The sequence below is a fragment of the Drosophila grimshawi genome, unplaced genomic scaffold (genome assembly GCF_018153295.1).
Source record: "Drosophila grimshawi isolate 15287-2541.00 unplaced genomic scaffold, ASM1815329v1 contig_187, whole genome shotgun sequence".
In the NCBI taxonomy this organism is placed as follows: domain Eukaryota; kingdom Metazoa; phylum Arthropoda; class Insecta; order Diptera; family Drosophilidae; genus Drosophila; species Drosophila grimshawi.
In genome coordinates this window covers 1-55220 of record NW_025062959.1, presented here as the reverse complement: position 1 = coordinate 55220, position 55220 = coordinate 1, and the positions used below count along the sequence as shown (strand labels likewise).

Below are 55220 nucleotides of genomic sequence, written 5' to 3'. Positions count from 1 at the left end.
AGATGCATGCTATTAGTTAACTATTGTCTTATAAAATATGGTAATAAGCACATTTCTCGTTTACACTGTTCTATATATATATAAGTTCTATAAGCGTTGGTAGGTCAACGAACTCTCCACTTACAAATTTTTACTCAAATTTTATGGACGTTCTGAGGAAATTTTGCGCAGTTTGAATATATCTTGAGATAATAAATGGCTTGTAAAGATCTATAGCAATACCAAGACGCAAAGGTCAAGTTTGGTCAATTTGTGGGTTCAATGCGAAACCAGTTTTCGAATAGTCCCAAAAGAAAGATAGACGATGGGGTTTCGGACCGGCATCAAATGCTAATGGGGGATTCGAATTACTTAATCAAGTCGAATACAGTTAAAAAGAACAACTGTTCAAAGATCAATTGTTTCTCACATGTATTTGTGCAGTTGTCTCTTTGCTGCGTTGACAATTTGTTTAAATATTAGCGACACAAATAGACAAAAAAAAAAAAAGTGGAATTTGAAGCCAGACCACAGTTGGTAAAAAAAAAGACCAGGGGAACAACAACAAAATACACACATCAACTGCTGCACAGTGGCGTCCAAAATATTGAGTAGCAACGAAAAAGAAAATGAAAAAGAAAAAAAAAGAAAAAGAGAGCGAAATGCTGAAGAGATGCCAGGTTGACTCCAATCGAATGAGTGCGCAAAAGAAAAAGGTAAAAGCAGCTGGTGGTAAAACAGCAACAGCAACAGCAACAACAACAAACGGTAAACGTAAACGTAACTAGCGCTTAACGCAGACGCCGACGGCGCGACGCGTTGATCAACGTTTGGACTTGGCCAAAAAGGCGGCCAAGCACTCGCAGGAACATTCAGTTGTGCCGCGAACGTTGTGCGCTTCACACGCAAAACTCTCTCAGTACTCAGCATACTCAGTACGACGGTGCCGGGTCAAATAATACAGCACTTAACTGTATCTGCAATTTGTGGCAGTGCCCCCAGAATAGAAGCATTAGAAAAGCCGTTCAAGCTCCTCAAGATCTGTTTTCTGATCTTTGCTCTCAGTGTTGTTGTTATCTTGTTGTGCGTCCGTGTGCGTGTGCGTGTGCGTCCGCGTGTGTGTGTGCGTGTGCGTGTGTGTGAGTTTGTCTCGATGACACCAAACTCGGACCGTTCCTACAAAATGAAGCTGCGCGATGTGGAAAATGCCTTCAAGTACAGACGGATACCGTATCCGAAGCGGTAAGTCGTAATAAAATACAAATTTAATATTACAAAATATAATATATTAAATACAATAAATTAAACATATCGATATAGATTTGTAGTTGATTAGTTACCTATAGAATGTCATTTGGTCATAAGCAGAGATTTCGAACTAAATTCAACGTGCAATTGAAAACCGGTCATAAAATAAATAATTAAATTAATAAATAATAATAATAAATAATCAATTAAATGAATAACACTAAACCCGAAAATATCGATATAGATTTATAGTTGATTATTTATTAGAGCCAAGACAATTGGCCCTGTAAAATGGCACTTGGCCATAAGCAGAGATTTCGAACTAAATTCAACGTGCAATTGAAAACCGGTCATAAAATAAATAATTAAATTAATAAATAATAATAATAAATAATCAATTAAATGAATAACACTAAACCCGAAAATATCGATATAGATTTATAGTTGATTATTTATTAGAGCCAAGACAATTGGCCCTGTAAAATGGCACTTGGCCATAAGCAGAGATTTCGAACTAAATTCAACGTGTAATTGAAAACCGGTCATAAAATAAATAATTAAATTAATAAATAATTAATTAAATTAATGATACTAAAATCGAAAATATCGATATAGATTTGTAGTTGATTATTTATTAGAGCCAAGACAATTGGCCCTGTAAAATGGCACTTGGTCATAAGCAGAGATTTCGAACTAAATTCAACGTGCAATTGAAAACCGGTCATAATTACTAGTTGGAATCTGCGCACTCAACTCTGATTAGACTCGGATTCGACTCGGATTCGACTTTAGGTGCACTCAATTCTCCATTCTCAATTCTCGATTCTGCTGCGCTAGTTGCTTTGTTAACTTTCGGTTTTCTCAGCAGAGCCAGCTGCCAACTTTGGCATCGAGCAAAAGTGAAACGTATTTTTCCGATTCAAAGTGAGAAAAAAAAAATTGTAAAAAAATCAAACGCATTTTTCATGGTCAGCTACTGCTGCTGCTGCTGCTGCATTTGCCATCCAATCAGAATTCACTCAACGTGCTCCAGTTTAAAGTAATTTTAAGCCAGCTCGCATTTTTTTTCAATTGTTCTGCTCGGCGGTCATATTTCATTTCGTGCTTCCAACAATTGCTGAACAGCTTCGGGGCCAGTTTTTTTTTTATCACATTTCGTTTTTGTATTTGTTGTTGCTTTGTGGTTACCAAACTATGCACGGAGACAACAACAATGCGCGCCAAAAACCAAAAGAAAAACCTCGAGTACTCAAATTCAAACTCCACCTCAAGCATTTCAAGTGGCCCCCACTCACCCGCACCACAAAACCACCCAAGCCATTTGTTGTTGTTGTTGTTTTTTTATGTTGGGTTCTGAACTGCCTTTTAAAGAGCTCACAGCTCGCTGCTCGCTGCTTGCTCATTAGTCGCTGGCCAGGCCAAAAGCGGGCCATTAGTTGAGGTGTTTAGGCCAGACCTGTACCGGGAATCGTTCACTGCGTCCGCTTATTGTGCAACACGTGGTAGGCCCATGTAGTGTTGCAATCGAGAGCGCATTAGATGTAAGCTAATGATATATACCGAACAAACAAATACACACACACTGGTTGTGGACTAATTGGTATTTAGCAGGTGTTGATTGTTGCTTTGGGGTGTGGGAATTTCTTTTTGTATTTCTGTTTTGCTGCAACAATACATGACAACATGACGAACTTACAAAACGAGTGTTTTTTAAGTTAAAAATATGTAGAAAACATGGATTAATCAATTTTTCATTTTATTATTTTTATATTAGTTATGTACACACTTAATGTAAGCCAAGATAATATGAAGAAGAGAAATTGCAATTGAGTAGAATATTCAATTCCTGAAGTCGGCCTTCCTTTCAGACATATCGGGACTCTCTGAAAACTACCCTAGGAAACTAGCCACGTTAATCCAATCCACAGAATGAAAAACGGTAGCCCGAACCGATATACAGTCGCAGAAGGATAGCTGAAGGGAAGGAATCATCTAACCTAATGTGAACCGAATTTGTTAGCAATTCTTTTCTGCTCTCCCTCTCTCTCTCTCTCTCTCTCTCTCTCTCTCTCTCTCTCTCTCTCTCTCTCTCTCTCTCTCTCTCTCTCTCTCTCTCTCTCTCTCTCTCTGTCTCTCTCTCTGATAGCAACTTCATTAATGTTTATAATAATTAATATTCATCTCATTGATGTACTTTTGAAAGCTACTTGAAATGTTGTTGCGTCATTTAATAATGCTGTCAATTTATTACAGCTGCGTGCATAGGAAATAAATTAAAAAGTGGCAATATTATTTTGCTATTAATTGAATGCATTTGACACTGTGAATACTTGCATTAATTTGAAGGCTCATTTTACAAATTTCACGCAATTTTAGTTTGTTTGCATTAAATTTGTCACTCAGGCAGTCATTAAGTCAGTCAGTCAGTCAATCAATCAGCTTTTTTGTATTAGCAAGAATAATTTTAATTGGATGTGCTTTAAGGCGAAAAATACAAAAACGTTTTTTGTGGCATAAAATTAAACAAATGTGTATTGTGGCAAGTAAAATAAAACGAAATTATCCAAACAAACTCAAAGTCAACAACAGTGCTGCATTATATATTATTTACTCAACGCTTTTGTTTTTGATTTGCTTTTAAATTAATGTTAATTTCATTAATTAATTTGTTCTGTGCAATATCGATTTCGGTTTTGTGAATGGGCTACGAGAGCAGAGATTTTGAGAGCTGCTTCACACAGTTTATACAAACAATTAAGCATAAAAATTGACTTAATAATTTATTACCGCAGTTCCACACAATGCTACACTGTTTTCGTTTATTGATCTTTGAAATCAGACCAATTTGATAGTGGCATATGTTAAATTGCCAGGAAGCCAATGTTAATAAAAACAGCAACTTAAGTCCTGTTAACGCCTCTGCTTCTGCTTGCTATATGTATATGTGTTTGTGGCACTGCCTACTTCCAGCAATGATGCCATATGGTTATACCGTTACTTATAAGTGTTAAACCTGTCGTCATAAATCAAATAAATCACACAATCTGTTGTTGACACTCGCACAAAAGTAACGCACATAAAAATAGGCGTTCGATACGTGCGACAATTAATAAGATTCACTTTTATTTTATTACACAACAACAGCGATCTGACGTCACAAGCTACGAGCTTTGTATAAATAATCAGAACTTCTGCAGTTGCAGCGAGCAGCGAGCAGCAAAAGCAAATGAGCAAAGTCAACGCGCACCTTACACAATGTCAGTACTCTCACTCTCTCTCCCACTCTCTCCCCTTCTGCATTTGGCACCTCTCGCTGTTGTTGTCATTATCAGTTCTTCTTTGATCGACGCCGATGACTGCCTGCTGCTCTGCTCGCACTGCTTGACGACAATTATGTCGTCATTTTCAATGAAAATCATTTGCACCAGACCTGGGTGCATTGGAAAGCTAATTACAGTGCACCCATACATATAAATAATTACGTATGAGTGTGTAGTAAATGTAATTCACTGTTAGCCAGCGACTTGTTTTATCTCTTTGCCTTTCATCAGCTTCTGTTTTTTTTTTTATAACGGGAGCTGCATGTGATGGGGGGTGGGGAGTCAGACTGTTAACTAGCGAGAACTGTTAGCTCTTCCTCTCTCTCTCTCTGCTTATGTCGCTGCTTTTCCCCTGTTACCCGCATGTAACATGCCGTTTAAGTTCAGCTTTTAACAGATGTTTTCGCACGCAATTTGCAAGTGAAAGCCTAAAATGTTATTTGTCTGCAATTATTGCTTTGCGCCTTTTGGTCAGAGTCCAACGAAAAATACGCCCACGCCCACAAAAGACCACAACAGACGGTATAACAGTATAGTAGTTATTAATTGCAATGCAAACATCAGCAAGGGACAGGAACTAATCAACTTTCGCACAGTTTTAGTCATGCTCTCTAAGCACCAAAAAAAAAGCCCCCTCGGTTTCCTCCCACTGCTTCGGTTATGTAAAGCGGTCAAAAGTCGCGCTGACAACCAAATTCGCACTATTGAAAATAAAGAGTATAAGGTAAAAGCTGATTAGCACAATCATGAGAAAAGTGTGCAACACTTCGGATTTGGCTAAACATAAAGATAACCACCAACACCCAAAAGTGGAAATTACGCGAATAACTTTCACTTGATACACAAATATGAAAAATGGAGAGGAGCACCCCTGCAAAGTAGGCGTGGCGCCCAATGCCTAACAATGAGACTCGCTGATATTTGTTGTTGTTTAGCTTTTACTGTTTCTTTTTGTCTTTTGGCACGTGAATCAATTACTATAACATAAATCATGATCAAACTAAATGAAGCTTAGTGCGAGAAGCAATTTTACTAAGATAAACCTATCTAATGAGTTAGATGTTCTTGATGATCTTGTTCAGCTCGCTTCAGGCAATCCACAGAAACACTGAAAATATTAAGCTATCCCTTAAGAATTCTCTTTTTTTAAAATAACTTAAAAAAAAAAACAAACATTTTTAACTACAAAGGCTTGCAATAAATCGGTATTTTCCATGTTGCATTTCTTTGTAAAAATTCACTTCTTAAAAGTAGAATTGCAAACCCTAATTTTCAGAAAAAATCATTAGCAAAATTCTGAAACAAGTAATACAAATTACTGGCTCGGCTTTTGTATGAGAGTTTAGCTGTCGTCTGCCTTGGATACAGAGTAGTTCAGTGGATAAGTTGAAGCAATGTAAAATGTTTATATTTGTGAAATCTAAAAATATCAATGGTTATTAAAAACCGTAAGCCGTGCTTTTAGAAAGCCACAACCAAATATTTAGAAATAATACTAAATAAATAAACTGAATAATAGAGTGCCAAAAGCAGCGATTTACTTAAGTTAAGTTCAGGGCGATTTTCTTATGAGTGTGCAAATATTAATCTACGCTTTGCTTGCGTTGTCGTTTTTTGTATTTGAACACAATGCAATGTTGGCTGCTTTGACTCGTTGGTCTCGGTCCACGGGCAATTTGCTAAAAGCCCTTTAAGCACCGGCACTGACGAATAAAAAAGAACAGCTGATTGTGTTGCTGCTGCGGGCTGCATCCGAAATATGCCGCCAGGTGCTAATTGGCGTTCAATTAGCGGCAACGCTGAAATCGTCGCGGCTTTCACTGACTGCTGACTGCTGACTGCTGACTGCCTCAGAGTCTGCCCCTCGACGAGCCGTCTAATCGATTGTGACAGTTCTGCTGCGCCACTAGAACCGCCCACAACTCTGGGGGGAGAGGAAGAGGTGGCATCTACGCTCTTTGGCTTGGTAACCGGAGCATGTTTCAGTCTCAGGGGCCATAAAAAATTCTGCTCGCTAAGTAGCTGGCGTCCATAAATCTGCGCCGTGTGCTGTAGTTAAGGTGATTTACATACTTGCAAGACTCCCATCGTCCTCCTCAGCCCCCCTTGGCATCTTCATCCATTTGTCCCCTACTTTTACAGGTAGTAACTCACTTTCGCTGGTGAAGTTTACTCGTCGTGTCTGTGTAAAAATAAGCGAAAAGAAATTAAATTGAAATTTGTTGCCTCTGCTTGCTGCTTTTGGCAAACTTAAAAAACAGACAAACAGTCTTTATAGCGTTTGCCTGCATATTTTATCAAAAACAATCAAATTTTATGCAGCGGCTATAGCGAATTTGCAAAACATCAGCAAACGAAAATCAACTCGAAAAAAAACTCGACGAAAATAAAAGTAAATATTTGCAATTTTGTAAAATATGTGTGTACAGCAGTAAAAAGCTGTTGCTCTTTGCTCAGATCTGATTCAAATAAAAATAAATGATGTTGTCCAGCGAGCTCGACTACCTGGCACCTTATACCAAAGACTACAGAGATATCAGGATATTATATACACAACTCTATAGTCTGTGCTTGCAGCCAGATACAGCCTTCCCAACAGTTTTCACTTTATGTGCGTCTGCGATTCGAATAAGCCGAATTTTCTATGGATCATTATCATAATAATTAGACATATCTCATTCAGCCAGCCACATAAAGATAAACAATTGAACTATATGACCGATTTAGTATGCCATTAATGCACTTTTAATGAATTTTCATATGCTACTAAATACATGATTAAGCCTAGTACACATTGTAAGCCACTTTATTGTTTCAAGCTCTGAGATGAAAGTAAGAGTAAAAAACTTTAATGGTTATATAAGTCAAATCAGAGTTGTTGCATACTAGAAAGTCGCAAGCATCATTAAGCAAGATTGATGGGGAGTACCGAATACGGGTACAAATTGAATATTATAAAAATCACTTACTTATACATACAGCAGAAACTGATCTTAAAAACTTGCAACTCTTTAGGCAGTGGTGGACAGCATTATCAAAATAAATAGTATGAAAAAGTACACTTTTTGAAAGGCTTAAAGATAGATGAAGATGAGATATTCTCCCTCTCTCTCTCTCTCTCTCTGTCTCTTTCTCAGTCATTGTCTGCTTTCGGATGAATTTGTTTATTAAAATGAAAGTGATATGTAGCACATAATTTCCAGAGAAAAATCCATAAAGAAGGCAAAGTTAATGTTTGGGGAAACCCACCCGTAGTTCGATGGGTGTTAGTTGTGAAAGGAAGCTTGATGGCAAATGGCAAATCAAAAATGGATTTTAATGATAGCCCCGTCACCAGGGCTGTGGACATGCCGAACATCGAACACCATCGAACACCATCGAAACTTGAACATCATGTTCGTAAATCATAAATCTCTTGCTATCGTTTCGCTTTTTGGCCCACAAAAAAAGTCAATGTGTTGCCAGCCACGTGTTACCAGCTGTGCGAATGAATCCCCCAATTTCCCAGGCGTATTAGGGGCATCACTTATGTGCGTACTACCCAAGTATTTTACGATTGATTTTCGGCTAAGCAATGCTGACGATGACCGCCCGCAGCTGGGGTGCCACCAATCTGAGGCAATCTGGCTGTGGCAGGTGCCCCAGCCCAGCCTCTTGTATATCTTGTGACCCCCACAAAAGCTGTAACCAATCGCAAACAGCGCGCACCTTTCACTAAATTTAACAGAAATCAATAATAAAAACATTGCAAACTGAGCTGAGTGTTTTGCATCGCTTTTTTCTGGCATGCTGCCTAATTTTCATGTCTTCAAAACTAGTTACATGCCAATCAAATGAATGTGGCTTCCATTTCCAAGTTTGCAGTAGTAGCTTACAATTGGTCAACTTCCTGAATAGTAAAATAAGAAACGAGTTTCGGCCTTATAAGTGTGTCAGGAAGCTAATCCCTCCATAAATTAAAAAAGAGTTAAAAATGAATACTTTTTATTAAAATCTAAAAGTAAATTTGACTTGCAGAAGACAAGGCTTCACAGCTAAAATAACTGAAAAAGTCTCAAGACATTCTGATTAAGACGTTAAGATAATAGGATTAAAAAACCGTAGTTAAAACAAAACCTGAAAGAAAAAAAAAATGAAATAAATAATTTTACAGATTTGCCAACAGTAACTCTTTTCGACATAATAGGACATTTTTTTACTAAATTGAAACCAACAAATCATTTCGCATACAAAGTTGGGATTTTTAATCATTATCATATTTTTTTATTAGATTCACTTATTTTTAAATGGGCTACAAATAATTCCGCCTCAACAACATTCGCTTGCACTTCTTGCGTTTAAAAGTTAACAACATTGTCATATTTGAACGGGTCTTTTGTTGCTCGAGCCAATCCTCAGACAATTAAAAGCGTGGCAGAGACAGAAATGCTGTTTTCAATTTAATTATAGTAAGCGTTCAAAAAAAGAAACAATCGAGTCCAAACGGGTCTGGACCTGGCCTAGACGGAGCTATGTTTGCCTTACCCCACCCTCTGTGGTTAGCCGCAACCGAAAGCCAACAAACAACTGGCGGGGCACATGTCTTGAACGTAGTCATTACGTCATGGGGCAGCACGAGAGCCTGCTGCAAGAAACAAAGAAAAAATAACAAAAAGTTGCAACCATACACAGCCAACCGCATATTTGTCGTGAGCATTTTGTTACAATTTCAATTTGTTGCTCCAAGACTTGTCTTGGTCTCTTTCGGAGGGGTCGCCCGGGGTTTCATCGAGTTGGGGAGGCTTAGGCGGTGTCTTTTGCCTTTAGTGTTGACGGCATTGGCAACGCTTGGCTCAGAGGCGGCTACTTGCTTCTGTTTTGTTTTTGTATTTTGAAAGTGCATTTGGTTCGCTCTTGGCCAATATTTGCCAACAACAACAACAACAACCAAATGGCAAAACTTGAACAGCTTTATTGCAGTTTTCGGATTCTTTTCAGAGAGCACGCTGGAAGCCGTATACTGTTGCCTTTTTTTAGCTGACAATTGCGCAGAGGCAGCATTACGAGTTGGCTTCAAGTGCAAATGTTTTCAGTTTGTAGGAAGTTGTACGTGCAACAACAAACATTGCTCTGATTGATTGTAGTACGAAAATGTTTTTGCTGCTCTAAAGCTTAAGAAACAACCGAAAACAGAAAAACAATTCTCCTCCGGTCTGCAGATATCTAAGCATTTATTAAGCTCAGCACTTTCTTATTTATTAGCTATCTGTTAGATCGAATAATGAACTGAAATAATCGCACAGCATGTTTTCGTTTTACCTACTCCACAATCGCTCGTTAAAATTTGGAGCGCTTGGAGAGATCTCGCAATAAATTGATAATTTTCTTGATTGCATCTCGGAAAATGCGTTCGTCTTACCACTTCCTGAGCGCTCCACAAAAATCCCATTGCTGCCCGGCAATTTAAAACATTAGAGCCCCCAGCAGCTCGAGTCGCTCTCAAAGACTCGTAATTTTCGCTACGTGCAACATGCTGGCTTCTTGCCGGCTATTGTTGGCTGATGGGGTTTCTAGTATTACGCCTTGACTTTCATATGACAGAACGTCGCAGTATTTGTGTTTAAGTCTGAGCTTAATATCATAAAAAGCTTGAACTGCAACTTGCCATTCAAATTGGTGTCAACCAGTCAACTGGTCGCCAAAGAAAGTGGCGCCACCTCTAACGCTGCAACAGCAGCTGCTGCTCCAACTGCAACTTACCAGGCTGGGACGCCAAACTAGGTCGCCATCGTCATCGTCTGCAAGGTTTGCAACCCGTTTTGCCGCCGATTGCCGTATACGAAAAAAAAAAAACAACTGCATAAGTTGCACATAAAAATATCAAACAGAATGCATCCTGAGGAAGTTAAGCATTCTCCCCCTCCCCTGCTCCCTTTTCTTTCTCTCTCTCTCCCTCTCTATTTCTCTATCTCTCTCTCTCTTTCTTTCCTAACGAGTCTAAGCTGCATTAATATTAAGTTTTATTTGCAGAGCTCCCAACATGCATGCTTTCAATTTTCCGCAAATAGCATGGAAATTAATTAAGCAATTTCCTTCGCAGCTTTTCTTTTTCCGTCTTTTGCATGCATTTATGCTAATTGTTAGGGACTATTGATTTTAGCTCTGATCGAAGCGGGCGTGGCAAGTGGGCGGCCAGCAAACATACTAAGGTTTGATTATGCCATTCGAGCAAATCGAAGCAGAAACTGATGAAGCCATTCACGTCCAATCTGAGGGCTACTCTTGAAGCGCTACGTATGAATAAAAACTGGGCAGAAAATAATGTTAATAAGTTCACAAATACACACACTGGCCAATAATTATGCGTTAACTTATAAGCACTTGAAGCTCCTTTAAAATAAAAATTATATTTACAATTGAGATTAATTTTAATTTAATTTAACCCTTCAAATAATAACTAATAAATAAAACTATCAATTAAAAATTAAATTAAATAAAAATAAAATATTTACATAAATGTAGCTTTTTTCGTCAAATTATTCGTGTACTCCTCCGATTCCTAAAATACTAATGAAAACATAGACGAATATGGTTCGTATTAGTAAGTGGGGTCTTCAGATGTCAGACTACCTATTTTAACCTATTTAAGCAACTTGCCGCATTTGCAGATTACTTTAATGAACTCATTGGTGTGAGTGGAAGTATTATAATAGAGGAGAGCAAGCCATCATAAGTTGGTCTTACACCATGAATATTATTCCGCTTTCGCAAACCCATTTCGAACTCAAGTTCGCCTCAAGCGACATTTTTGGTGCGCACCTGAACCAAATTGATAATAACAACACATAACAACATGCACACGCTTATCAGGGCCACAACAGACATCCAGGTTAAAGCTGTCCTCATCCTCAATGCCAAACTTCAACCGCAGCCAGCCTTCAAAGGCGATTCCCTGCCACTGTTCCTTCCTCTCTCTCTCTCTCTCTCTGTCCATCTCTCTCTCTCTCTCTCTCTCTCTGAGAATGGCATTGATAGCCGGGTCATACAGGCGTTAAATGAGAAGCGTTTGACAAGTTGCTCAATGTTGCTGTTTCTGCCTTTGCTGCTGCAGCAGGGATCACAAATTAGTGTTTCAGTGTGCACCTGATGCTCCACACACATACACACACACACATACACACACACACACACACACACACACAGCTAGCAAAAATTAATTGCAATGCCGCAAATGACAGCTACAAGTAGTAAAAGTAAGCAGAAGTTGACTGGATCTCTCTGGATATGTGCGGGGGCGTTGCACGTACGCTAGTTGCAACAAGGATGAGCTCGTTAAAGGAAGCGACAACAACAGCAACAACAACAACGACAACAAACGGCGTCGAGCTGTTGTCGGGTGCGTAAATTCCGTTTTACTATTGTTTTTGTTGTTGTTGATTTTGGTTGCTGCTGTTGTTGACACGAAATGTTATTAACATTCGCTGCAAGCAGCACGTGCCATGCCTGCCTTGCCAAAAAGTGGGCGTAAACCGCACCCAAACACAGATAGGGGACAAGCGCTTTTTGCGTTGAACGTTTTTCTCAGTTGAGGCGGGAAAAAGCGTAAAACTTTTGAGTAAACTGCAATTGGCAATTCTTTGCCAGGCGACCACGCGACACATCCGCATCCGCATCCGCAGTCCACAATCCGCACACCGAATTCAACTTAGGTCCAAGAGCTGACAAATACAGCAGCCTAGTTAGCAAAATGTTACCGACCAGTAGGCGTGCCAGTCCGATAAGACAGTTGTGCCCAGTATGGGCACTTGTTGTGGCAGTTGCACTTTCCAACAAATGCAACTAAGCAAGGCATTTACACAGAAAAACTAATGTGTTAAGCCACTAAGCCCAGAATAAATAGAGACATAAAATCGACGAAAATATGACTGCATGGAACATCAGATCTATTGGGTCCTTCTCAGAGAGCAGCAGCATTGCTTGCGGGTCGCACAGACCCTTGAACTCTATCCTTGTGTTATGGTGTGCGAGCTGCCACTCGAATGAGTTATAGTATTATGTATGTACATAACTCTACATTTTGATAATACGTAATTCACTGCTTGAGGTCAGTGTTACATTAAAACGATTTTGTATTATTCAATTAAAATTAAATTACATTTCAACCAATTTCGAAATGACTTCAAGTACACACTTTAGCTAAAAATAGCGTTTCCGATGGAATTAGTTTCCCAACTTGTCTTCAAACGATTTAATTTATATATATAATAGTTACAATTTTAATAAAATTAAGTCGGTGTTACATTAAAATGCGTTGAGTTATTAAATTAAACTTCAAACAATTTCGAAATGACTTCAAGTACACATTTCAGTTTAAAACAGTATTTCCAGTGGAATTCGTTTCCCAACTTGTCTTCAAACGTTTTCATTTAGGCCGTTTTGGCTTATTACAATTAAATTTTTTTTAATATCTAGCTACCGCTGATATTCCATTTAAAAACAACTAAAGCCAATTGGATTGAGATTATATTAAAAGATTTTCCATTTTTGTGTTGTTTAAAAGTATATTTAAAAAAATATAAGAAACTTGTGTACAGACTCTTAAGAATTAGAATTACTTTGTTTTTTATGTCAATCTTACCAATTCTATTGTTATGTTTTTATCTACAATCGACTAGTCGGATTTCGAAATGAATTAACAAATATGCAAAAAAATGCTTTCGTATAATGGAAACTATAAGTCGCTAAGCATTTTGTGTTTAGTTATGTTAAACGATCCTCTATATTTAAAAAAAAGTTATGTTAATCAAAAATTTGTCTTTAATATTATATTTTTATTCAAGCCTAGTTTGATTTTGTGCATCTATCTTGATAATACGAATATTAAATTAATATCATTGTCAGAACGAAACTTATAGTTTTTCTTATAAAGCGAAGCTAATTATGTCAAAATAAATTAATCAAATTTATTTATATACCCGCTGAACCCATATTTGCAGAGAGTACGTAATTTATTACCGTGTCGATCTCTTAATGTAGATAACTTTTGGAGCAGCTAATTGTTATAAATATCAGTCAGAATTTAGCACAAATCTGATTTGAAATGTTGCATGTAGCACTCCACTTAGTGCTTACCTGGCACATCAAAGACACAAAACAAAAATGAGTAAAATGAGCTGATTTATGGCAACGTTATGACAATTGTTAAGTGAGACTATTAAGAGCGACGCGGAGGCCGAATCAAATTCTGGCCCGTCATAATTGTCGCGAGAAGCCAAAACAAATGACAATTAGAGTGTGTTAATCGCTGACAAACCGTTAGCACTGCAGCACGAGGGGTACTCGAAACGTTTGCACGCCGCGTGCACAGCCGAATTAAAATAACTTGGCAACAAAAACAACGAGTTGAATTTTGTAGGTGGTACGGGAGCTGCGCTTAATGAATTTGCAGCTACACATTTTGACACAAGTTTTTTTTGGGTTGCAATTCCCCTTGCCTCGTTCCCCCTCCATCTAAGCACTACCCGCTTGTTGTTGGCTTGTTGTGTACTTAGGACTTTATGAGGCACACTTGAAAGCCCCGCACGTACCCACTAGATTTTACAACTTAATTACAGGCAGCGCTAATCCAAGCCAAATGAAGCTCGGCACTCCACGTTTTCACATAGGTATAAAATAAAGAAAATGGGTTAGGCCACATTTAAATGAAGCACCTAAATTTGCCACATGCGTCACCGCACATCACATCACATCACACATCTCAACACGCCCCGTCATGTGACCAGGTAACAAGTACCAATTACATAAGTTACGACTTAGTTATGAGCTGGAGGTTATAGAGGTACGATTACTTGTAGCATTTTGCATATGCATATGCTAATTTGACATTATCAGCAAACACAAATTTTAATATTCGCTTATATTCTACGATTTTCTAATTGTGATAGCCAAAAGTCCTTGCAATAAAGAAAGAATTGCAGAATGATTATTCTCCATTAACAAAAACCTTATACTAAATACTAAATTGTAAATAGAATTTGCTTGGATTTGGATTTCTTGTTTGACTAATAATCAATTGAGTTTGTGAATTAAATGTATTTAATTCAAGTATAATACATATAATAAGAAACAAATTTGTAGAATTCAGAATTCAGTTTTGTTACAATAATACATTTTAAATAGGAATTCGCTGACTCCAGATCAAGTGTTCAAGAAACAATTAACAGAAATGACGCAAAATGGTTCCGAAAATTCAACAGCATTGATTCCATACTTATAGTCTATTCGAGACCCATATTGATTGCATATTGCGTTTAATATTTGTAGAGATGTGGTCACAAATGTTAGAATGGATTGAGTCGTATTGACCGACGATCCTACACATTATTTTTTTATTAAGAAAAAAGATAACGGTTTCGATAAACGATAATGCAAAATCGATCGCCAACTGATCGCAGATCACAAATGATTTAAAATGATTTTTATTATTATTATTATTATTCTACTTAAGACCCTTTGCAAATATGTACATAAGAGTGTTATATATACACACAACACACAATTATTTATATAACTAACCGTAGTATTGAAGTAACATTGTTTTGAGTTACTTTCATTCAGTCAAATAAGCGTAAAACAAACGAGTCAATTGTCATTTTTGCTTATGCTAATGATTTTTATGATGTTGTTGATAAAGTTACTTCAACTGCGACAGCTAATGACGATTTTGCCCTGCAAATTGACACTTTTATCCATTGACCATGACCATGACTGTGACTGTGACTGTTCACAGTGAACAGAGAAGTGGAAATAGTGTTGCTGTAACAGCAGCTTAGATTCATGAAAGGAAAGCAGCTGGAAAAAACAATTGTCGCTAATCTTAACAGGGGCTTCAAGGGGCAGTTGCATTTTGCAACGCACGCTTTCTGCAAACTGAAAGCTGCGAACTGCGAGCTGCGAGCTGAGAGCTGTGAGCGGGGAGCTAAAGGCCCGAGGCAATTTGCAATTGAAAGTTGCAGCGTGGAAGAAACCGCAGCGAATGATCGATTTTTTTGTATCAAAGACTTTCTCAAAGTCTGAATCAGAAATCAGTAAGAGCATGTAGCCAACACATTACGGTAGACGGTCCAGTGCCGTTTTTATGAGATCACGTTCTATTAGATACGTGAAATATTTCCCCAGCATCTACTGATGGATATGCAACTGTCATGCCATCGACGAGTCAAACAGACAGAGAGAGAGAGAAAGCAGGAGCGGGAGCGGGAGCGGGAGAAAAGGAGCGGGACAACTGTATGCTTGACTGAATAGCTGGCACGTTCAACTTGGACCAAGTGCGTGTTTAACGCTACTTTGGTTAACAGCGCCAGGCCGATGTACAATATTATTATCCATTGTAACTGTTGTGGCACAGCCGCCAAGAGCAGCTGTAAATGTGGTTACTGTTGATGCTGTGTCGGGGGCAGTGCCATGTCCAAAGATGATGGCTTGTGTTTAATAATCGTATTCGTAAAATGATTACCCATTATATTTTTGAGTGGCTTTCAACGATTCAACGCCAAAGTCATTAACATTTTGGGAAATTTATATTTTATACTTTAAATTGGGTAAATTGGGTTTTTATATTAATTATTATCAGTGTTATTATTAGTATCATTTGCGATAGCAGAGTGGTCGAAAAGGTAAATTAAATCAATAGGTAATAAAAAAAAATCGCTAAATACCTTTAATTGGGATTTTAATGAAACCAAACTAATTAACGAGTTAATTCAATTCAGAAGTAAAATATGCATGCATATGAATAATTAAATTGCATTAACATAAGTATTGAAAAAGGACGAGAGTTCTCAACTGGGTACTAAGTACTGGGTACTGATTTATGGGTGGATACTGGGTATGCTATCAATTATAATATATCGCCAACTATTAAACGATATCCCAGAAGTATTTGGCTAGTTTTCAAATCGCAAAAATGTCAAACAATGTCAAAGTAATACGAGAGATTTAAAACCTGATTTGATTTTATGATTTTGTGACCCACAATTAAAATAATAGTTTTGTGTTTACTACTTTCTTATTAACCAAATACATTAATAAATGTAATAAATCATGTAGACGCAGTCACCGTTAGACTCGCACATGAAGCAGTTCCCAATTGCTACTTGGGCAAGTTTCTTTGCCACGACTTCCAATTAAACTATTATCTCGCTGAGAACTCAAAGTTGGCAACAGGCTGTAAAGAAGAATCTCTGTACAATTGTAATTAAAACAATTTACGTGCCTCTCTACTGGCAACCAAAAGTAAACTGACTCGGACCAAAAAATACGTAAGAAATCGGTAAAAATAAAACGTGTCAAAGATTCGAGGAGGAAGTATGTATACTAAAGAGAGCTGAAGTATCGAAATATACAAAAAAAAAAAAACAAAATGTGTTCGTTACTTTCTTGGTCTGATTGGACCAATTGAATAATTGCATTGCTTTTGACTTTTTTTGAATCTGCGTGACGCTTCGAAAGCCAATAGACCAAAATGAATGGCAAGCGGCTATAAATAAATAGAGAGTAATAATAATAGCAATAATAATGTAATGCTTATTTTGATTAGAAAGTTGTATAATCTCTGAGAGCTGCGATTCAAAGCATGTGAATTTTTTACGCAATTGTTTTTAGGTTTGTTTTGATTACTTTTTGTTTGGTTTTGTTTTGTTTTGTGTTTTGCACTAGGCCGCCAGTTAGTTAGTTATTGTATAAGTAGCTACACACAAACAACAACAATGACAAACTCAACAATTTTATGCCGCATGAAGACAGAGCTTGGCATATGATTTAATTGAAGTCGGCAAAAATAACAACAACAGCAATAAGCACCCTCCAGTAAGCAACGCCTGAGAGGAAAAAGATTTGGTTCAGAGACTGTAAACTGAAACTGAAGTTGAAACTGAAATTGAAACCGAAAACTAAAAGCTGCGAAACTGTGCAATTGTGCTTATTTTAATTTAAATTTAGTAATCGTATACCAAATTTTAACTACATATTTTTTCTCTTTATTTTAATACCGCAACACGGACGGCATTTAAAAACACATCAACAAAAAATTTAATTCACAAGAAAATCAGCGAAAAAAAATAATTTCCACAACAAAGTAATTGTCATAAATGTGAGCGTAAAGAAATAACAGTAAAAATCAACAAACTGAGGAAAAATTGCTGCCAAAAATAGCAAAAGTGGTCCATTGTTTTAGGTATGACCTCTGTACGTGAATTTGTAGGGCTCGAGATACTTCTCAGGTGGACAGCGTTTGGACATTTAACTCGTTAAATGACTCTTGACCGACAGATGTTTTCCCAACACCCTTCCATGGAATTCTCGTAATTTTAAGTATTCAAAATGAAACTTAAAGTGGCTATTTCATCTATCTAAGCTTGTACATATTCATCCACATACACATATACATGTATATAAATGCAGATGCTGATGCAGATTCCCCTTCTTAAACAGCACGTTTCTGTACATTGGTTTTATACATGTATTATTTCTATATCTTACACAGAGAGTGGATTTTGCAAAATATAGTTTCTAACGAACGATTTATGAGTAAATCTTAAAACAACAATGTCTGAATTAATTAATAAATTGGTAAGAAAGAAAATAAAGTCATATAAAATCTATTTGTATTTGTAGTAAAATCATAATACACATCTATTTGTTAACTGTACGACCTTCTTTAATTGGTTGTACAAAGTTCTCAGCTGATAAATCTTAATCAATTCGTCTTTGCGACTTAAGGCCTCAAATCTATCAGAGAAATTGAATTTTAATAGGTTTTGCTATGTGACCATTACCAATGCTTATTACTAGATTATATCATCTTTATTTTTGCAACTCTTTTTCTCCCTGTATTTCTCCCAAGGTTATATAATCATTTGGTTCTGTGCGTTTCTCAAAGCATTTAAAGATCTCTCTCCAACTGACCTTACAAAACCTATTCTATTCAAATTTTGTGTGCCTCGTAATTTAAATTTATCTTATTTACTTACTAGCAACACCTTTCACAAAGCTCTTAAGTTTGCAGAAAACAATCTTCGAGGGCCTCAAAAACTGACCTCAGTTGCCAATAGCAAATGGTCGTTGCCTAAAGTTGTAGCCATAATTATATGAAGTCAAGCGAAAGGTTTCCACGCATGCGATTAACAATTGCCAATGGCCAAAAATAAACATAAGTTTATTGAACTTTGGTAAAGCAAATGCAAATTTAAGCATTCTTTTTTGGCATTTCAAATTAACCAAATCATCCTCTGACCTGGGGCGAAACTAGTTATGTATAAAAAGCCGATTTCGATTCTATTGCGGTTGTTGGTCTCTCTTAATGTTAATGACCATGTAGAATCTTTGGTCAAAGTCAGGGCCATGAATGCTTCGGCATATGTGAACAAATATTCAGTATTCATAATTCTTTGAGTTCTTTGAACCTGCTAAGCCACTTCAGAACACCAGCCCGCGGGCCAATTAATTTAACTAACCGATCTTCGAACCAACTTCGGCGGGTTCAAACACCTTTCAAAACACGTCTAATGACTTGAAGTATTAACGGATTGCTTCGAGCCGTTGCTGTTGCTATTGCTTTTGGTTTTAGTTTTGCTTTTGCTGTAGCTAAATTGTTTGCTACACGCGGCGTGCGGCATCTCCGTTTGAGGTTACAAAGATTGCGCAAATGATCAGACACTCAAATACTCAATCACAGAATGGCTTGAATATATGTCCAAACTGCGCTCGCTCTGGTCTGGTCTGGTCTGCTCTCGAAGTCGTCGTCTAGTTGCATGTGCAACTCCAGCTGTTCCCCATGTCGAAAATATCAGTCAAGCAACCCATTCGCGAATTGCTCATTTCTTATGCTCAATTTGCTTATGGCTGTTCGCTATTTACACTTGCCGTTACAGTTTGATTAGTGGGAAAATTTGCCATCATTTAATGAAGTTACTTATGATGGATGCAGTGGAGCTTGCGTACATTGAACGGAAATTGCGAGCAATTTGCATGCAGCATCTATTGTTTATATTTGTACATGAAGTCTATGATTGCTTAGGCAACTGTGGAAGTGAAAGGCGCTCCTTATAAATATATCAACATATAAAATATTGTGCTGCTGCAACGAGCGATATGATTGTTTTCTGAGAGAATAGTATAATAGCATAATAGTATAGCAAATGCAGTAATTTTTTAATAAATGTGCTGAATAATAAGTTGTTAATCAATGCAATTAAAAAAATGAATGATCATTCGGCGGATCTACTCCATCTACCTCTGTTTAAAAATGTTGCAACAAAAATAACAGTTACAGCTATTCCCTTGTTGACCGAGATCCATCGTTGTTTAGAAAATAAAAGTCTTCAAAGTCTTCAAAATTTCCTCATTTTATCGGAGCTCCGCGGGTCTGACTGTCTGTTTAAATGTTGTAATGTAATTTAGATTGGAAAAGTCTGATAATGAATGCTGTTTTCGTCTAAAATAGCGTCTGAAAAAGCAGTTGCATCTTCTTCTCCTTCCCTTTGGTCTATCATTGCAGTAGCATATTAAAGAGAATGATCAGTTCGTTTTTGGATTGCTACTCCCAGTAATCCATACTTTCCCCAATATGCGGTATCATCATGTGCTGCTCCCACGATCCCAAACACATACAGATGCATAGAAATAGAGCTCTAACTCGAACTCGAACTCATTGCGCAGTGGAACACACACAAAAAACGCTAACGAATCAAGTGTAGGTCCCTAATGGCAGGCACATGTGCTACGTGGCAGCAAACGAGCTGCAGTCACCAGTCACCAGCCAGCCACCAGTCGACAGTCCACAGTTCACAGTCCACAGTCGACAGTCGCCAACTGGAAGTCAGCAAGTCAAACTGAAACTCAAACTCAAACAAAAACTCAAACTGAAACTGGGATCCAAACAGAATCCGCATTCAGCGACAGCGCACAATGTGTTCTAGCAAATGTCCGAAAAAGAAATCGACGCAGTCACGTAAAATTATTTTAATAATCACATAACTTTCGGCATTTACACGCCATGCGACCCAATGGGAATTAGAGTCGTGAAGGGAGTATACAAAAAAAACAAAATGTCAATAATAAACAACAACAAGACAAAGTCAAAGTTGCTGAAGGGGAATGGGGAAGGGGGGATGGGAGTGGTCGAGATCCGAGGGAGCTCTTAAGTGGGATTTGCGGCATTCTTTAGTGTCAACTTTAACAATAAGTTGCTGCAGAAAGATGAGTGGTGAGTGTTGTGTGTTGTGTTGCCAATGAATGGTTGTGTGGTGGCCAGAATAGTCGTCAAACAAAACATTCACTCTGTATCCATACACATCCGTACATAAATATATATATATATATATATACATATACATAAGTAAGAAACTTTCGGTATCAACTGTGCCACAGTACTGCTAATGAAATAAAAACCCAAGACCAGTGGAGCTGCGAACTTCAGTGGAATGTGCACAGCAGGTGGCCAGAAGTTAGAGCGCCTTATGGTCAAACCAGTGACGATGTATCCGTCAGATACATTTCAGTTGCCTACCTGCATACCTGCCTACCTATATATGTGTCTGCCAGTCTGCGTCACTTCCAGTTAGCTCGGCTTCGCATGCCAAATGAAAGTTCGCTTTTCGCTCCAGGTCTGTGATTTGGCCCAGGAATATAGCTGGTCCAGTGAATTCAGCTACACTTGGTCACTGTCCCAGGCGGCGACTCTACTTGCAACCGCTCTGTGAAGGCAGAGCAGTCATTTGAAATAAATTACTTTTTGCACCTGATCAAAACCAAGCCGGCAACTGGCCGGGCAACTGCAACAAGTCGTACAACTTCGCAAAAGTCTGCCTAGAATTTTTTTCCTATGGCCGCATTTATTGTCATTATAATTTTGATAGTAGTTGTGTCTCCTTTTGTTGTTTCTTTTTTCTATGCTGTTGCTGCTGTTGCTGCTGCTGTTGCTGCTGCTGCTGCGGCTGCTGCTGCGGCTGCTGTTTCTCCTATCTGCCAGCAGATGTATGCCAACAAAAGCAGTATAAAATTTGTTGCATTTTATATTTTTTTGTTTCCTTTGTGAATCCACGACAGCTGCATTAAAAAAGTTGCCCAAAGAAAACAGTTCACATTGCAATTTCGACTTGGTTTATTTCTGCTGCTTTGTTAGCTTTGTTTTGTTATCAACGAACCAAATGGAAAATATAAACTATAAAACAAAATAACTAGCGAAATTGTAGCAAAAAGTGACCAGACGAAAATGGGCGTGGGACCAAAAGGGGCTTGTTTCCGGTCCGCTGTGACCGGCTTAGCCCTTACGGAGTGGAACCAACCTTCCAACTGAATTGTTACTGCATAACTTTGCTGTAGTGCTCAAAACAATCATGAAAATATTTTCGCCATTTTAATCTCTTAAACTAAACTAAAAGCAATTTAAATCTAAATTGATTTAAATTAATGGACTTTGAATTTAGTAGAATGCTAATCTGCATTCTAATCAAAATAGATGAAAATCGAGATCAATCAAAATTATTACTTAATGCAAATTAAAGTCTTAAATAAATTACTTGTCATCATGTGATGTTCACAAATAATAATCCTTTAAATGTATAAATTAAATAATTTAAGTTCTTCAAATTGCGAACAGCTGTAGGTAACACAAGTCAACTTAAGAACCCCATTGTGCAGTCTGTAAGCCTCCTCTTCCATATTGTTTGTTAATTTCTTGTATAATTTTTATAGTTGCTTTCTTTGCTGCATTTCGTTTGCTGGTCGCCTTGCTTCATTTTCTCTGCTGTTTTGTTTTGGCTTTTCAGAACTTAATTAAATGTTGTCACAGCGCACACTTTGTAGTCTGCGCTGGGGCAGCAAAAGGGCAACCAACGGGTGCAAGAGCTGTGGCAAACAGTGCTGGCGGAGGGGGTGTTAAATAGGGTGTGCAAGGTAGAGTGGGGGATGGGTGTGGGGTTAGTTTCTAAGTCTGTTTGTGACGGCCATTCGAAGTGTAAATGAAATAATAGCTGCTAAAAACCAATTTGGCGTAAATTACAAAAGCTTAACGGGTACACAAATAGAATGCTTCAACTGAAAAGGGGGCGACCTTTGACTAACAATGTTTCACTTTTTTACATTTTTTACTTTTGTTTATTTCGCAGTTCCGTCGAGCTGATCGCACTTCTGGCCATATCGTGCACCTTTTTTCTGTTCATGCACACAAGCAAATTGAACAGTCGCCTGAAGGAAATGGAGGTGAAGCTGCAACCATCCGAGTTCTCGGCCCTGGGACTAACTGGCAATCACATAAGCGGACATGATGCGGGCAGTAAGTAGCCAAGATACAAATCTAAATATAAACACAACACAACATAACACAAAACAAACACTAAACGCATCTTACTGCCGGACTTGTCTGAGACAAGGCCACGGTCCAGAACTATGTCAAAGTTTTCGCTCGATTGTACATGCTGCATGCGTAGATACAGATACAAATGCAGCTGTCAGATAAGCGTCTATGCACAGGAAGCCAAAAACACCCATACAAAAATGTCTGCGGCTATGCTCAATTGATTTTTAATGACCACATTGACCCAGCCTATAAACACAACTACAAATGGTTTTTGTTTGTGCAATGTTGTCGCTGGAAACCATAAATATTCTGAACGTTTTAAGCCAAATTAGAGCGCAATGCTTTATGCATGCATAAATTATCTCGACACACGCACATCTATATAACATTATAAATATATATTTGCATATGGGTGCAATATAATATAATATGTATGAATTCCCAAAATGTCCAGTGAGCTCGACTACAAAATACCCTAAGTCAGCTGTTAAATATATTCTACATTTAATGGTAAATTTCCCTTTAAAAATGAGCAGGTCTGCAAGTGCATGCAGCGCATCTTTTTATTCACAAGCCCGAACCGATCCTAACTGGCTGCCGACAAACGAAGGCATACACATACAAACATACAAACACACATACATACATACATACAGGCAAGTTAAGGTAACGGGTTGATAAATAAAATGCATATGCATATTATTTATTAATTAGGAGATTCTTCCTTTAACATTGCAAAACTTATTGTTATCGAAAATCGAAATGTATACGAGAAACGGAGGCAGTTATCGATAAAACAAAGCAAACTTGATCTGCGCCGGGTATACGACAACATATATTCCAAATCTCTAGCTCTTGTAGCCTTTGAGATCCGCGTGTTCATACAAAGGCGGACATGGCCATGTCGATTCGGCTGTTTATCCTGATCAAGAATACTTTATGGGATCGGAGATGCTTCCTTCTGCCTGTTACAGACTTCTGCACAAAGCCATTATACCTTTTTTACCCATTTTTAATTGGTTCAGGGTATTAAAATAATATCTATACGAGATGGAGAACGAGAGTACACACATTTATATATTTATTCATATTATTAATTATTTAGACATATTTATTCATATTATTAATTATTTAGATAAAGCGAGCACCTTTCCCAACGGATCTATTTTAGGGGTCGTACCCCCCATTTAACCTTTTGACATGCGTTAAGCATCCAAAAAAAAGTATTTTATAGTAAATACAAACAAATATACATACATATATGTATGTATGTGTGTAAATAATGCAGCATATTAAAATCTATTTATTAATTTAGTTATAAATTATGCATAGGTCAACGGCACACAGAGTGAATTTATAAACAGCGGAAATTGTATATTCTCCTATTCTATGTAAATTATTTAAGCTTCAAATATGTTAAATACTAAATGAATTGATTTAATCGCATATCATTTATCCATAATGGCTTATTAAGTACAATTTGGTATAATATAAAATGTAGACTTGCTAATTATTTAATTACACTTAGGTACATACGAAGTTCGTGTCACAGTTTGGTAAAGTCATCACGGATATTCCTTCCCCAATAGTTACAGTAGCCAGTGCTTACAGTAGCCAGTGCTTTTAGTTAGCTCTCAATAATGATGTTAGATATATGCTGAGCCGCAGAGAATAAAATTGTACACAATGTTTCAACAATAATAAATACATATATGTATTCGAGCTGTGGAATACTTCGCTTCCGTTGACTCATCTCATTTAATTTCGAGCCGCACTTAGTCTGTAAAATATATATCAAACTTCAAATGTCACTTGAAGGTTAAGAAGCAGTTGACACATAAAAAGCATACATATTTATGCAGGGCTCAGCGACTCGGAGCCACGTGCCCCACTTGAGTCACCATGTAGCAATTCTAATCTTTTCCTCGGAACGCTGCTTAATCGACTGCGAACCAAACACAAACTTAGATTAAGCCAACTAACTAATAACTCTATTATTAGCCGAGTTGCAACTGCGAATACATTCATACGATACGAAATCAAATCAAACTTTCCGCATGCAAAACCCTAATTTCGATGCCGGAAGCTTTGGTACGTCTAGGCCTGCAATCCATTTGCAAATTAGTTTAATCTGCCTGCCGCAGCTGCCACTGACGAAATACGAGTATGCCACAACCTGAACCGAAGACGGGGACGGGGACGGGGACGGTGTTATATACGTCGGTTGTGGGGAGACAGCCACACGGCTTTTTCGCGCCTAAGTGCGCTGATTGCCAGAAACAAAAATCAACTGAATACTGCACACTGCTTATAAAGTTAAATACATTTTTATTACTATTCGTATTGTATTGCTATTAAATTTATTATTTTATTCGGAACGGGTAAATAGCAGTGACAGTAAGAATTTTATCACAATAAGTCCTCTGAAACGAATTATTACTTTCTGAATGTAAATAATATTTCAGAAAATTATGATTTCTTTGAGTTTTACTAACTCCTCCTGAGTATAAACTAAGCCAATAATAAATATTTATTTATTAATATTTACATATAGAAAAAATTCCTCATTAATATTAATATTATTGAAAGTATACAATACTTGAAAATAAATGAATAAAATATCAAAAATCCTAAGCAAAACTAAATAATTTATTTCTTGTTGTGTAGACATAAATTAATATATATATTTTAAACTTCATATTGAGCCAATTAGCAAATCATATTAAACTTTGAGAGCTGCATTTGTCTTATTTGACATTGAAATCTTAGATTATGTTGACAGCAGAATACATAATAAAACATTGCAGATATTACTTAGAAATTTCATAATTTATAAAGTAAATAGACTATACATTTTAGCAGTCGAAAGGCAGATGTTGCAATATTTAAATGTGTAGGATCAGTAAATTGATATTATGAATGAAATGCCAAATACTAACTGACTGGAAAAAAAAACAATTCCCTTCATCATCATATTATGTAAAAAAAAAAACCCCCGTCTATTCAACTAGCTCGTTTTTATGTTTGGTTTCACAAAGTTGCTCTTATCATCAGATTGAATGATTTCATTATGAAAGATAGATTTATTTATGCAACCAATTTTTGGTCTATTTGACGCAAAACTAAACGAATTTGTAATTTTAATTGAAAATAATGGAACGCCAAATTAAAATGCTTTTTCGACGGGGAATTTTGTACTTCCTCTAAATGAAACCAAGTTCAAGTTTTACTTATCAACTTAACTTAGTTTTGTGCTCTTCATAATAAAACCTGAACCACTATGCAACGATCAAGTGATCATGATGATGATGGCATCGACTGCGACTCCAACTCCAACTCCTGATGAGCTCCAATATGCTGCCATCGTGCAGCTGCTGCGAAATCCATTGTTACGGCTGCTTTGTTGCTGCCACTGCGCACGCGTCAATCGCGGCGCTGCGAGTCGTGCAGAAGGCCAGACGACAGATACAAATTGCTGGTTAGGCCCCGAGCAATGCGAAATGGCTAATAGCTAATGGTTAATGGCCAAAAATGAAAGAAAACCTTGTCTTGACGCTGATGAGATTTTCCGTCGTTTGCTCACAAATAAAAAAAGAAAAGTGTTGAAGCCTTTTAGCTTCAGCTAACCATTCATTCATAAATATCTCACATAATTGACTCACAAGACGAAGAGTCGAGTGTGACTTTGAAAACAAATAGTTGCGAGTGCTCAATGTACTCACGTAAGTCAAGTTGATGACACCTCAAGTTGCCAGTTTTGTTTCTCTTTTGATGCGGCAACTTTAGCAGCATTGAACTCAACTTGAGCTAATTACTGATCAAGGCGAATAGTTGAGTTTTTAATTGAGTTGTTAAGTATACTGTGTTATTTGCTTTGCTGAAGAACTGGTAAAAATCAGTGTGTGGTAATCAAAGCTATTTTATCATATCTTTTTATATAAATTCTACTCATTTACATACTTAATACATTATGATCATATATATATATATATATATATATATATATATATAAATATATAAACTTACATTACATGTATTTGGTTATTCAACTATGGATAGCAGCAAAGTTTAAGCCAATTTTATTTCTGGTAAATGCATGTTAACCAGTTTTTTTGTGGTTAACACAAACTTCTTTTTCAATTGGAGCACTAAATAGACACTTATTCAGGAAGTTAGCCTTTGGGCTTGGCTCTTGTAACTGGAGCATAACACAAAAAGCAACAGCAACGTTTTGCAAGAGTTCGACCCAATAGTGAGGCTGCTGTGCAATATGGGAAACTTCCAGAAAATAGATAAAAAAAAAAAAAACGGGTTAAGAGCTTGGACTAAGACTAACAAATAAACTTCGAAATAATTTATTATGTATAGTTTTACGTTTTTTGATCGAACGTCTTATATAGATTAATACATTGTTAAGCACCCTTAAGTTAAATGGCAAATTGCACAAAAAGGAAAACCCAGACTCAAACTGTAATTTACTTTGATTGCTCTTCACTCACATTGTAAGAAAGTATTTGTGAACTTCAGATTTTGGTGCCCCTGCACCCCGGATTGTGTGGGTAGTAAGTAAACTCATTACGAGACTTTTTGTTCTTTGAAATGTGGTTCACCTTCGTTGAATTCAGAATTGGCCAATTGCCGAAGATAAACGTAGTCTGTCAATGACTTGAGAATGAGGTGTAACAAAGAGAGTGCAACTAGTGCAGTTGCAAGAGAAACATGCATGTAACCCAATTTCAAGACCACACAAAAAGTGCCTGAAAACTTAAAGCAAAAAGCTTCTCAGGTCTGCGGCTTTTACAGTCCAAAAAACAAAGAAAAAATATGTATTTCATTTTGGTTCAGTGACTTGAATACGGCAATGATGTGAGTAAATAAAACCAGTTCAACTTGCCGACTTTCATTCAGATTTTTCAGTGAAACTGACCAATGGCCAAAAGCAGAGCATATCCAAAACGAATCTGAATCTGGTTTATAGTCATTGGATTTGGTCTCGAATTACGACGACTTCCTTATTCATCAGGCTCAAGCGGGAAAATTATGAAATGATCAGCAGCAACACAAAAGCGAGCATATCCACACTCCACACTGCACCTGAACCCACATCACTCATCACACTCTCCATTCCGCGCGGCTTCACTCGGATCGAACAATATCCAAGACGTGTTCCGCTTGTCCAAATGCTGAATTGCAGTCATTTAGTGTGCAATTGCAAGCTTTTAAATTGCAACTTGTAGCTGATGATGCAGATGATATCTACGCGACGGCCTGACATATGCAAAGTCATTAAAATTGTTATTACTCTCGCAGTATTTAGTATTTAAGCGGAATACGTCGACACTTCTGAAAGGACTTGATTGGCAGACTTTACAAATCGCTGATAATAAAATTAATGATTGCGTTTTGCGTTTCACTGGTTATTGATCGCCAGATAGGAAGCTCATCCTGCACACAAAACAAAGTCTCGGGAAAGTGAAAGGAATCATCATAAGCGTGCATACATATGCATTGCACACATATTTATTTACCATTATTGCCGACTTGCGAGTAGCTCTTGCAAATTGAGTACACTTCCCAGTCAAAATATTGCATAAGCACTTGGCGAAAAGTAAAAGTATTGACTGCAGTCAAAGGAACCAGCCAGCTCTGCCCACAGATCGCCGACGAAGCTGGAAAGTATTTAAAAAGGCAAATTTAGGTCTTTCGCATATAAGCATACAAAAGAGCTAAAAATCAAATACTAAATTAACATTCAGTCATTATAGTTGCAGTTTTTAGTTCTTATAAGGTACTCTAAACAAAAAACCAATCACCCTAAAATTTAGAAAATCTTAAATTTAAATCATTTCTAAATAAACGAAATACAATTTATAAATATTATAAATGTTTTTTTCTTTTTGCAACTATACATTTTTTAATTGTATAAAATAAAATAAAATATTAAAAAAAAAAATGTAAATAAATTAAATTTGCTTTCTCGGCTATCATGGTACAGTTTAACTGTTAGCTGCCTTAAATGGCGCAAAGCTCAGTTGAAAGTTTATATATGTGAAATCTTAAAATATAAATGGTCAACAATAATAGGAACAAAAAGCTAATGTATGTACTCATATAAAAAACACCCTGGAATTTGAGAATTTGTTGTCTAAATGTTGTAACAATAAATAACATGGTTTTTATAAATGTTACTTCCTGAACAATAAGGTCTGTTACCCTTGGAGCCATTTTATATCTGAGTGTGTGTACTACCTTGACTTTGGACACATGAATATAAATCTGTGTTAAGAATATCCTGAGAAATATTTATGGTAATTATAGATATTTATGGAATGATCGTGTGGTCTCTTAAATTATTTTAGAGTATATTACTCTAACACAATGTAAAACTTGAATGTAAAAATTGTCCGTAATTCTTTAATTCTCCAAAGTCTATTAATATCCATATATACATATTTACTATAACATTGTGTATTGCAATTTCAGAGCCCGATGACATTAATACGCTGCATGGCACATATCAATATCTGAAAAGCACCGGTCAGGTAAGCTAACCTTATATTTATTTGAATGTATCAGCCGCATTTGCCATGTGTCATAATTCGTCGAAAACATTATTACATATACATTCTGGTTGGCCATAAAAATCTTCGCAACCATCCAAAGCATCAAAGTCGAGCCACGACTCGATGGAAAGGTAGCTTCAGCTCCTTGGTGTTTGATATTTACTTCAAGTGTGTCTTGCCTGCTGTTTGTCTCTCGCTCTTGCTCTCGCTCTCTCCCTCTGTCTACATAATAAGCGCGCGTTCATTCAGTTCCACATCGAAAGTCGCTCATTGATCGTCATAGCAATCTCTCTCTCGCACTCGCTCTCTCTCTCTCTCTCTCTCTCTCGATCACACACTGCAGCCATACACATACACATACAACACAAACATTAACACAATTTATTACATATATACATATATATAGAAATATTAGTTGGTTTATAGATTTTTCACTGTCTCTACGTCTCTCGGTTGCTCTCTATGGGGTTCTCTCTACACTAACACAAAACTATACTTTGACTCAGACTTGGAATTTTGTAAGCGCAGTGTTTTTGTTTTTGTGACTTGAAGTAATTTAGTTAGTAGCCAGATGCGGCAGTTGCGACATAGAAGCGATAGAAATTCGATTTATAATTATTAAACATTAAACGTGAAAAAGGTAAGTCCATGGGGAGGATTATAATTTAGCGTTGGCGTCGCTGAATTTATACAGAAAATAACCTGTGGCCAGGCCAGAGAGACGTCTAAGTTAAATGGTTGTCATCTGAATATTGCCACACTGCCCAATTGCGCATGTTGCTTCAGCCAAAATCCACTAAAAGCCTGCTATCTATCTAAGTGTACTACTTACTTGTGCTACCCACCTGTCCTGGTGCCGGTGAGACCTGTGGCTGTGTCTGTGCTTGAGATTGTGGACGTGAACAGACGCATCCACTTTTGCAATGCGGCAGCTGCAACGCGTGACCAGCTGAACAACAGGCAGCTAGCACAAGTGGATAAACTATTCTTTAATAGAGTGCCAAAGGCGGGCAGCGAGAAGCTGATGGAGCTGCTCAAGCTGTTGGCCAACACAACAAATTCCAGGCGCGTCATGATCCCAAACAACTATTCGAAACGATACTCATAGATACCGACTATTTACGCAATTTACTCGAAACGGAGTTACTCAATCGCAGCACACCCAATTCATATACAAAGCAGATGGCCTTTCTTGATCTTTGAAGCCCTGGCCAATCAATATAAATTTCGCGCAATATCTAATCGAGTAGTTGGTAGTTGGCGCCTTGTGTGTGCACCTTTGGTGATCGTTACAAAATGCCAGCATTGCCCTGTTTCCACAAGGATTTCAATGGAGAATTCTGGGACACAATTCTGTGTTTTGTTTTTTTTTGGTTTTGTGGGCAACAGAGTTGTGAGTAGTAACCAGCCTGCATACAGGGCAGATTGCTCAATGTACTTTCTGTGCAGTAATGCAGCCCAAAATAGATCCGACTCTTACTACGAATTATGAAAAACCGACCAGCTCTTTTATGATATAGATGTCTGATGTTGATGATTTGTTTGTCGAAATGAAATTAAATGATAATTGAATAAGTATTGTTCGGAAATCTTAGTTGACAAAAACTTTTTTAAACAAAAGCTCAATTAAAAACAAACAGTCTATGCTGGCAGCTAGATAGTAAAATGATTCCATTGCTAATTGTTGAAAATATATAAGTTCTTATCGATTTTTATTGAATTGTTATCGGCGTGGTATTCCAATCCATACACTTGGTCTGACGCAGACAAAATCACAAAATTCACAATTACAGACGGACAGACATTGGACAGAATCAATATACCTTCGGTATCGTATGTTTCTTGATAAACTCGTGTTTTAAAATGAGCACTGTGATTGATGACTCCGAGAGCTATCCTCGCAGAGTTGTCCTTAAGCTCAAACCACAGCCCAAAACTTTCTCAGCTTCTTTACCTAGAAGGAGGAAATGCAGTCACCCAAAAGGAATGAAGAATACGCATACCTCACTGAGCGTACTGGAGGCATATATACCATATACCGTATATATATATATATATATATATATATATAGTTAGCGGATAAAACATAAAACAAAATTAAGAGCTACTCTAACTTTCCCCCTGCTTTGTGTTTTCAACTCTTGCAAGTCACCTATACTGTATCCCATTGCTGGTTGTAGTTAGTTGACTGGAACTAAACTCTAATCGAAAGCCTACTCCATGCAGAAACGTCGACACAATGTGCACGCGCCCAGAAACAGCAAGGAACTGGAAGAAGTAGATAATAATCATAGAACTCACCAAAGAAGAGATAATCATTTGCACAAAGACCAACACGATAAGCAGTTGGCGCTGCCAAAGAAAAAGAATTCTCCTCACTTTTATGATGACGATGACGACATTGAAAATGATGCAGATGCTGATTATGGCTCTGAGGATGATGATGAGCATGGCTATAATAAGGCAGCGGATATGCTGAATAATACCAAACGCGCTGAGGTGGACTTTATCTTTTTTAATCGCGTTCCCAAAGTGGGCAGCCAATCGTTAATGGAGCTGATGCGTCGTCTGGGAAAGATTAATGGCTTTGTCCATGCTCGCAATCCAGGCAGCGTTAAGGAGTCTATTATGATGCGCCAAGAAGCCCTGAAAGATCTCATTGCAGATCTGCTCACACGCCAAAAGCCGCACGTCTACAGTCAGCACATTGCCTACGTCAACTTCACCCGATTCCATATGCCTCGACCTATCTATATAAATCTGGTGCGTGATCCCATTGAGCGTATTATCAGCTGGCATTATTATATTCGTGCCCGTTGGTATTATAATGACATGAACGCCAAACTGGGTCCAAAATCCGTAAAAATGCCACCGGATGAGTTTCTCAATCTCGATCTGGACACTTGTGTGCGAAATAAAGATCCGTATTGCACGTTTGAGCAAATGCAGATGAACAATCCCGTCGGTGATCATCGCAGACAAACCTTGTTCTTCTGCGGCATGAACAAGAAGTTATGCATGTAAGTAATACTATTGGATCTGGGAAAAGCGCATAGCACTTAATTAAAATCCAAAACAATAATACTGTGATAGGCCCTTCAACTCGAAAATGGCCATGCAGAAGGCCAAACGCACTGTAGAGTCGGACTATGCGGTGGTTGGCACCTGGGAGGATACGAACATCACATTAACGGTGTTGGAGCATTACATACCGCGATATTTTCGCAACGCCAAAGTAGCATATTATCGTAAGCATTTGAAATTCTTTTAGTGGGAAATGGATTTTTAACCTATGACTGATATTGCAGTGGGTAAGGAAAATCTTTCGCGCATCAATCGCAACAACGTCACACGGATCGTTAGCGATGAGACGCGGCAGATTCTGCGCACGAATCTGACTAACGAGATTGAGTTCTACGAGTTTTGCAAGCAACGTCTGTATCTGCAATATGCGGCCCTCTCTCAAGGCAGAAGTTTTGGTGAGGACGACTATCTGCTAATGCCACAGCTTCACGGTCAAGCTGATGGTGATGAAGCCGAGTATTAAGCAAAAATGTTACTCATAAGTTAAACTGTGCCAACTACTACAATACAATAAATTCCTAACTTCAATTACAAATACATAATGCCTAATTTCTTAGTATTCTCAAGCATTTCGCTCTCATTAGCTCTCTCCCCGCACTTAACACTCTACACATATACTCTGTAACGGTGTTGCGACTCAATCCCCTACACCATGTTGATCAACAGCGAGCAACCGTGTTTTAGTCGTGTGCATTATTCGAACTACTGAGCCACCTGAGAGACTCTAAGAATTTTTATATTGAGCATATACCTCTTCTTAGAACTGTCGTCAATCGCTTAAGCTTTAAGCTCTTCTTAGAACTGTCGTCAATCGCTTAAGCTTTAAGCAGCAGTCGAAAATAAACAACGCATTTGTCAACCCTTATCTATGTCAAACTTGTCAGGTATTTCAATTTTCGAACCCATCACTTCCCACAACCCGTCAATGTGAACTTGATACGGTGGTCGCATTTTTCGTCGTTTTTTTCGAAATATTTCAAGAATTTTTAGATTTATCAAAATTTATCAGGTACGTGATAAGGTTGTGAAAGTTAAAAGCTGGTACAACTACAAGCGAACGCCCTGACCTGATATTAAAACGTGTGCAACTAAGGGAAAATTCCAGAAGCGTGCTTTCCATACCAAAACAATTGAGGACTGAGTCTTAAATGACTATCCCTAATACCAGTTTGATTGTGCAATGGGCTTTAAGGGTAACTCTGGCGATCATAAGCAACTGAGGTTATTGTGGATACAGACCTGGCTCGTACTTCATCTTAACCCACCATTTATACAGACTCCAAAGAGTATAGTTCTTGCTAATTTTACACAGTAATAGTAATTTTGATTTTCTGACAGATGAACAATCTTCTGTAAATTGGGACACACATTCCTTTATTGGGACTACTCACAAATTGACTTCAAGGCTTTGCATGTTTTTTTTCACTAACAAATCACATAAATTGGTGTGTACCTTGGCGTTCTTGGATTTGATCCGAAGTTTTATTGTATTTCATTTAAGCTGGCTAATTTGCAAGCTGCCAAACTGAACAATACAGCCCACGCCGAACGCGAGTTCATATTGTTTAATCGTTTAGAGAAAGTTGGCAGTCAGAGCATGACAAGACTATTAGGCCATTTGAGCAACCTGAATGGTTTTCACACGTTTCGCAACCAGATACCAGATGTCAAAAAGCCTTTATTTGATTTCGAGGAGGAGGTGTCCTTTGCCGAAGAGTTGCAAGAGATCGAAGATCCTGCTGCCTATGTAGAGCACACGAACTGGATTAACTTTACGGCACACGACATGCCCCGGCCAATTTATATTAATTTGGTGCGTCATCCCATCCAGAAGGTGATCAGTGCCTATTACTATGCGCGCCATCCCATGATCTACGCAAATAGCTTGCTCCGCAATCCGAATAAGCCCGTAGATAACAAGGAATTCTTTGACAGGAGCTTCAATGAGTGTGTCAGAAAGCGGATAGCTCCCTATTGTAATTTTGATGCACATCTTAACTACAATAAAGACTGGCGGCGATTTACTTTACACCTGTGCGGTAATCAGAAGGTCTGCCTGTAGGTAATGTCAAAAGTAATTGAACAGCGGATGCTAAATTGATTGCTATTCTCTAGAAATTTCAACTCTGAGGAGGCCACCCAAATAGCCAAATTGCATGTGGAAAAGGAATATGCTGTTGTGGGCAGCTGGGAGCATACAAATATAACCCTGGCCGTATTAGAGGCTTACATACCGCGTTTCTTTGCCGATGCCACAAATCAGTATTATTGTCAGTATTAATTTTCTATCCACTCAAGGCCAAGTTTAATCGAAAACTTTCCTCTTCTGTGTGTGTTTAGTGCATCAGGAGAAATTTAGGATAAATGTCACGCCGCACGATAAACATCTAGATGAGGATGTGGAGGCCTATCTGAACCAACAGTTTTCATACGAAATTGATTTGTATCACTTTTGCATGCAGCGTCTCTATAAACAGTATATAGCCATTAAAAAAGTGGCACAATTGGCAGATAGTCACTAGTAACAAAAAATATTATATTTTATCAGAATGAAAAAAGCAAAAAATACCACCTATTGCAAATGAGTCTTTTCTTTTCACTACTAATCTCAAGTGGGTTTATGGCTTATGGTTAGCTTGCTAGTTGCGAACTCAATATCAACGGTATCAACATCAATCATTTGCAGATCCTTCAGCTGGATGCAAATAAATTGAACAATACCAAAAAAGCCGAGATCGATGTGCTATTCTTTAATCGGGTACCCAAAACGGGCAGCGTTCATCTTATAACACTGATGAAGTCACTGGGCAAGATCCATGACTATGACGTGGACAAAGATCCACAAATAGGAGGAATTCAGGCAATTCTACAGCCCGACGAGGAGGCCGACTGGATTGAGAATATAGCAAATCTCGAGGACGGCAGCGTTTTTGCCAGCCATGTTAACTACTTAAACTTTAGTAAATATTCTCAGCCACGTCCCATTTACATCAATATGGTTCGTGATCCAGTGGAACGGGTAATCAGTTGGCATTACTTTATCCGCGCCCCATGGATATTTGTGCCAGGTCGTCGTCGTAATAATCGCGAAATGCCCAATCCCAAATGGGCCAACATGGAATTCGATCAGTGTGTCGAGTCCAAAGAGAAGGTCTGCACTTACATTGAGGGATCCCTGCTGGAGCGAGCGGGTGATCATCGAAGGCAAACTCTCTTCTTCTGTGGTCACAATGAGTTCAAGTGCACGTGAGTGAGCAAAAGTTCAGTTCTCGAAAACAGCGATACTACTCTATGCCCTAATTCTCAGACCTTTCAATTCGCGTCTGGCTCTTCAGTTAGCCAAAGAGAATGTGGAACGAGAGTACGCGGTTGTGGGCACTTGGGAGCATACCAATGAAACCCTGGCTGTTCTCGAGGCCTATGTGCCGCGCTATTTTGCAGATGCCTCTAAATTGTACTACTGTAAGTACTCCAAAAATCACCATCGAAACCCGACCATGTCATTTAAATGTGAACTTTGCAGCGGGTCTACATGCCAAAAAATCAAATGACAATCCAATGAAACCTCATATACGTAAGGAAATTATAGATATGGTGCGTCGCAATTTTACGAGGGAAATCGAATTCTATCAATTCTGTCGCCAACGGTTACATAGGCAATATCTGGCAATAAAACTGAAGGATCTGATGCGCATGGATGAAAGCTTAGTTAAATTGCAGACTACCAATGAGCTGGCCATAAGAGATTAGTTAGTAGAAAATGTAGTTTTAGTATTGAAACAATTTATCGGCTTATTAAATAAAAGCTTAAGCTTCAAGGATCTACTAAATATAATAAGTGTGACAATAAGAGGAAATTAGCAGTTCAAAAGAAATTTATAATGTTTATTATTTAAACAATTTACAATGAATTTGTTGGGCCTATCGCTTACATGATCTAATCAATGGAATTTTGAATGGACATTACTTTTTATATAATTCTTGAATATCTTACTAAGGCTCACGGCTTGCTATAAATAAATTTCTGGCAACTAACCTTGCGAACTCAAAGTCTAAAAGAAACTCGTACCTATATCAATATCTATGCTTTATGCCGATCTGACGCAACTGCAGCTCCAACATCTGAGTGCTGAGCGCCTGAATAACACTCGAAATGCCGAAATTGACGTGCTCTTCTTCAATCGGGTCGCCAAAGTGGGCAGTGAGGCTCTGCTGGAGCTGTTCAATTCATTGGTTGAATACCACGACGACCTGGAATTGGAACGCAGTGGATTACATGAAAAAACGCAAAGGCAACTCAAAAAGCCGATGCAACGAGAAGCTGCTGAATTCGTTGCCGACCTTGAGGAGGGCACCGTGTATATACGGCACATTAATTGGCTGGACTTCGCTGAATTCGATCTGCCCCAGCCGATCTATATAAACTTGGTTAGGGATCCTGTGGAGCGTGTGATCAGTTGGTTCTACTATGCACGTGGCTCCTACAAGAACGCCATTGAATATCGCAAACAGCCAAACAAAGAAATTAAGCCCGAATCTTGGTATAAGAAAAACTTCAATGATTGTGTGCGCAGTGGCGATCCAGAATGTCAGTATGTGCCACACACAGTAAAAGATTTCATGCCCAACTTTAAAAGACAATCGCTCTTTTATTGCGGCCATCATGATGATTGTATGTAAGTAAATGTGGGGTAGAATGGTTCGAAATAAGAGACAATCGATCTAATCTAACTGTGTCTTGCAGTCCCTTTAACTCGCCCGCTGCCATACAAATGGCTAAGGAGCATGTGGAGCGGGATTATGCTGTGGTTGGTAGCTGGGAGGATACCAATATAACGTTGGCCGTATTTGAGGGCTATATTCCACGCTTCTTCCGTGGTGCCAAGCTATTGTTTGAAAGTAGGTCGCAGATATCAAAGATAGATACTGATCTTGTTAAAGCATTTCCCATTTTCCCAATTATTTAGTGCATAATGACAAGATCACGAACCGGAATAAGAACAAGCGCAAGCCGTATATTGAGCCAGAGGTCAAGGAGTTAATTAGACGTAATTTCACAAATGAATATGAGTTCTATTACTTCTGCAAGCAGCGCCTATATAAACAGTATCTGGCTCTCAATTTGCATGAGCTGGAGAAACATGGATTGTTAAATTAGTTGGATTAGCCCGAAGCCTATAGCTATAAAGTCAAATAAACAATTAGAAAATTAACAAATATTATTTATAATTATTTGTCAGTGTGTCTACCAAATCAAAAAAAAAAGCAAAAAAAACATTTTGTGTCTAATCCTATCTGGGTGTGTCTTATGTTACACGTGGTTCCAACCAGTTAATCCAACCCCTTTCAATCCTTCACCAGTTGAGTTCCTTGACACCACAGCAGTTAAACAACACGGCCAAAGCTGAAATGGATCGTCTTTTCTTCACACGTTGCGCGAAAGTGGGAAGCGAATCGCTAATAGAGTTTATGGAGGATATACAAGACATCAACAACTTTAATGTCGATCACACTGGCCTCGAGAAGAAAAGCAAACGTCTGCTTAAGCCTAAAATACAGTTCGAAAGGGCTTTACATATTTTTGACCAAGAGCCGGGCACAGTTTATGTTGAGCACACTTCATGGATCGATTTTAATGCCTTCAATTTACCCAAACCAATTTTCATAAACCTTGTCCGCGATCCAGTAGAGCGAATGATCAGCTGGTATTACTATGTACGTAACTCTTACAGAAATGCCATATACTACCGCAAAAATCCAAAAGCACCCCTCAAGCCCACCGCTTGGTTTAAGAAAAGCTTCAACGATTGCGTCCGCAGCGGCGATCCGGAATGTCAATATGTGCCATTCTCAATTAAAGAGACTGTGGGCAATTATAAGCGACAGTCTCTATTCTTTTGTGGTCACGATCGGGATTGCCTGTGAGTACTTTTAGCTCGCTTAACCCCATTAATGTTCTGATTTCCAAATTGTTCAAATTTATTTGCTTGAAATCTTTGTTGCACACTGGAAATTGAGATGAACAACACTTAATATTATCAAAGCAAATCTTTTAATGTAACACAAAAAATGTTGAGCGTTAATGGGTTAAGTTGTTTGTGTAACAATCGATATAGTTGCATAAATGCATTGCAGACCCTTCGACTCTCCCCTAGCTATACAAATAGCAAAACGTAGGGTTGAAGAGGAGTATGCTGTTGTTGGCACTTGGGAGGAAACCAATATTACTCTTACAGTACTGGAACATTATATACCACGATATTTTGCAAATGCCACGACATTATATCCATGTAAGATCGTGTCCTATACAGTTTCAGATATGTAAGAGAGTTAAACGTTCTTTCTTACAGTATATCAGGATGCACTCAGAAATCGAAATCGCAACAATCGTAAACCCCCAGTTGATGAAGACGTCAAAGCTATGGTCAGGCGTAACTTCACCCATGAATACGACTTCTATTACTTCTGCAAACAGCGTCTTTATAAGCAATATATTGCGCTCAAGCGCATGGATCTCGAGCGTTCATATTTGATATAGTTTAATTGCTTTTTAAAGAATTACTGCAAATAGTTCTAAAGTGTTACACAATATATTATTTAAATTAAAAACTTTATATTTATTGTAAGCTGAGGCGATCGTTAGAATAGTCCACGTTCTAGATAGGGAGATTGACAGAGTTTAAGAGAGCTTAAATGTGTAACAGCAGTGTTAACTGCAGTTATAATTAGAATAGATTTGTTAGGCCTGTCGCTTAAAATTTGAATCAATGGAATTATGAATGCACAAAACTTTTTATATAATTCTTAAATATCTTACTGAAGCTCATGGCTTGCTATAAATAAATGAGTAATTGAGATCTACGCCCACTAACTTGGCTTCTCTCTGGCAACTAACCTATCAAACTTCAAGTCTAAAAGAATCCGAACCTATATCAATGTCTGTGATTTATGCCGATCTGACGCAACTGCAGCTCCAACATCTGAGTGCTGAGCGCCTGAATAACACTCGAAATGCCGAAATTGACGTGCTCTTCTTCAATCGGGTCGCCAAAGTGGGCAGTGAGGCTCTGCTGGAGCTGTTCAATTCATTGGTTGAATACCACGACGACCTGGAATTGGAACGCAGTGGATTGAGTGCAAAAACGCAAAGGCAACTCAAAAAGCCGATGCAACGAGAAGCTGCTGAATTCGTTGCCGACCTTGAGGAGGGCACCGTGTATATACGGCACATTAATTGGCTGGACTTCGCTGAATTCGATCTGCCCCAGCCGATCTATATAAACTTGGTTAGGGATCCTGTGGAGCGTGTGATCAGTTGGTTCTACTATGCACGTGGCTCCTACCTGAACGCCATTGAATATCGCAAACAGCCAAACAAAGAAATCAGGCCCGAATCTTGGTATAAGAAAAACTTCAATGATTGTGTGCGCAGTGGCGATCCAGAATGTCAGTATGTGCCACACACAGTAAAAGATTTCATGCCCAACTTTAAAAGACAATCGCTCTTTTATTGCGGACATCATGATGATTGTATGTAAGTAAATGTGGGGTAGGATGGTTCGAAATAAGAGACAATCGATCTAATCTAACTGTGTCTTGCAGTCCCTTTAACTCGCCCGCTGCCATACAAATGGCTAAGGAGCATGTGGAGCGAGATTATGCTGTGGTTGGTAGCTGGGAGGATACCAATATAACGTTGGCCGTATTTGAGGGCTATATTCCACGCTTCTTCCGTGGTGCCAAGCTATTGTTTGAAAGTAGGTCGCAGATATCAAAGATAGATACTGATCTTGTTAAAGCATTTCCCATTTTCCCAATTATTTAGTGCATAATGACAAGATCACGAACCGGAATAAGAACAAGCGCAAGCCGTATATTGAGCCAGAGGTCAAGGAGTTAATTAGACGTAATTTCACAAATGAATATGAGTTCTATTACTTCTGCAAGCAGCGCCTATATAAACAGTATCTGGCTCTCAATTTGCATGAGCTGGAGAAACATGGATTGTTAAATTAGTTGGATTAGCCCGAAGCCCATAGCTATAAAGTCAAATAAACAATTAGAAAATTAACAAATATTATTTATAATTATTTGTCAGTGTGTCTACCAAATCAAAAAAAAAAGCAAAAAAAACATTTTGTGTCTAATCCTATCTGGGTGTGTCTTATGTTACACGTGGTTCCAACCAGTTAATCCAACCCCTTTCAATCCTTCACCAGTTGAGTTCCTTGACACCACAGCAGCTGAACAACACGGCCAAAGCTGAAATGGATCGTCTTTTCTTCACACGTTGCGCAAAAGTGGGAAGCGAATCACTAATAGAGTTTATGGAGGATATACAAGACATCAACAACTTCGACGTCGATCACACTGGCCTTAGAAAGATAAACAATCGTCAGCGTGTACCCAAAACGCAGATCGAAAGGGCTTTACATATTTTTGACCAAGAGCCGGGCACAGTTTATGTTGAGCACACTTCATGGATCGATTTTAATGCCTTCAATTTACCCAAACCAATTTTCATAAACCTTGTCCGCGATCCAGTAGAGCGAATGATCAGCTGGTATTACTATGTACGTAACTCTTACAGAAATGCCATATACTACCGCAAAAATCCAAAAGCACCCCTCAAGCCCACCGCTTGGTTTAAGAAAAGCTTCAACGATTGCGTCCGCAGCGGCGATCCGGAATGTCAATATGTGCCATTCTCAATTAAAGAGACTGTGGGCAATTATAAGCGACAGTCTCTATTCTTTTGTGGTCACGATCGGGATTGCCTGTGAGTACTTTTAGCTCGCTTAACCCCATTAATGTTCTGATTTCCAAATTGTTCAAATTTATTTGCTTGAAATCTTTGTTGCACACTGGAAATTGAGATGAACAACACTTAATATTATCAAAGCAAATCTTTTAATGTAACACAAAAAATGTTGAGCGTTAATGGGTTAAGTTGTTTGTGTAACAATCGATATAGTTGCATAAATGCATTGCAGACCCTTCGACTCTCCCCTAGCTATACAAATAGCAAAACGTAGGGTTGAAGAGGAGTATGCTGTTGTTGGCACTTGGGAGGAAACCAATATTACTCTTACAGTACTGGAACATTATATACCACGATATTTTGCGCTTGCCACGACATTATATCCATGTAAGAGCGTGTCCTATACAATGTCAGATGTGTAAGAGAGTTAAACGTTCTTTCTTACAGTATATCAGGATGCACTCAGAAATCGAAATCGCAACAATCGTAAACCCACAGTTGATGAAGACGTCAAAGCTATGGTCAGGCGTAACTTCACCCATGAATACGACTTCTATTATTTCTGCAAACAGCGTCTTTATAAGCAATATATTGCGCTCAAGCGTATGGATCTCGAGCGTTTAAATTTAATATAGTTTGGCTGTTCTTTGATTAAGAATTAGTGCAATTACCCTTAGTGCAAAAATCTTATTTAAATTAAATACTTTATATTTATTATAAGCTGATGTAATCGTAAGCAAAGGCAATTTTCAGATTAGAGAGAGAGAGAGCTTCAGAGAGTTAAATGTTTAATTGTAGTCACTTAAGCGTTTCAGTTCGCCTTTCCCAAAAGTCACATTCGCTTGATTCAAGTACACTGTGTTAACTGTTTCTGTCTTAGCTACAACATCATCTTTGCCAAATCACTAATTATTCATAGCTACACAATGTGACCACCCTGCACCTAAACAATACATGGCGTGCTCGCCTTCAAGTGGCTTTCTTCAATTCCCCTACCCACGTGGGGACAGAGAAACTAATAGAGCTCTTGAGCCTCCTCTCCGCTCACAACGGCATCAATATCGTGGCCAATGGTCCAGTGCAGAGCAAGAGCCGTATTCAAACAACCAACGAGGAGATGATTGAAACGCAATGGGTGAGCCAGCTGGAGAAGGGTACAGTCTACATAGCGCGTGGCAATTGGATGAACTTTGACGAATATCAGATAGAGAAGCCAATCTACATATCGCTGGTGAGGGATCCCGTGGATCGCATTATTCACAATTTCTATGAACAACGCACAACGAAAAAGAAGGCTATAAGTCGCAGCATCGATGCGAACTATCCGCAGCAGTCAAATGAGTGGTATAAGCAGAGCTTCAATGACTGTGTCCGTAGCGGCAATCCAGAGTGTCAATATATTAAGTATTCGGTTGTAGATAGAGTGCCAGATTTCAGGCGTCAGTCTCTATTCTTTTGCGGCAACCACGTTGACTGTTTGTGAGTAAATCATAATATTTCCAAATACGGATCTAGTCAGTATTACTCCGCCTTCACCTGTAGGCCCTTCAATACCCCCCACGCGGTGCAAGTGGCCAAGCGGAATGTGGAGGTGGAATATGCCGTTGTGGGCACCTGGGAGCAAGCGAACCTAACCCTAACTGTGCTGGAGAAGTACGTGCCGCGATATTTCAATCATGCGCGGTTTCTGTACAATTGTAGGTTATCATTGTTTATTCATAGTTCAGTTTGCAGTCCTACCATCCATTTTACACTTTCTTACAGTGCACAAACTTAGCTACAGTAAACGCTATCGTCGTTATGCAGTGGACGCCGATGTTTTGGCCATGGTAAGACGCAACTTTACTCTGGAATATGATTTCTATTATTTTTGTAAGCAGCATCTGTATAAACAATATTTGGCATTGCAAATGGAGGATAATCTCAACTAAAAGAATGTTGAATAATTGGCGAACCACCTCAAATAAAATGCCAAATAAAGCTCTTATCTCTGTGTACCAAAAACTTATTCCATAAGCAAATATATTATTGTACAAATATTGATATTATATTTCTTTTAATGTCGAGTGACACTAGCTGTAAACTGTATATTAATTAGATCCTAACAGTACTGCAATAATACAATATTCAAGCTCTATCCAACCACCTGAGTTTTGAGCAGGTACCCATTGGAAAGGGCTAAAATTACTTGTGATAGCTAAAGAGTTGGGTCTAGACAAGCTCTTTCGACTGGAGCATTCTTATTTTCTTCCTTTTTTTTGGTTTTGTTTTCGAGATTGTTCTTATGTTCAAGAGTCACTGAGGACTAGTGTCTCATTTTTATAATGCCCTTAGAAGCAAGCGTCACACAGAAAAACCCCAAATATCAAACACCACGGAATACAAGGTATGGCTAATTATGAATGATACAAGAATTAAAAGATTGCGAGTTAACTGATTTGCTTAACACATTTTTATGTTCATTTTCCAATACAGATGTCGTCGCTTAATGTACGCGATCTGAATAATACTAGAAAAGCTCAAATAGAACTAGTCTTCTTCAATCGTGTGCCCAAAGTGGGCAGTCAAACATTTATGGAACTACTTCGTCGTCTGTCGGAGCGTAACAACTTTCAGTTTCATCGTGATGCTGTGCAAAAAGTGGAAACCATTCGTCTGGCCGAGGAACAGCAACAAGAAATGGCCGAAGTCATCTCTGAGCTGCCCGAACCTTCTGTATTCATAAAGCATGTGTGCTTCACCAATTTTACCAAGTTTAATTTGCCAACGCCGATCTATCTAAATGTGGTTCGGGATCCCGTGGAGCGTGTGATCAGTTGGTTTTATTATGTTCGGGCCCCCTGGTATTTTGTGGAACGCAAGGCAGCATTTCCAGATCTGCCGCTGCCGCATCCAGCATGGCTCAAGAAGGACTTTGAAACGTGCGTCCTGAGCGGAGACCAGGAATGCACTTACACACAGGGTGTCACAGTTGAGGGCATTGGTGATCATCGGCGTCAGAGCTTGTTCTTCTGTGGACACGATTACGAGTGCACGTGAGCTAGCTATATATTTTAACCACTTAACACATTTGATACGCTAAATGTATGCTTCCTATAGACCTTTCAATACTGTAGGCGCCTTGGAGCGTGCCAAATTTGCCGTGGAGCAACAATATGCGGTCGTTGGAGTTCTTGAAGACTTTAATACAACACTCTCAGTGCTTGAGAAATATGTGCCACGCTTTTTTGACGGTGTGCGAGATATTTATGCAAGTAAGTTATTTTTTTAATGGGAGGTTGCGGCTGTTTGACTCCTGGACTTGGTTAACAAGTTTTCCATACAAGCTTTATGACTGACTGATCCAAAAGTTAAATCAAAAGTGGCTTGTGCGTAGACTTCGGGGACGTTTTCTTGAATGTATTATAAACTTATCGATAAAATTGTAAATTCTCCACCAGCGTCTAAATAAAGAACAAGTATGAATGATGTAGTCGAGCTCACTCAATTACGATATACCCTGAAGCCAGCTTGTATAAATTATATAGTTTTATTGTCAAATTCCCCTTTAAAAGTTATGCAGGGCTGCAAGTGCACTCATTTCATGTCAGCAAAATAGGTAAGAGTGCAAACAAACTAAGGCGGAGCATATATTCTCAATCCCGAACTGAAATCACCGGCGTACAACATACGTTTGTATATACGTTTGTATATATGTATGTATGTACGAGTACATAGGTACATATCCACATAATGGGACTCTACAGAAAAAACACAAGCATATTTAATTTCGGGTCGATTATCATGTTATCCATTTCGCACACATGCACTCGCATATTTACATATACAGAAAATGCTTGCGGCTGCTGACAAATATGAGATCAATATTAGGATATATTTTCGACTATAACTTGGGTGTTTCTAGTCCGATGTTAAAGAAAGGTTTCCCGTTAATCAATATTATGCAATTTTTTACATTAATTATACATAATTGTGGCTTTTATTGCTATGGGAAATCGAAATGTATCCATATTCGAGAAACGGAGGCAGTTTTAGATAATATCGACTCCGCTGTTGATCCTGCTCAAGAATATATACACACAACCGTTATTCCTTCTTTGCATTTTCAATAGTTCAGGGTATAGAAATAGATAACTAGACGGAGCTAGAAAATACACTTTTGATCGGGTGGGTAATTGCTTCGATCTAGCTGTGGAATCGAAGGCATAACGTGTCGGGACAAAGATCGCGAATTGCTAAACAGATGACTCAACACGAAAGTATTATTCGAAGAAATAGAAGAAGCACAACTTATTAATGGGAAAAACGCATAACAATTTGACAATACGATCCGAAATGGGTTATGGATAGCATAATTCGAGCTACAAGATTGAATAGAAATTAATTAAGCCTGATTAACTCAAAAGGATCAATCTCGCCGTTTATAATTTTATATAGAAAGATGACACCAAGCATTGTTCTACGATCAGAAAGAAAAGAAAGATTTATTAATAAAAGTCTACTACTATTAGGTAAGCTAATATTAGTATTCCAATTAAGGCCCCTAAGGGCAAATAATAGAAATTGTTCCTGTCCTGCTGAACCTTCTAATTGGGAGACCATACACAAGATCCATATTCGAGAATAGGACGCACAAGGGCTTTTGCCTATAAATATATATATATTTCCATGTAACACAATTTAGATTTAATAAATTTACTAGATACCAGGTTTCAAAACTATCTAATTCAGTTTGAAGCGCTTGTCCAGAAAAAAGTCAGTAGAGGACAAAGTTTTACATCGTCAGCAAACAGCAGTAACCGAGAGTGATTTGTAACAGGTCATTTATAAACAACGTAAATAATAAGGGGCCTATCCTTGCGATACTCCGGAACAGTCTTAGGGACAGAACCTCCAAAATAAACGTTCTGTATTCTAAGAGTTAAGAATTTTCAGATCCAACTAATTAGGTTGTTTGGATATCTTAGAAGATAAAATTTGTGAATCAGTAAAGAGTGTTTCACAGAGTCAAAAGCCTTGCTGAAGTCAGTGTAAATAACATCCGTTTGCATATTATTTTGAAAATCCTTAATAACAATAAAAAGTGAATAAAAGTGAAAAGCTAACAACTTTTTAAAAATCTTACGAATGGCGGACAACTTAGAAATACTGCTATAATTCTGAAAATTAGATTTGTTTATTTATGGAGGAATAATAATAATAATAAATTACAGTTGCAATATTAAAAAAAAAAATTGTCGGTCAGTGCTTAAGCACGCGTCCAGGTCCGGTAAAAATCAGGTCCCTGTAAAAAAAAGCGGGCTTAATGACCATCAGATCACTAATTAATTAACTATCCGTTATCAAAGGCTCAAAAATGCAATTAGAGCCATTAACAGGGATAAGGTAAGGATAAGGCAAAACTAATTGACGATTATGGGAACTATATGTGGATTGAAATAATTTTGCAAATAGATCGGCGATGACCTGATCTGAGTCTAAAGTTTTTTTTTTCAAAAATAAGGTTGAAGGAAGTATTGATAATTCACGCTTTGTATTAACAAAAGTATAAAAAGTATCGCGCTGAAAGCTACAGCTTCCAGGTAGTCCGGATAACATTTGTTTTTTAGGAAATAAGAAACAATAAAGTAACGAGAGTAAGCCAAGCAAGAGCATGTTTCCCTGAATTTATTGTACACTCCCGACTTCCGATTTTTTAAATTGACAAATTCCAGCATAAACCACAAAGGTTTTATAAACCAACATCGCTCTCAGAGAGGAACACACAAATCAAATAAATTATCCAAAGTTTTGCCTGCACGATCCATGTCAGTACAACTACAAAGCCGGGACAAGTCAGTCTGCAATAAGAATCAATTAACAAAATTAACAAAATCGGTTGACGAACTCGCCCTGAAAGCTTGTTACCCTGGCCTGATACCCTAGCAGGCATATCAAACAAGACCTCCAAGAAGAGATCCAAGACAAAAACTAGATCAAGCATTTTATTTAAGGAATTTGTGATAGCATTCATTTGACACAATGACATCCCAGATAAGCCCTCAAGAAACTCATTTTGACTCATGAATGTCAAAATACTTGAGTCAGGACAAGAAATCCATGTTGTCCCAGTGACATTACAATCACCAAGAACTACAAGAAAGTCACGATCAAAAAGCTTTAAAGAAACAAAATTATAGCAGATAAATGAGAAGAATATTCTTCAGAATTATCTGAAGAAGCTGATACATTGGAAAAGTTTATAAAATAACTAACACCATTGATATTCTATTTAACGGCAACCAATTCTATATGCATTGAATCATCTATCATTACTATCTCCGAAGATAAATCTGCATCGATAGCAATAAGTACACCCTCACCACGACGGGGTCCGATCTATTCTATAGATAGATAATCTCTTGAATTTTGACTTTCCTAAGAATTCCATTTCAGTGTTTAGGATTACGCATTCTGGGATTATTTGTATATGTACCTTCGGACGAGTTGATTTCCACCTCTGTTTAAATATGGCATACGAGAACGTTAAATATTTGTCGAGCCCTTATAGTCTCCAAGATCCGTACGGATAGACGATAGAATGAACACACGGATGTACAGACCGACGGAAAGAGGAATATACGGACACACGGACTTTCTTACATTACTTAATAATAATACAAATTTAACTTATTTTTAAGTGGTGTATAGTATACGTTTATTATGTATAGAAAATAGTTACATAAAATATTATTGTCTTTCTTTTATTCATTTTCATTTGTAGACAGCGCTGAGTATCTGACCAAGATCAACAAAAACAACTTTAAGCCTCCAGTTAGCGAGCATGTCAAGGATATTGTGCGTCGCAATTTCACCAATGAAATTGAATTTTATCAGTTCTGCCGCCAGAGACTGCATAAGCAATATCTTGCCGCCCATTTGCCGCAGAGGATTATAACAGCACATCCGGCGGCACTGGGGGGCAATTGACCCGCCTTTTCCAAATGGTTGACAATTGTGTAAAATATAACGATCCTGTAGTCAGTTGCGCTACCCTCCATTCAACCCACATATTATAGAAAATAATTGTTTTTCATTGTGTACATTTCAAATTGGTTATACAAGTTATCCATATTTTTATCACGTACATTATTATACATACATATTTATATTGGTTAGTTAGTGATTATGAAAATGCATTCGAATTGTGATGTCTTCAAGTGAACTGTTGAAATTTTTGTTTTTAAATGTCTAATTTAACTAGAATTAAGATTTTAAGCTCACAAACTGTAAAAATAATAAACGATATCTTAAGATCTATGAGAGTTTAGTTGTTTAAATTCTGGAATTCAAATACAAAAGCAAGAATATTGAAATACAATATTGGACAGCGATCTAAAATGACCATCTACACAAACTGATCTTTATGCAGGGTGTTATAAATATGTTGAAAAAAACATGAAGCGTTTCAAGTGGGCTCATTGAACGGCCCAAGAGTATATATTTCTAATAATTTCAAATCGTCAAGAGTATCAATTAAAATAGAAAATACATCGAATATGAATAGTTTGGTTAGGTTGAGGCGGCTGTGCTGGGGGATAAATCATCGTCGATGCTCTTCAGATTGGCTCATTGAGCTACCGCAATGGAATTAACCACCATCATTTTTAAGACTCCATCTCGTAGATTGGATGAACTAAGCTTGCTGCCTTGAAGAGAGTTCTCATAAATCTGCAAGGAAGGGAGAACCAAGAAATTGTGGCCTTACTCTCCCCCTTGGGCAGTAGTGCAAGTGTTTGACCGACTTTACTTATTCGTAACGACAGCTTCTACAGGAATCGGCATAAAAAACGGATAGTCTGGTTGGTTATCCAGTAGAACTGCACTGCAATTGAATATACTAAGCCTACAGAAATGTTCAGAGCGTTTTTTCAAAGGCAATGCCAGATCAGGAGAGAAATAGCGGCATTGGGAAATGATTGCCACTTCCTGTCTGCTACCTGCTCGAAGTTTTCTCTCACTGATTGTCTGGAAGTGGTCATGGGCATATCCACATTCTCTCTCTCCTTCAAGCGAAGTGAGGTAGTGCTACGCATCGCCAATTGGCAATGCAGTTTCCCTCTATGTCACTGTGTCGCAGAACCCAGATGAGATGAATGTCAAGAAATGATCTTAAGGCTGTCAAGAAATAATCCTATCTGAGATGCAATTCTTTTGTTTGAATTCCATGAGAGCCAGTAATATGAGTGCCTCCTTAAAATGTGTGGAGTAGGCTCTTCCTCCTACACTACCGTTTATCTTTGAGCCATCCATATAAATATGCAAATTTCCCAGGAGGGGATGAAAAGATAGAGGAGGGTTATTCAGAAATTGAATGTAACTTAATAGTCAGTTCTTTTTGGAAGATATGACTGTCACACTTCTGTGACCCGCATTCGCAATGCTTGCAGAGTTGCGGCTTTTTGTCCCATTAGTACAATGTGAAGAATGTGTAGTAATGTGTCCAATGTGTCCTATCCGTTTGTCAAGGGCAGGCCATGCCGAAGGCTATTCCAAATCGAAGGATCTGACGTATGATGTCGGACTATTTGTGATGACCTTCGCCATTTAAGTTTAATCGATTTCCTGCAGATGTAGAGCGCAACTCCACACATTTCTGGGAACATAAATGAGCGCGTCATGTAGTGCTAGCAAAAAAAAAACAAGTAACAGTAAGCATGACTACGATATACACTCAACACAGCTGTTAAATACATTCTAAGAGTATTGGCAATTTCCCTTTAAAAAGTTTTGCACCCAAATGTGAGCAGGTTTGCAAGTTCGCTCATTTCTTATAGCAAGCACAGGCACTAAAGAGAAGAAAAAAACGAATGCAGCGCATGTTTTTATTCACAAGCACGAACTGATCCTATCTGGCTAGCTACAAACAGACAATCTTAGGATCTCAACGGAGCACATAAAAATATATTATCGCTTGCGCCGAATATCAGGCCATCTTTTTCTCACAGATGCACTCGCATATTTACGCATACAGGAAATGCTTGCGGCTGCTGATAGAAATGAGATCAATATGAGAATATATTTTCGAGAATAGCTTGGGTGATTGTTATCCGATCTTCATGAAATTTAGGAAGTTGATCAATAATATGCATATGCATATTATGTATTAATTAACAGCTTATAAAATTGTGACACTTGTTGCTATCGGAAATACATTTGCAATAAACCATTATACTCAATTATATTCATTATATTCAACTACGTGACCCTCAATAGATTTCGTGGCAGCTCGTTTACTGCCACGTTCCAGAGGAGTGATGAGAGTATTCCGCCTTGTGGCATTTATCTACCACCAACACGCGGGTGGTCGAAATTTCCAATGTCGCCATAATAGTATCCTGTCTATAGGGCTCACGCAGTGATTATATCAGTGAAGATGTTCTTGAAAGCGCCTTGAGAGAAAAGAATACGAGCGATTTCACTATACCTGTTGTTATCTTATGAAGTGCCTTTGGGATTTACCTTTTCGATATGCATGTTGAATTTCGGATAAGCGCCCACATCGCGGGAACTCCTTTGGGGAGATGTGTGAGGGCTTCCCCGCTTGAGGAACAAAATCAAAATTGGCTCGTAGCCACGATACAAATATAATGCGCAGGAAAAATATATTGTTTTAAATGCGCCAGACTCCATTCCTGGATATTTATAGGGATTGACACATTTCCAAGTAGTTAGTCGGAAATAATCCTTTTTAGTTTAAACTTTTCGTGGAATTTTTCTTAAGTTTCCCTAGTTCCTGAGTGTACCAAGGCTGTTTACCCCTGGGTCTGCCGACTGCCACTGTTATAGGTTATATTTACTTACTTCGTTGTTTGGGGCAATACTGGAAGAGGAATACTCATATTTACCACCAATGCATCTAACAAATTAGTTTCTCATCTTAAATTATGATTATTAATGAAATTAAATAAGGATGTAAATACTTAGTATGATATCCTTTAGCCTTAATAGCTTCCCTTAACCTATTATTCATCGAAGATACCAGCTTCCGGGTAGTTTCTGGACTGATTTTGATCCAAACAAATTTTAAATAACATTTAAATTTGGTGGTGGAATTATCATGTGGGGGCATTTCCAGATAAGCCAGGACTGTACTAATCCGGACGTAAGCTTGGTTGTTGTCCTTGTCGTTGTCCTGGTAGAACCGGAAAGTACGTCGGATTCCCAGCTTCTCGGCACTTTGGAGTAAATTTTCCTGTAATATATTGAGGTACACATTCTTGTTCATTGTTGTTTCAATAAACACCAAATTTCCGATGCCGGCTGCCGAGATAGATGCCCATACCATCACACTTCCTACGCCGTGCTTGATTGTTGCCTTTAGTATTTTGGGATTCAGCCCAGTATTGGACTTTCGCCACACGTAATTCCGTCCGTCCGAGCCAAAAATGTTGAATTTGGACTCATCTTTAAATGTGACTGTGTTCCAGAACTCCAAATCCTTGTCCAAGTGGATTTTAACGAAAGTCATCCTAGTCCCTTTAATTTTTGGGCTTATAAAGGGCTTCTTCCGTGGTACTCAGGCATTAAAATCATGGTTACGCAGAACCTGGCGCACAGTTTCCACACTGCACTTTTTCCCCATTTCATCTTCCACCTGTTGAGTCAGTTTTGGAGCCGATAGCTTTGGATTTTCCCTTATTTTCCTGATGATCCTCCGCTCTTCCTGTTCGGTGAAAATCTTGTTTGGTGCCATTCTGCCCTTGTCCTCTATCTGATTTTTGTCGATGAAGTGACGAATGATGTTGAATACAATTGACTTGCTTAGATTTACCATTTCAGCTATTTGGCGATGTGAATATCCGATCTTGAAGAGTTCCAGGATGATATTCCGTTGTTCAATGGTAGTCCGTTTGCCCATAGTCCTTGTTGACTAGTTGCACCCGAGATGCAGGATATAACTAATCTGACTACGAAGGATTGGTCTATTTATACCGAAAATAATCAACATGACGTAGGTTTAGGTTTAGGTTATATCGGCTGTCAGCCCGGTAGGCTGACACACTTAGGTCATATTTGGCCGGTTGTGTTACCGAAAAAGGGGATCTAGTGATTTCCTCCTGCAGTCGTGCCTTCAAGCATTCTAACATTTATTCAAACATTTGCCCAACCCGATGCGTTTATGAATTTCGCTATCTTGGCCAGTCTCATATATCGGAGCTCCGATAAACCATTTAGGGAGTAGTTTCCCAGGATTGCCAGCCTTTTCCTGGCAAGTGCTGGGCAGAGGCAGAAAAAGTGTTCCGGAGATTCAACTTCTTCCTCCTCTATTGGCATGAATGCCAACCAGCCAGTGCCCAGTTAGAGCCCGGATCACTGCGGAACAGTTAGTCCGACTCAGACTGCACAGCTCTTTGCTGCGCTTGGAGTCAATGCTTGGCCATGTCTGGTGTGCTATGCGGGCACAGGTGGCATTTTGCCATTTTTTGCATGACCTGCGCCTATGCTCCTCCCTGATATTGAGCTTACAGGTAGCTAGAGGCATACTAATACCTTCCTTGTCCGTGAGGAGCGACAGTATGGTACCTTTCCTAGCTAACTCATCGGCTTTGCAGTTGCCTTCAATGTCCTGGTGACCAGGAACCCATATCAGGCTAATAACATGCTGTTTAGCCATCTCGTGTAGAGATTTGCGGCAGCTTGTTACTGATATCGAATTGGAAGATATCGAGCTGATTGATTTGATTGCTGCCTGACTATCAATATATATATTTATATAGCCAGGGCTGACTTTGAGCCTATCTAGGCAGTCTAAAGCTTCCTTTATGGCCAGTACCTCAGCTTGAAAAACACTACAGTGTGTTGGAAGGCTGAAGGATAACTGTAAATTGAGTTGTTCGGAGTAGACCCCTCCGCCTACACGGTTGTCTAGCTTCGAGCCATCTGTAAAGAAGGTTATGGTTGCCGGTGGACGGGGGTGCCATGAACCCATTCTTCCCTTTGAGGGAAGTATGTGTTGAAGGGTGTTCCCAATTGTGTTACTGGCACGCAGTAATCTGTTTTAGAAGGGATGGTCGGTTTCCCTTCTAAGATAGAGGCATGACCAGTGCTCTGAGTAGTCCAGGCGAGGGATTCTCTGAGTCTTATGGCCGTAAGTGTTGCATTTTCCATTCCTTGTCTTTCCAGACACGGAATGTCCAGGATAGCGTCAAGTGCCTCACTAGGTGTGGTACGAAGCGCCCCCGATATGCATAGTTCAGCCATACGCTGAACCTTGTTTAGTTTAGAAAGGGTGGTTTTCTTTTTTAAACAGGGCCACCATACTGCGACGCCATACAAAAGTATAGGTCTGACTATGGATGTGTATAACCATCGAACGATATTTGGGGACATACCCCATTTCAGCCCAATGGATTTCCTACACGTATATAGGGTGACTGTTGCCTTTTTAACCCGTGTTTGGATATTGAGGTTCCAATCTAGTTTTCTGTCTAGTGTCAATCCAAGGAAATTGGCACTGTCTTTGAAAAGTAGATTTACATTATTTAGTCTGGGTGGGACAAGAGAAGGGACCTTGTAGTTCCTTGTAAAAAGAACAAGTTCCGTTTTATTGGGGTTTACCCCTAATCCACTCTCTTGAGCCCAGCATGACAGTATTTTTAGTTTACTAGTCATGAGGTCACAAAGAGTTTGTGGGTATTTTCCCCTGAAAATTACTGCAACGTCATCTGCATATGCAACCATTTTGCAGCCGCCCCCCTCCATGTCCCACAGCAATTTGTTAATTGCTATGTTCCATAGTAGGGGTGACAGGACGCCTCCTTGTGGCGTACCTCTGCTTACGAACCTGGAGAGAGTTGACGACCCTAGTGTGGATGTCACAGTCCTGCAAGTAAGCAATTGACTGATCAGGCCCACCAGACCGGTGTCAAACCCCAGGTTCAGCAGAGCTGCAGTTATGGCTGCCGGAGTGACGTTGTTAAAGGCGCCCTCAATGTCGAGAAACGCTATAAGGGTGTACTCTTTATAAAGTAGGGATTTCTCTATAATGGAGATCACAGAGTGGAGGGCAGTATCTGTGGATCTGCCCTTCCTGTAGGCATGTTGAGACTCCGACATAAGCCTGGGGTCAATGGATGCTGTGAGATGGAGACTTATAAGTCGTTCCAAGGTCTTTAGCAAGAAAGATGACAGACTGATGGGTCTGAAATCTTTGGCGCTGGTGTGCGATGGCTTCCCAGCTTTGGGTATGAAGGCTATTTTTGACTGGAGCCATGTGGGTGGGATGCAACCAGTCTTCAGAATCTTCCCGAAGATTTCATGTAGCCAGTTTATGGCTGTGTTTCCCGCCTTCTGTAATTGGACTGGGCTTATCTGATCAGGGCCTGGGGATTTGAACGGCTTAAAACTGTTCACTGCCCATTTGATGTTATTTTTGTTTATAAGAGACTTCAAAACTGTGCTCTCTATACCGCTGGTTTCTGCGCACCTCGGGGTCTGCTCGGAGCAGCCAGGGAAGTGTGTATTAAGGAGGATTTCCAGTGACTCTTCACTGGAGACCGACCAGGAATTGTCATCCTTTTTCAGATAACCAAGTGCGGGTGTGGTTTTTGATAAAACTTTCCTAAGCCTTGCAGCTTCTGTAGTTGAATCGATCTCCGTACAGAAATCTCTCCAAGATTTCCTTTTTTCTCGTCTGGTGGCTTTTTTATATTCAGCCAGACTTAATTTGTATTTTGACCATTGCTGGTCGTTATTTTGCGCTTTCGCTGCATTAAAGAGAGACCTGCAACTTTGTCTAAGGACATTTAGTTGAGGTGTCCACAATGGTGGTTTCTTCTTGTGCACAGGCTTACTGATAGGACAAGCTGCCTTAAAAGCCTTATTGCATGCAGAAGTAAAAGTCTCTGTCAGATTGCAGAGATGAGCTAAGTTGTCCGGGCCTTTCG

At 38.6% G+C, this 55220-nt stretch overlaps 2 protein-coding genes across 6 annotated transcripts; both read left to right on the top strand.

The window, feature by feature from the left end:
- The first annotated feature begins 867 nt into the window (after positions 1-867).
- Positions 868-48546, top strand: LOC6557702 (heparan sulfate 2-O-sulfotransferase pipe). Of its 5 annotated transcripts, none has more exons than XM_032742827.1 (6): positions 868-1221; positions 22694-22860; positions 29368-29426; positions 34033-34589; positions 34647-34801; positions 34872-35091. In XM_032742827.1, the coding sequence occupies exons 1-6, from the start codon at positions 1133-1135 to the stop codon at positions 35051-35053; spliced, it is 1209 nt and encodes a 402-aa protein (XP_032598718.1). In that variant the 5' UTR covers positions 868-1132; the 3' UTR covers positions 35054-35091. The 5 variants fall into 5 exon arrangements, with proteins under 5 accessions (XP_032598718.1, XP_032598714.1, XP_032598717.1 ...); XM_032742823.1 differs by lacking the exons at positions 34033-34589; positions 34647-34801; positions 34872-35091 and adding exons at positions 31674-32467; positions 32541-32695; positions 32756-33094; XM_032742826.2 differs by lacking the exons at positions 34033-34589; positions 34647-34801; positions 34872-35091 and adding exons at positions 40751-41310; positions 41525-41679; positions 41740-41966 and having other exon boundaries at positions 877-1221.
- Positions 39467-40582, top strand: LOC6558141 (heparan sulfate 2-O-sulfotransferase pipe). Its single transcript, XM_001985581.2, has 3 exons — positions 39467-40065; positions 40134-40288; positions 40357-40582. Exons 1-3 carry the CDS (start codon positions 39467-39469, stop codon positions 40545-40547), a joined length of 945 nt encoding a protein of 314 aa, XP_001985617.1. The 3' UTR covers positions 40548-40582.
- Positions 48547-55220: the final 6674 nt, after the last annotated feature.

What these genes read in the sequence shown, in the direction of transcription:
- LOC6557702 (XM_032742823.1), top strand. Translation starts at nt 1,133, where the DNA reads ATGACACCAAACTCGGACCGTTCCTACAAAATGAAGCTGCGCGATGTG. An exon ending in CGGATACCGTATCCGAAGCG is followed by an intron (nt 1,222 to 22,693) that starts GTAAGTCGTAAT and finishes TTTATTTCGCAG; the next exon opens with TTCCGTCGAGCTGATCGCAC. An exon ending in AAGCGGACATGATGCGGGCA is followed by an intron (nt 22,861 to 29,367) that starts GTAAGTAGCCAA and finishes TTGCAATTTCAG; the next exon opens with AGCCCGATGACATTAATACG.
- LOC6558141 (XM_001985581.2), top strand. Translation starts at nt 39,467, where the DNA reads ATGTCTGTGATTTATGCCGATCTGACGCAACTGCAGCTCCAACATCTG. An exon ending in GGACATCATGATGATTGTAT is followed by an intron (nt 40,066 to 40,133) that starts GTAAGTAAATGT and finishes TGTGTCTTGCAG; the next exon opens with TCCCTTTAACTCGCCCGCTG. An exon ending in TGCCAAGCTATTGTTTGAAA is followed by an intron (nt 40,289 to 40,356) that starts GTAGGTCGCAGA and finishes CCAATTATTTAG; the next exon opens with TGCATAATGACAAGATCACG.